The sequence below is a fragment of the Vigna angularis genome, chromosome 1, assembly GCF_016808095.1.
Source record: "Vigna angularis cultivar LongXiaoDou No.4 chromosome 1, ASM1680809v1, whole genome shotgun sequence".
NCBI classification, from domain to species: Eukaryota; Viridiplantae; Streptophyta; class Magnoliopsida; order Fabales; family Fabaceae; genus Vigna; species Vigna angularis.
In genome coordinates this window covers 6,289,769-6,361,334 of record NC_068970.1, presented here as the reverse complement: position 1 = coordinate 6,361,334, position 71,566 = coordinate 6,289,769, and the positions used below count along the sequence as shown (strand labels likewise).

Below are 71,566 nucleotides of genomic sequence, written 5' to 3'. Positions count from 1 at the left end.
GGTTTGAAATGTGTATTTCTTTCGTTTGTGTCTGTGAGAAAACACATCTTTTTTGCGCGAGTGGCAAGTGAATCCAATGGTGAGCGCAATTTAATTATGAAATTTTGAATGAAAATCTAATGCGCTCCATGTGAAAACGTAATCACATTTTGGATAATTTCGGATTTGGCTTTGCAACGCGGGAAAATGTAATTGTGATTTCTGACACTAACCTAATTGAAAATTTGTTCATCCCCAATCATAAAAAATAAAAATATTTCACTTGTCAATTCCTCGTAAGCAGAAAATTAAGAATATAAATTCCTTCAAAATTATGCAATCGAACAAGTCACACACGGCAACTAAATTGATAATGGAGCATTACTTTATTTTCATTTTTACTTAAGCAAACTATAATTTTTGTGATTATGATTATATATTATAAAAAAGTTATAAATTATTAATTTATCATTATAACTATATGTCGTAAAAAGTAAAATATAATAATATCTTATGTTGAGGGAACAAATATTATTTTGTACATAAATTAGTAGGAATAGAACCAGAATGTATCATGATTCAAACAGCAACCACTTGAAATTTATGCTAAATCCTTCTATATAGGCTAAACTAATTCTTCTATTATCAAATATTAAATTATGCTCAATCCCTGAGTATAGGCTAAAATATTTATTCTATTATATATATTTATATATATATCAAATATGGTCAACGAGTAATCTTTTTAATATGTGATGTAGCTAGGTGAATATATAAAGTTTTTTTATCAACAAAAGTAAATATATGTAAAAAATGAATAATTGATTTTCCTGACTTATGAGTTTTTTAAAATATGATATTACATATGTATTAGATAAATTAAACACGTATACTCAATGTTCAAATCAAAAATATTGAGATACAGTTACAAGGCTTATGAAATACTTAAGAGTTTTAATGGATTATGATGTTGAATATACTGAATTTTTCAGTGTACTAAAAGGATACAATGATGTTAGTTGAATCTCTGGTTTATATGAAACAAAATTTACTATTGGTTAGGTATTTACACTTGGGATGGTGTTATAAGATCGACAATGGAATCTGAGTTTGTTGCTCTTGAGATGACTGGTAGTGAGGCTGAGTGGTTGAAAAAATTTTTAGCGAACATTCCACTAGGAATTAAACTCATCTCATCGATGTTAATATACTGTGATTATCAATCAGCAGTAGTTATAACTAAAACACAATAATTACAATGGAAAAAATAAACATATACAGTTGAGACATGATTCAGTGAAACAACGGCTAAAAAGTGAAACTATTTTTATTGATTATGTGAAGTCATAGAGGAATTTAGCGGATCTCTTGACTAAACCATTGCAAATAAATATAACTTTAATCAATTATGTTCATTATTATGATATGTCTAAAAGTGCTAGAGACTATAATATTGAGAGGTTAAACTTTTTAATTAAAATTTTATGTGACGAAAGAATTTTAATTTAAACAAAGGTTTTAATGATCTTCATATCCTTTAAAGTGTTATATGATTTACAACATACACTTCATGAAATCATCTGTATGAATGTCAAGTGAGATCACTTGCAGATATTTGCAAGATCTCTATAGCGCTTAGGAATATCGGACACGCTCGTGGCCTAGTAAACGCAACACAACGATAACAACAAATATTGTAGGAGTGTATTGTGATCAATAAACCTTTAATACACGTTCAGTGTCCTTGATTCATATAGCTTTCTATATTAACTACACCGTATGTTAAGTTTATCAATATATGACTAGTTCATATATCTTGTTACATCAACTCTAATGCATCACATCTTGTGAAACTTAAGATATTTATTCTTTATCTTTTTCATTTTTTTTTATCTTTTACAATGTATGGGAATGTTATAAAAACCTGTATTGCAAAATCTGTTTTCAAAAGCATTAGAAGAACGTTGCTTAATAAGCGTCTATTTTCCCTGGTTAAATCCTCTTCGCAAGGCTCAAGAGTGGGATTACTTTTGTTGAAACCGTAAGGTGCAGTTTCTTTTGCAAGTTCTGGACCATGGTCATTCCTCGTCTCTTTTCAACTAACTATATAAATAGTGCATTTCTGATCATTTTAAAACACATTTTCTATCATTCTCTTATTCTCTTATTTTCTTCTTTATTTATTTTATTTTTTCTTTTATGTTATTATAGATTTATTACTTTACTCTTTTTAGAGTTCTTTATTTGTTTTTGGTATCTTATATATTTTTAAGTAGTTTCTATTATACTATAGTCTTAAGGACAATAGATCTACATGTCTAAAAAAAAAATTTGTTTGTAATTACTATCAGCATTATACAATAGGTTATAGGTATAACCGATATAGAAAATTTTCTATTTTCTTACTATTTAATCATTGCAAAAACTTTCTATATCAGTTTTAGGGGTCTAACATATGTAGAAAATGTTATATTGTATTACAATTTTGTGAATGTTATGATTTTTTATATTGATTATAACTTTGAAAGTTATAAAAAATCTTAAAATATTTACAATTATGTCATCATACCACTATTTATTTTGCATAGATTATAACTAGTATAAAAAATGGTTATAATTTTTTTTAACAACATGTCATATTTGAGCCTAAAAAAAGAGATAAAATAGGATGAATATTTTAGTCTACTAGTCTTGCATCTCTCGCATAATCTATACAAGCTAAAGAGTGGAAAAACTCATCCCAACACGAAGACCACACTAACTTTTTACTTTGTTGTTCTATATGATTATTTTTGTATTAAATATGATGAATATTTTCATTCACTATTTTATGAATATCGTATTTGTATGTCATTTTTTGTTGTTGAAATTTTACCACATTACGTAAATAATAAATTCATATTTAAGTTTGATGATTTGACTGCACTATAATTAATTACCAACTATTTTGACAGCAAAAAAGCAATGAACAATGCTAAAATCATCCACAAATTTTAAATGTAAATCAATACCCAAGTTAAAGTGACTTAAAAACTTTTAAAATAAACATAAAATATTTAAATGATAAGCTGTAGGCCAAATATTATTGTCTTATATTCAATTAAGTCTACATAATTTTATTAAATTCAATCTCAATTTGTTTTTAAATAAAATAATATTTTCACTCTCTATCAAATTTATTTTTAATATAATGTTATATTAATGCTTTTATTAAAATCGAAATTTTTATTAAATATTTTTTAGCTAACTCTAACTGTATTATTGAATTCCATAAAATCAAATTACTTTTTATTAATTAAAAATTGAGATTTTAGACAAAAAAATAGCTAAATACATATTTTCAAAATTTTGTGGAATTTTTTTAAAAATTTAAGTTCAAGAACTAAGGTTTGTGTTAGTATACATAGATTTAGTATTGACAATAATTGACGACGATAAATATGCGGGTGAATTTGACCTTCGTATCTAAGAATTTGCAAGTGAGGAAGAGCATTGATTTGTAAGAAAAGTTCGTGATACCATCTTCACAATTTAAAGGGTATGTGTGGGTGACTAAGGGTGTTTTACAATATTATCCTTGTGTGAAGGTCAGTTGTGAGTAAAGATAAAGAAGAAAAGGAAATAGGACTCGAATCAATTTCAAAATGATAAGAATTGATTTCACTAAGAAATTTTTTAAGGATAAGGGGATATGAAATTGATTCTAAAAAGATAGGAAACCGATTATAGTGAGAGAATATTTGTTTTTTATTATTTTTATTTTTTTATTATTAATATATTTTTCTTTTATTTTTAATAATGATAATAATAAATAATAATAATGTTAATAAATAATAATATTAATTATTATTAAATAATAGGCAAAATGGTAATATTTTTTTATCTATGAAAACTTTTTTAATCTATCACACAGGCTAAATCATTCAAAAACTTTTCCAAATTTTATTTTCTAATGCATTAAATTTCACATCAAAATCTCTTAAAATAGAAAATAGCACAAATTTTACTTTCAAATCCACCTAAATTCATTCACTTACTCTCTCTCAAATCCATCTTTATAATGCTACACTGACAATGTCATATGACACAATACTAATTTGCCATATGATTTAAAAAAAATAAAACTTAAAAAAATAAAAATAAAACTAAAAAAACTACTAATAACATTTATTCACTAGTGCAAAAAAGACCTTTAACGTCACCCTTTAGACGTCTGATCTGTATGGATTGGACGTCTATATAGACGATAGGTCCGACGTCTCATTAACGTCATCCATATAGACGTCAGACAGAGATCAGACGTTAAAAGTCAAAAATAACAAACGTCTAAAGTCTTTTTTGCACTAGTGATTTCACACAATTTGAATAATATTATAAAAATACATCATTACAAAATTTAATTGAGAAAAGTAAATATTTACTTATATTTCAACTAAAATTTGAATAAAACTACTAATTTAATCCAATATTTTTTATATATTGAACTTAGTCTTGTATTATGAGACTGTTGGTGTTTTTGTCTAGACAAAATTGAGGATCAGAATTTGCCTTGCTTTCTTATTTGGAAGCCATTATTACATTCACAATATCAAAATAATAATGGTAGCATGACATACCTTTACATTCATGTCACATATTATAAAAGTAAAATATTTATAAATGAGTGATTTTTTTATTTAAAAAGTAAAGAAAATAAAATAAAAAATATTAAATATATACAAAAAAAAATTATATGTCAAAATATCATTTCTCATATCAAAATAAAAAAAAAAAGTAAGTTTGAATTCAAAGTAATGATTTAATAACTACACTCATCAGAGTTTTCTAAATACTCTTTGGATAACGATAGGTTCAGACACCTACATTCATTTAACATAATTTTTATAATAGAAAAGTGACACTCATCCAACATAAATTTTATAATAGAAAAGTGGGAAACATGAGTGTGTTAAAAACTTTTTCGCACTATTTTTTTCCTCGTGTAATCTATTTGCTCATTTCCAAATTAATGCCAAAATTTGTTAAATTTTAGAGTCCCAGACAAAACAACCATATTTATTGTTCGATCTAAATAAGGATAAACAAAGAGAAGACGACTTGATAAAACTAATTAAGTCACAATTTTTTAGTATAACTTTTTGTTAAATAATTAATAATGAAAAATATCAATATTTTTCCTTCCCGTGTTTCTTCTTTTTCAGTTTGCTACACGTTTATTCCCATGTTTATACTAAGCAAGGCAGCAACATGATCTGCTAAATGCGTTTATGCTATACAGTGCAATTATAGTCCATTTGCTTTTATATCTGGGAAGTTGTTAAATGTTTTGGTATATGTCTCGCTTTTTGCACAAGGAGTTTTTCCTACGTTGGTATATTTTTTGGGGGGCCAACACAGTTTTTGAACCTATGATAGAAACGTTTCCTGCTACACTCACCGTTAATATTTAATAAATAATAATAATTTAGTTTTGCGTATCATAAACAAAAATAAGGATTTCTTAGTAAATTTTCCATTTTTTTGTTTGTACTATGCAATAAAAGAAATCCAAAATAAAAATCGGTCATGTGATTTACACAAATGCTATTTATACAACATCACTTTACATATCAAACGAAGTCTAAGACAAAAAGAATAATATTTCAAAGTTTCAATTCTCTTAGTTTTAAAATATTAAAAAATCATATACAAAAATTGAATCACGAAACAAAATTTAGTGGTTAAATACCGAGACAAATTACCATGTAAGCAAACAATTCAACAACTAAAAGGGACTAAGGGTGTGTTCACTTGGGGGAGAGGAATTGGGAAAGAGTGAGTGGATAAATTTGAGGGTCAATTAATTGTTGTTTGTTTGAGTGGATTTGAAAGTAAAGTTTATGAGAATTAGTGTAAGATTTGATTCATATAACATATAAAAAAAATTGTTTAATGGGTAAAAATTAAAGATTACCAAAATGCCCCTAGTTATTAATGTGATATAAAATGATAATTGTTAAAGTTATATTTAATTATAAAAATGTTTATAAAGAGTAAAATATAACGTGAATTATTATTATTATTATTATTAGAAGTAAAATATATAAGCAAAAAATATACAATAGATGAAAGTAAAAGAGAAATAAAGTAAAAAGTTGTTTTTGAATAATAGAAATAAGGACATGAAGAAAAGCTGGAACTACTGCATGGATAAACATCAACACATGGGGAAAGCATGGAGAGGTGTGCAGGCTCATGGAATTGGATAAATCACCATGGGAATCGAATAAAGGGTGGAAGGAACCGAATAAAGTTTGCGGAAACTGAAGACACATATCAGTTGTATTTGTTCTTTCTATTAGAACCCAATACTCAAAAGTGGGAACCGAATACAACACCATCAGAATCAAATACAACTTTTCTTCAACTCCTTCTTCAAGCTCTGTTATTCACCTTCTTCATCTTTAACGACTCTTCATCTTTAATACAGCAATAGCCATAAACCTTGAATCACTATAGACCAAACCTCCATTCTTGGTCATCATTTTCACCATCTGGAATCGAATTAATTGCATTTTTACGTGATATTTTACACTTGCATTTTTACGTGATATTTTACAAATAATGGAGGGCAAAGTTGAGATTTCAATCAATATCACCGCAAATCCAAACATATTAGCGGGATGATAAAAAGGTGCATATCCTGCAAATTCGTGCAATTCCATCGCTTTGTATCCACTGAAACGAACACGAATTCACTCGCAAATCAATCGTCGCATCTGCTCTTGAACAACATTATCCACTGAAATGAACACAGTGTAAAAGTTAGTTCATTTAAAAAATTCGGAAACTAAGAAAAAAAATGGAAGACAAAAAAGTTACAAATTCAAAGGAGTATAATATATTTAAGTTTAATTTATATATTGAAATATATTCATGTGCCACAATTTTTAAATACGTAAATAAATATACAACTTGTACAATATATTCAAATACCAGAAGTATTGTAGTAAAATTTAAATATAATTTTTTTTAAATGTAGGCTCTCTTATGTATTATGATTTTTGGTCAATCATATATTTAGTCAATAAATATTCTGCATAATATTTGGTGACATAATAAACTCAATTAACTTGATTAAGATATACTATTAATAACTCTCACACCATATTAAAATATTAAAATTTAATCTTACACCTCATCATCCACTTATATAATATATTAATTTGAAACCGATAAAAAGTCCAACACTGGTACTGATAAAGTTGGAAGGTTTGATATAATTAAATATGAAAGATATTGATATGTTGCTGTGAAGAATTCAACTGGTTATCATCTCCTCCTAAAAAAGAGATATGCACAAAAGAATCATACTCCCATTTTCTGTTATCTGTTGTGTGCCTGCAGCCAATTTGAAGTACTCAACCAAAGTTGGGATGGAGGACTTATCAGCAAACATAATAAAAGGTTTTGCCTATTATAAGCAAAACTGGCTTGAGGTGAAAAGCCCTTAAGTGGTGTCGTATAATAAATTTGACAGGTGATAAGTGGGCCATTGATGACTTTGTAAATTTTTTAAACCATGTGTGACGTTGATAGGCTGTTACTCTTATTGATACGATATACTATTGTTAGATAAAAAGTGTAAAAGTGAATAAAAAATATTTTTTCATATACTTAAATTTTTTATATTCAATTTCGTATTTTTTTACTTATTTTTTATTCTATTCTTTCTTCATAATTTTTAGACTATTTTATCCTTGTATATATTATGTACGGTTTTTTAAAGTTAAAGATAGTAATATTTTAACAACATTTTAATATATTTTTTTATGATTGGTCTAAAATTATTCCATAATCAATAATAATAATTATAAACACTATCATAAATCAATCACATAATACTATATAAGTATTATTAAAATATTATAAAAAAAATGTCGTTAAAGTGTGTTATCCTATAAAAAAATGTCGTTAAAGTGTGTTATCCTAGAGTTAAATGTGGTAACAAAAAAGCCTTGTAGTTGAGTGCAAAGGTGAAGTGAAGATAAGGACTGTACGATGACATGACTCAGTGCATGATAAGGCATTTTTAGCATCTCAAAACAATGGCAGCACGTGACAGAAGAACACAGTAAGATGCACAGAAATCATTGCAAAGTTTCCTGTGCTTTCAGAAAATAAGACAATGCATGCATGAGTGTGTGAACAGAATCGTTGCTCACGGGAGTGATTATGTCGCCACCTCATGCTCTTGATTTCTGATCCACTGACATCTCACATGTTTCGAAATAACACGCCTCCTTAGCTCCAAACTATGCTGAATATTAATGATTGAATTACTTCTTATATAACTAACATCAGCTTCAACTATCCCATTATTAATTGCCAATAATTATGACTGGTTTACCTTCGTGTTTGTTTGATTTATTTAAGTGTTGTGGTGGCACATGATTATGTCTGTCCCACTGTAATTTTCTCTGTTTGCACTGTTCTACCCCTCTTTGTAATTGTAACCACAAAAAGAGTGGCAGAGTGAGAGAGAGAGAGAGAAGTGATATAGACTTGATGGGTCCAGCGTAGTGGTGCAAAATCGGTATTAATAGATTCGGACCCTTCAAATATGCAGTTGTAGATTTGAAAGAAAAAGGACGGGTTGCATACTTGAATTCCTGCAGCTACCTCAAACCATGGCCAACCCTGATAGATTCCTCTCCATTACAAAGCCCATCACCCACGTCATTTTCGACATGGATGGTCTTTTGCTAGGTATTGCCATCTATCTTCAACAAATAATGCCATGCACACTTTGCTGGTTCTTTTTCAGACCACATGTCTATAACCATAATGGTCCTTTATTCATGATTATGGTACAATTTCTTTCTGCTGGGTCAAAATTGGAGTAACATTTGTGTCGTCAATTGGTTTTTGAAAGTCACTCACTTTTTTTTGTTTTTGTTTTAAGCAAAGTAGTAAATTTATATTTAGTGGGTGGAGTAATATTGTGCTGTATGAGTTGTTTGTGCACAGACACAGAGAAGTTCTGTAATGAAGTTCAGGAGATCATACTTGGTAGATACAACAAAAGCTTTGACTGGAACGTGAAAGTGAAGATGTTGGGGAAGAAAGCATTAGAGGCTGCAAGAATCTTTGTTGGTGAAACAGGAATTAGTGAATTTCTCAGTGCTGAGCAGTTCCTGATTGATAGGGAGGACATGCTGCAGGCTTTGTTTCCCAAAAGTGAGCTTATGCCAGGTACGTGGGTTGGACACCTTTACCTACTGAATTATCCTAAAATTAACCAAGCTCGTAGGTTGCTACAACTGCAGTGTTGTTGGAACAGGATCCCTCCATGAAGACAGGAGAATCTAAACCTCACGCTGTTAATTATTTTTAAAATTTAGTTTATGACTGAGATTCCTCTGGTTGAGAAAAAAACACGTGCGAGGATTGTAGACATGTGATGAGTGAGAGGGAGGAGCTTTGACCAGGCACCACAAACTGAAAGTTTTTTTAGCCCTAGAAGAGGGTGACCAAAAAGAGGCACACCCCACTCATTTTTTTTTTAAATTCAACCTACAAAAATTCACTATTTTATCATTATTTTATTTTTATAATATGTATAAATGAATATAGAAATATTTCACTTTATGACCACTCTTATCTAATTTTGAAGGGAAATTTTGGGGCAGAGAGGTTCGCCCTGCTCCTCAACTCAATGTATCACGTGTTCACTGCATAGGAATACTCTGCAATGGTCCAAAATTTTAAAATGAAACAAAAGCAAATTATATATTTGGTTTTGAAAAGCGATTCAACTAAATCCATATCTATGTTTTTATTAAGCTTTTATATCCTTCATCTGCACATTATTTATTTTTATATATTTATAGAATTATATCACAACTCTTCATCTTTTTAAAGAATATATATGATTAAATAGCGATATTTTTCCAGTGAATGCTTATTTGACTGTAACTATCAAATCCGAGATAAATTTTAAACACTGTATTTAAGGAAATTTACAACTATTAGATATATGATTTAATTGTGTGTGTGTTGTGCTGGAAAAAAACTACACATTGTACTTAAATTTTAAAGTAAAAGTACATGATAAAATGAGTAACATTAAGTCATCAAATGAAGTGATTTTTCGCTGAAAAAAATCCCAACATACCACCATGTTTATATATTGATGCCCCAGTGTGTCATCTTCATCTATCATAGGTGCTGGTCGTCTAATGAGGCATTTACATGCCAAAGGAATTCCAATTTGCTTAGCAACAAGGTACCCTTCAATCATCTTTTGTTTATAATATACTTATTTTGAAGGATTTATTCATGCAAAGTTGTTCTGACAATTTCTCTCACAGTTCTCACAAGCGACACTTTGAAGTAAAAACTCAAAGACATCGTGAACTATTTTCTTTGTTGCATCATGTTGTTCTTGGCGATGACTTTGAAGTTAAGCATGGCAAGCCTTCCCCAGATATATTTCTTGCAGCAGCCAAGAGATTTGAGGTGATGAAAGTGGTGCCTTTTTGCTGAAAAATAAGAAATTGTTTTGCTTTGCTTCGTTGTTATGTAATGATTTTCATTTGTCAACAGGATGGACAGATAGATCCTTGTAACATTCTCGTTTTTGAAGATTCACCCTCGGGAGTTCTTGCAGCTAAGAGAGCAGGAATGTAAGAGAATTGAAGCATTGAACAATGTAGTTTCATGTTTAAACATTGATGAATTAGAATATGATGTTGAATTGATAAATGTTTGGTGGTTAGGTCTGTTGTTATGGTCCCTGATCCAAGGCTGGATAAAGGTTTTCAGAAGTTATCGGATCAGGTTTTGAACTCACTGTTGGACTTCGACCCTGTGGAGTGGGGTTTGCCTCCTTTTTGAAGATACCAATGGGAGATGGATGAACTTTGAATTTTGTTACTGTTTTGCTTCGGTCACAGAATGTTTCATATAGTTTTTAGAACTGTTTTTATGATTTAATCATAATCTGTTCTAGTTGAATAATTGAACCCCGTTGACTAGTCCTTGAACATTGTGTTCGGGAAAGAGGTCTAACCTTAAGTGGGTCTCAAATGTTGCAGGTCTAATGAGAAAAATAATAATTTTCAAACGAGTTCAAATTCTTTCTCTTCCTTCAATTTTCTTTATTCCTGAAGCTTTGAGTTTTTATTGGAGTGTATGCGGCTTATTTCTGCTTTATGATAGTGTTTTTTTCTCTTTTCAAAAATTTTAAAAAAATTGATACTGATTTTTTTCTTGTATTTTAATATAGTATAAATGTCATTTGTTTATTGATTTATTATTATTATTATTCTAAATTTAATAAAATAATAATACTGTATTATGTTAACAAATGTTGTAAAAAAACTTTGGCCACATCTAAATAAGTAGATTAAAATTTATTTGGAATTCTCTTAATAATGGCACGGGACTTATTTAATTGGATATACAATCAAAGTGGGCCAAATAGTTCTATTGGACCATCAATGTGGGCCGAACAGTATAGGTTTAACATTCTCTTTGTGTTTTTCCATTTCAATCCCATTTTTTGTATTCTTTTGTCCATAATTCTTTCTTCTGCCTCTATTTTTATTCTGATTTGATTTTGGCCATATGCTTTGATATATCATTATATTATAATTATAATAATAATAATAAAATAACGCTATATTATAAGTATAACAATAAAAAAGAGAACATAATACGTAAAAAAAAAAGGATTTCTCATATTAACAGTAATAACTAGTTTAAAAATAATAAGCACAGATATATAAATATAACAAAAACATAAAATTTAGATTGGTACATGTATGATATATCCAACCCATCATTTTTTCAAAGGATAATAGTACCACTATGGAGATGGTGAATGTTCCTAAATAGCTTGGTGAATGTTCATGGTTATTCCTCGTCACAAAGTTGCAAGAAAACCAATTGAAATTTGGAGTTGCTCTTTAATCAACAGGACCAAGGTCTATATAACCAGAAAATTAGATTAACCAACAAAAACATAAATTCGTCCATACTTTGTTTGCACGAGAATGAATGATATAAGCAATGTTTTGTATGTTTTAAAATATAAAAAATAAAAAATATAACATTTTAATATTTAGCATAAGTCTATTTTTTCCTTCTAGACACAATTTATTATGATTTTTTTTTAAATATTTATATTTATGTTAGTTTTTTTTAATTGGTTATCTTTTTATCGTTTCCAAGGATTTTTTTTTAATCTTCCAAGGCTGCATGTATTAAAACGCAAAAAAAAGAAGTCATTTCAAAAAGTAAAATATATTTTAAAAATGATTTTATTTTACTTTTTAAAAAAGGTTATGTCTCACATAAAACTCGTTTTATTTTTATTTTTTTAATTAGGCTGTTTTAAAATTCATTTCAATTTTTTGAACATAAAAGTGTTTTCAAACACACTTTATGTTATATTTTATAAAATTAAAAGAAAATCAGTGTTTTAAAATGTATTTTTTATTAGCAATCGTATTTTAAAACAATTATTTTTTTAAACTAACTTTATCTATTTCAGCAATTAAAAAAAAAGTACTCTGAAAGCAAAAAGTTCCTGAAAAACTAAACTCTGAATAAATAGTTGGTCAGAATTTGATTCCCGGAATAACAAAAATTGAGATATTCCTATAGAAAGCAAATCAGGAATCACGATTTGAAACAGGGGTTGTAGATCGGAAGCTGGAGAAGAAGTTTGCACTGTTCCTTCAGCTTTTTCGAACAATGGCCAATCTTTCGGGTGCAGTCTCTGTTAGAAAGCCAATCACCCACGTCATTTTCGACATGGACGGTCTCTTGCTCGGTATTCCATCAATCTTTAACCCACATTCTGGTTTACCAACATAATTTCTTAAACACACATGAGTTTCAAGTTTTATTGTTTACTGACAGTGCTCTTGTTTTGTGATTTTTAAGTTGGATAAAATTTCTGCTGAAAACTTCTGTTGGTTTGGGAATTTGATTCTCTTGTAGACACTGAGAAGTTCTATACACAAGTCCAGGAAATGATACTTGCTAGATACAACAAAACCTTTGATTGGACCCTGAAGGCAAAGATGATGGGAAAGAAAGCAATAGAATCTGCTAGGATCTTTGTTGAAGAGACTGGAATTAGCAATTCGCTTAGTCCTGAGCAGTTTCTTGCAGAAAGAGAGGATATGCTGCAGTCTTTGTTTCCCACAAGTGATCTTATGCCAGGTATGTGGATTAACTAATGGAGATTAGACACCCTTATCTAATTAACTTAAAGATTGGTGTGGCTACAAACCACGGTCTGGTCTAATGGAAACAGAAACTGACATACATACATGGGAAGATGTAGCTTATGTATGTATCTCTTGTAGATACTTGGTTTGTTGTAACTTCTAAACATTAATTCTTGACGGAGGGGTGACCTGCTTATTTGTCAAAGGTTACTAATTTTTTTTTTTGTTTAAATGTACCAGTATGAATTAATAACCTGAAGTTTGAAAGTACAGAAATCTGTCTGATGATGATGATGATCATCATCTATTTAGTATGAATCCTATGAATGTTTTTGCTTATTTCTATAAACTTTTTCGTAATGTTTATCAAGATAAACCCTTTTCTTCTTCTTTCAACTCGTTTCATGACTAAATTTGTGTCATAAGCTCTCATGAGAGGTGTTTGGAATCAAAATAAGTTCTTTTTAACTTATTCTGATGAGTTTCAAGGCCAAATTTATGGCATAAACTCTTATGTGACTAGTTTATTGAATAACCACTCAATTAAATCTCTTATCGAAGCACATCCTAAACCTTAATTGAATAACTGTTTAATTAAGCTTATTTTCACAATTACACCCTGAATACTTAATTAAACATTTGAATATCTTAATGCCTTACAGAAAGCATTTGAAAAACAACTGATGCATGTATTATTATGTACCTTTGTCTTATTATTAAAGGAGTTCATCACATCACCTTTATTGATCACAGTAACTCATTCTAATATGTAGGTTCCACTAGTAGCTTGTCATTCTCAATGTAGAGAGACAAATAAAATGAGTTGATTTGTGTTTTACGATAGTCTTTTAGAAAATATAATTTTGGAAAACTGGAAATCATTTTTAGGTAGGAAAACTAGATTGCATCAAGGGATAACGTGAAGTTTTTGTCCTATAAACCATCTGACAGTGGACACACTTAAAGGATGACAGTATCCTATAAATCAGAGTTTATTATACACAAAACTATGTTTCCTTCATACACAGAGTAGGAACAGTAAAAGATATGCAGATAAAAAGAAGAAAAGGGGACACAAATTTGTTTACATTCGTTTGCCTCACTAACAGTACATTTAGTCCTTGGTCCACTACCAAATTTTACTATCCGGGTTACAAACAGTGTTTCCCAACACCCAAGTATTCTTTATACTTACCTCTTCAAAGTATTTTCTTATGCAAGCCTCTTAAGTTTTCGCACACTTACCAAAGTTAATACAATAAAAGATATCATCAGACTATTGATGAGTACAGCTATAATATATTATGAAGGTACATAAACTCAATATTTACAACAAGTTCAAAAAACATTTTTCTTAAATATTAGGAATAAATTTGAACAATAACTTTGGCAGCAATCGCTTTTCCTTTAGAGCAAATAGGATGTTTTTAGACTTGTAAAAATAGTTGTTGGAGGGAGTCTTCAATTCTTGAGAAGTGAGTTTTTTTTTTTTTTTTAATGTTGAAGGCCATCGAATGCAGGCTTTAAATGTTATCTCCTCACAACTGGATAGTCAAATGCATAAATAGGTTGTCTTAGAGAACTTCTTGTATTTTATCTGTGTATTAGGTAAACTTCCATTATGGTGAAATATATTCTTGCTTTCTGTGAGCAATTGTCTTGTCCACAATCACATTTATATGTTATCTAATTTTTTTCGGATCTTTCACTTTTTTGATGTAGTAAATAAGTAAAATTATCGGTTAGTTCTTCTAACTTGTTTCACCCTCTTGGTTTCAGTAGTTCACTTATCTTTCTTCAGTCTTTGATCAATTAAGCTGTTATGCATAAAGGTTCATAATTGGTCATCACCTTGCAGAATTGAACCTTTAAACTTGTAATTGTTCTTTGTTTAATTTATGCATCCTTGTTTAATATAATTGGGCATCTTCCATCCTTTTTATAGACACACGTGGTAAAAACTTGAAAAGATTCATCTCAAAATGGATCTACATGGGTTGGGATGCGAAGAAATTATGTAGGGATATATGTCTGCATCTCAAAATGGATCCTTGTTCAATATAATTGGGCATCTTCCATCCTTTTTATGGACACACATTGTAAAAACTTGAAAAGTTTCTTCTCAAAATGAATTTACTAGGAATGAGAAGAAATTATATAGTGATATATGTGGATTGAACGTCAGAACTTGTACCTTCTTTAGTGTAGTTATAAGTTTTGAATTCATAAAATTCTTATTAAATGTATTTCTATCATAATTTTTGTAGCTGGTGGATGCTTCTGTGTGCTACTGATATTACTGGCATCTTATTTCAGTCTTCAAGTAGATTTGTTTTAAAATGCTTGTATTGGTTTGATGGTTATGCTATTGAAAATCTGTTTTTAAGGATGGATACAATTCCTTCCTTGTGCCATTTTAGCTTCATTATGTTACTACACCTCAAGATATTCGGCATGGAAGTTCTTTTTCTCATGATATGTTCTTCATTTTCAATCGGAAGTGTACATACTTGTCATATAAAAGCTCCCAATTATTCAAGATTCAATTTTCTTGTTAGGCATGGGATCTCTAAGGGGGTTCCTCCACCCAACCCACCCACTTACTGCATAAATTTTTGTGTCATTGAACTATAATAATAGATCTCAAACTCAAACTCATAAACTTCCTTATGTGCTCAAAGATTATTGTTAACTAAACTAGTCATTTTATTGTGAAAGCCTTAATCTGTAGTAAACTTGTCAGCCTCAATAGACTAGGTATATATATATATGTACTTAAATATACGAGTTATGTGTTCTTTGCAATCATGTGTATTATTGATGTCATGCGCCATTTTTCTCTCTCATAGGTGCCAGCCGTTTAGTCAAACATCTACATGCAAACGGAGTTCCAATTGCTGTGGCAACTGGGTACACTTCAACCATCTCTTTTGTGTATTTGATTTTATTTGTTGTAAGCTATTTACCATTTATTGTATTTTTGTGGAGAGGGAGGGGTTAAGAAGGTATTTATTACCTGCTATGCTAATATCTGTTTCTAAGGATTTGTTATGCAAAGTGTTTTGACAATTTGCCCCACAGTTCTCACAGGCGACATTTTGAATTGAAAACTCAAAGACATCATGAAATCTTCTCTTTGATGCATCATATTGTCCTTGGTGATGATCCAGAAGTTAAACAAGGGAAACCTTCTCCGGATGGATTTCTTGCAGCAGCTAAGAGATTCGAGGTATACCAATTTATGAATGTGGTTTACTTCTTGACCAAATTGTCCGATGATTAAGAGATTACAAATGCCTTTTTTCTTTTCCTAGGTTGAATATGGGATTTGGTTTGTTTTACTACTGTATTTCTGACTTTGTTAAGTTTGTAGTCACACATGGTGATGTAGTTTATGTTGAATTGATGTTCAACAGGGTGGACCAGTTGATCCTTGTAACGTTCTTGTTTTTGAAGATGCACCCGCAGGTGTTCTTGCTGCTAAAAATGCTGGAATGTAAGTGGATGAAAGCATTGAATGATATTTTATATTGTCATATTTTTAAATTTAAATGCAACAGACTGTGGTTTCCAAAATACGTCAGCACATGATAGAATGGATAGATAATTTTGTGCAAGATTTAGCAGTTTCAGATCCTGCGTTATTACTCGCACGGAAGGTGGTTACAAATGTCTGCATGATATATATAGAAATATCAATGATCAGGCTGGAATTGATGAAATCTGTGTTTTCTGTACTCAAATTCTTCAAGCTAACAATTATGACAAATTGCATCTTTCTATTGTATATATGTTATTAGACTCTTTCCATTCTCACTCACTCTCTCGTATATTGTGTACATGACTCTGCACATATAATATCTTTATTACATTTGTGTTTGAGGAGTAAAAACCATAGCATATGAATATCGGAAGCTGGGTAACAGATTGCACTGTCTTTCATGTTCTTGTGATAGCTAAGTTTGAATGTTAATTAAATGCGAGTGGCAGTTGATAATGTTTACAAGCAAAATAGCCAGCGAAGCATGAATGCTCGTCACAATTTTCCAGTTAATAAAATGATATTCCTACCATTTATGCAACCTCTAGGTTTATTTTTGTCTATTAAATTTAACATTTACTAGGTTATAGACTATGGCTATCCTCTTATTCAAGGGTGATTGATTTTCCCCCTAAAAATCTCTCGCACTGTTTTGGTTCACTGATAGATAGAAATTAGCATAGAGATGTTAGAAAACTCAAAACTGGAGCTAGTTCACAACTTACTTTTGGATCTTATAACTTTCCTCACAATAACAAGTCATCAGTCTGACTGTGTTGAGCAATTAAATAATATTATTTGAAAATTGTAAATCATTAGTGACCAGACTCAACAGTGTGGTCCCTCATAACACCAAATGATGATGTTATTTACACGTTCCTATTTCTTATGACGCATTTGTTATCCATTAGTTGCATGTTATTATGATCAAACATGAATACTTTGTCCAATTCTAACATTATTTTCAATTTGTTAATCTTTTCTGGTTACGTATTATGCAGGTCTGCTGTTATGGTCCCTGATCCAAGGCTGGACAAATCATTTCACGATGCAGCAGACCAAGTTTTGAACTCACTGTTGGGTTTCAACCCTAGTGAGTGGGCTTTACCTCCTTTTGAAGATAATGCTAGCTAGCTAGCTGAACTTAGTTTTCTCTTACTTGCCGTCCATTTTTACAGCGAACAGAAAAGGCTGCATTTGTTTTGTACAACTAAATGACGAGTAATTAATCCATTCTCATAGATTATAGAACCTTTATGTTATTGTTCTGTGTGAATTACTAAATCAATATCGATTTGTGAGATCGTGAAAGTCGACATCATTTGCATATTTCTCTCGTGGCATGAAGCGTAAAACGTGATTGATTCGGTTTATTTAGAACGAGTACTTCTCCGTTGTTGTTTCATTGTCAAAATCAAATTGACGGTGATGTTATATTTTTCTTGCTTACCTTCACACTATTATTAATTACAGAAGACAACAAGTCGTTGTAGTTTTTAAAAATTTGTCCTATTTATATCACTACACATTTATGTATCGGTTCAAATATTCACAGTAAACCATTAAAAGTATAAAATAAAATAATTGATTGAAATTTCACTGTCAATATAATTATTAATACGGGAAACTCTAATTGCAAAGATAAAGCAGTTACACACTAAAATATGTTACTGACTAACTCAATGTGTAAGGAATTTCCACATTTTACTTTCATGAAACTGACAACTGACAATGTCCATGTTTATACTTGTCCCATTGCACGTGAATACCATATGCAAGCAATGAAAGGTGATTTCAGAAAAGGTTACTAAAATTCATGTCAACCAGGTCGATAAATACAAAGAATTTGTGTCCACAAACTTCCAATGAACACTCACATAAGAAAAATATAATAAGGGAAAATAAAGTAATTTTAAGAGGTAAAAATAATAATGTATGTCTTAACTATTAATTTTTTGTTGTGGGAGAAACTAAGAAGATTTTTTATATTAAAAAACTTATTTTACTTTATATATTTTTTTATGAACATTAAGTCTTAGAAAAATTGATTGCATTTGAGGAGTTTAATAATATCTGGAAATTTTAAGAAAAAAAAATCATGAAATAAAATTAGTTTATGCATAAGTTAATGGAATTTTTTTTCTCTTTTTCTAAAAAATTACAGATTATCAAAGCAGGTCCTGCTTTTCATATGGCACAAGAAAAAAATTAGGGTAACCATGAAAAGAAACTGGTTAATGAATAAAACCTTTGTGAAAGTAGATGAAAGGCCTCTGCAAATTGGAAGGTTAGTTTGAGTGTCCCTTTGACCAGTTTCAATTCAATGGAAATGAGTTTGTTTTCGTTTATGGTTGATTAGTTCTCTTTTGTCATACACTGTGTCTTCTTTTTAGCAAAATGAAGAACAAATTAACCAACCTAAATTTTTCTCCTACGACTTTTGGCCGCAATCAATTCTTCAACAGTTTAATGTATGTGTAGTCTTTTTTGGCTGATCATGAGGTTGGTCCTAATCAACTAGCTTTATTAGTTAGATGTTTAATTATACCAAAAGTTAATTAAACAAAAAGCCAGTGTCTTATATCTCTTTAGCTGACGTTTTACCGTTTGAATTTAAAGTTACTTTATCCTCTATGGGAGCAATTGCAACAGATAACAATATAGCAAAAGTGAATGTCCACAAACCTATAATCTACACCTAGTGAGAAACATAAAAGAGAATTATAGTAAAACATAGAAATTGTGAAAAGTGACAAATCTTGATCTAGTGTTCAGATAAATAAAATGTCCAAAAAAACATTGTTGTCATAAAGTAGAACAAAATATAATGAAAATCATTCATCAAATTTTATGAGATTAAATTAACTTCTGCTGGGAAATCATTAAAAATAATCCTTGTTATCCAATAACCTTTTAATCTTATATCTTTATTAGAAATGAAAAAGGTGAATGACACATGTTAACTGAATAGTAGTGTCAAAGAATAGTAGTGTCAAATTGAGTTTAGTATGCGTTTTTGTCGCCTAAAATCACTATTCATTAGAATTTGTTTACCAGTTTTTATGGTTTGTAAATTTGTTTTCAAAAAATGTCTTATTTATATTTTAAAACGAAAAATAAGGTCAAATATAATTATAAACATGTATTCAGTAATTAACAATAGGTTGAAAAGGTTAATTACATCAAATTTTACACACACAAGGGTATTTTGTAAATCATAATCAATTGCATTCTAAAACTACGTATGAGTTTTGTTTAAAAAAAATATAAAAAAGCTAAATTATGCTTATTCATTACGACTTTATTTTATAAAGAAATCATTATTAAGATAAACGACTTTTAATTTAACCTTTGAAGCTTGAGTCATGCAAAGATATTAATGTTAAAGTTTAAATAATAACTCTCAATTAATTACTTAATCAAAGTCATGCAAATAACATATTATCCTGACGAAAATATGACAAAATTGAAGTCAACTTAATCAACTGAAGTCGTGAAAAGTTTTAAACAACTTATTCCAATGTTGTTGAACAAAATCATTAAAGTGTGTGATGATTTTTCTTCTATTTATAATAAAGTCAGTATTCTATTTACAACAAAGTCATATTATAAAAGAAGACTTCAACTTTTTTATACCAAAGTCATATTTTGTATTAACGACTTCTACTTACAGTTTTATTCTTTTATTTTAACTTGTAGAAATTGTATTCACTTTTTTTATTCTTTATTATTTATATATTTTAAATTTTATAATTTTTATGTGTCTTTTAGATTTTTATATAAACACATCTTGTAATTTTAAACTTTATCTTAATAATAATGGTTTATCTTTTCTTAAATTCTTATACAATCATATAATATTTATATACTTTTTAATTTGTGATATTTGTTAAAAATTTAATTAATGAACTAAAAATGTTGTTTCTTTATTTCTTTTAATACTTACAATTTGTTATGTTTTTTTTTTAAAAAACGTAGTTTTTATTTTAAAATTTTAGATAATTTTATTATTAAAACTATATTTACAAAATTTATTTACCTCAATAAACAAATATATGTATATTTTCAATTTTAATTTACTAATCAATTTATTGTGAAAATATTATTATATAATTTTAATAATATATAAATTATTCATCGAACTATTAAAAATATGAAATTAAAATTTATCTTACCATAATTATATAATAATATTTTTTAATGATTTGATTAATAAATTAAAATAAAAAATACATATACTTATTTGTTAAAAAAATAAATTTTGGAAATATATTTTTAAAGATAAAATTATCTAAATTTTTTTAAATAAAAACATGTTTTTATAAACTAAAAGAAATAAAAAATATTATTTTTAATTCATTAAATAAATTATTAACAAATATTTCAAAATAAAGAACCTATAAAATATATATGATTATATAAAAATTTAAGAAAACATAAAAAAAAAATTGAAAGATATATTAAAAAAATAAGTTAAAATTTTTAAAAAAGAAAAGAATTATAAAATATAAAAAAAAAAATTAAAGTCCTATGATAACAGTACCACTTCTTTGAAATAAAAAATATATATATAACTATTAATATAAAAATTTGAGTGTAGTCGTGAGTGAAAAATGCACTTTTATATACTAAAGTCATCATCCATAAGTACGATTTTAATTCAAAAATCATCGCACTAAAATTGTCATTGGGAAACACGATTTCTTATACCGTCACCCAATTCCACGACTTTAGTGTTCTAAATTTGAAAGAAGTTTAATCCTCACAACTTCAGCTTTACCATATTTTCTCCAAATACACTTTCATTAAGTATAATTAATTAAGTTAAAGTCAATAATTCTTCCTCATGATTTTAACATTTTCATTAAAATTGTCATTTCTTTACACGACTTAAACTCCAAAGGTCAGAAGTGTCCATCCTTATGACAATTTTTATAGAAGGAAGTTAGTAGGTATGATTTAGCCTTCTTCATAATTTTTTTAAAACGGGACTCAAATATGTAATTTTAGATTGTAATTGATGCTGATTTGTAAAAGAAACCCACATATCAATCTTGTGCTTATGTAAAAATAATTAAAATTGTTTTATGAAAACCTACACTCGCACCAATTTATACCAAAATATTTTTTTCTCAGTGCTAAGAATGAAGAGTAGTTTTAGTCCATGATACCATGAATTGCTAACAGGGGCTTTTATTCGTACAACAACACAAAGACTTTACAAGTACTTCTACTTGGACTATTAGCCAGTAACCAGCATTTCTTGCTGACATTATCACACGTTCCTGATCTTAAAACACATTTTCTACTTTAAGTCCAATTTATTTCATTAGTTTCCATGTTTTTTTCCTATACATGCTCAAAACATCCCCCTATACCATAGTCGTAGGTTATCATCGCTTATGCTCCTGTTGAACCTTTTCTTGAGTTAGTCTTGGTTGGAATTATACGAATTCTCTTTGCCACACGTACAAAATCCCTAATTAATAATACATATGAATCAGTTGCTGCATAATAATTATAAGCAAGGATGAGTTTATATACTTTCTTGCTGTTTTTCCTGCAATCTGCATAGTTTTTAATGGAAATATCTATCTTGAAAAAAACTGATAAGATTTTAATTATAACTTGTAAACAACATAAACAGCGTCATCTAAAAACTGGTTAAAAATAAATGTTCATTTCCCTTATGTGGCCTACATAGTATTAATAAGGATGAAAGGTAATTGTAAATGAGAAACATAAAAAGACATAACTAAGGAAAAGAAGAAGTATTAGGGTAGCAATAATATTAATAAATATGTGCTTACTTCCAGCTAAGGTCACCGACTAGAAGAAGATCGTTCTCCATGTCTTCATAGGCAATAAGGTAGCCAGGAATGACATTCGAAAGGTCAAAATCATCACTGTCTCCAGCGTTTTCCACAAACATTTCGCGTAGGGCTTTGGCCAGACTTTGGTAGCTACCATGGCTATGGAGGCTGATGCGCTGGCAGATGGAACGACCCTCTAGCACAACTGTTACAGCGGGAACCACGGTGGAGACAAGATCATCGTCCTCAAGCCCAGGAAAGCCTTGGAATTTGTTGTCAGAATTGGTGGTGGTGGTGGTGTTACCGACATAGAAAGCCAAAGAAGAGGAAGTTGAAGCTGCGCCCGTGATCTGTCTTCTCTCTTGCCATCTCTGTTTCAACAAGTCTTGTCTTTGGGGGTCAAAGCTGTTCATTGTATCAGAAACTTATTTTTTTCTGTCGAGAAAAGAAGAAAGTATAATAATGAAGTTTATGAAAGAAAAAAGATGGTACTAGAATATATTATTTGTATGCTCGAAAAGACTGCAAATGGTTGGGTGTTAATGCAGCATGGGAGGGAGAAATGAAGGCCTTAAGGTGTAGAGTAGATCAAAAGTGAAAAGGGTTAACTTAAATGGAGTTTGGTAAAAGTTCAGATCATAAAGAGGTGGTGATCAAATCTGATGAAGTGTTGTTGAAAAATGAAATATATAGATATGCAAGAGAGAGAAAGAGAGATAGCACGAATGTCGGGAGAGGTCAGATAGGTGTCTAGAACCCACCCCAGCCTCGTGGCTTCGTTTTCCCTTTTCAAGACCATTTATTGGAGTCCCCTACCTCTTAAAACACTCTTTAATAATAACTTCTAACAATGTGTGTTGGACTGAAATTCATGCTTTCAATTTTCCCACTTAAGTAAATTGTTACTGTTATGTACATTTTTTCCTCCTGTGTTTTCATTTTTTCTTCATGAGTCACGAGAGAGAATTAAGTTAGATAAATGAGTGGTAGGAAAAGTACGTGATTGAAAAAAGGGTGGGGATGTTTGCTTGTGATTGCAAAATAAGTGTTACCATAGATTATTAAGTTCATCTCAACACAGTTGAGGAGTATTAAATATTAGTGTTGCATTTACATTTATGGTAGATCTTATTATCAAGATGAATTACAATAATACAACTTTTATGGGGATAGCCACAAAAAAATATTTTAAATGTGTCGACAAAAAGCAAACTTAGCTATGCCCACGAGATTCCTAAAGAAAGGTTAAAACAACATTGAAAGTTGCACTGTGCACGAGCAGTGGAGACGACCGCGCTACGGTAGCTGAACGGTTTGCTACATAGAAGAACCCAAGTTTTGAGTTTAATTTGCTCTCCATCACTGAAACCTTTGGAACAGAAACATAGAATTAGTATATAATCACTTTGAATGCATATATGTAGCACGAAAAATGATGAAATGGCATAATTTGCTTACTGAAGTACTCTATATAATTCACTCCCACTGTTTCATTAAATAGCATCGACTTATAATGTAAAATGGGAAGGGCCAAGTTCCAAGTTCCAAGGATTAGTATGATTTTGTTGACCTTAATCACTTTTAAGTGTAAAATGAGAAAGTCTGATTTGATTGAGTATTATTTTAGCAACATGGAGACTTGCCTTCAAACTTCAATGCTAAGCATATAGCTAGCAAATTTTGTCATGTTAAAGAAAATAATTCAATAAATAGCAGCTATTGTTTTAATAATTCTAACTTACATAGTTAACTCAGTGGCTCTCACATGTAGCATGCAATGAAAGAGAAAACATGAAACAATAATCATCATTGTAAGGATGGAACGATTAGATTGATAATTTCCATATTGAGTATTTTGAAAATTTGTTGGCGGGCACCAAAACCACATAGGAACACAAGTTTCGATTTTCGGGTGACAAATTGGCTTTATCAACCACGCAAGCAACCTCTTGTGCTGCAACTTGGGATCATAAATTCTTAACTTTGGGATTCGATGTTAAGCGGAGTTTCTGTCACTTGTCTCTGCAGAGACACTGGAGTGGTTGCATATGGATTTTTTCTTTCATATAAAAAAGCAAATTGTAAATTTTAATTAATTATTAAATAGTTTTATGTTAATTACAATATAAGTTGTGAAATATCAATATAGTGTGCGAATTCTGACATTTATAATTGTGCAAGCAATATTAACTTATGTTGATATTGTTATTTATTATCTATGATATATTGGTGTTGAGTTCAAGGTTGTTTTACCCCACAAATGATATTGTTTATTTCTTGAAAAAGTCCATATTTTATGCTATTAAAATTTCATAATTTGTGTGAATTTACTAAAAATATATGTGTACTACATTTCCAATTTGAATTATCCTACTAATCGTTTCGTTTAAAAATAAAAGGAGGTAATAGTGAAAGTCATTTGTACAAAATATTGAATTCTCCAATTGTACATTTTAAAATAATTCATAAAATTCTAAACAGTAGATTTGTAAGAGAAAAAAAATCACCTGTTACATTTATTACATTAACCTTCCAATATATCTTACATGTCCAAAAATGATCTTCCGACTGGGCCGAACCGAAGAGTAAAGGTATAACGGATCTGAATTATTAGTAAGTTATGTGCTTTTTTACTTAACTTAACCCATCTATCTTGTTGGTGTAGACCAGATTTGTCAGCTTTTGTTTTCTAAGTTTATACTAATATAATTTAAAACAAAAATTGAAACGATGATACTTGTTCTAATACTCCTTGTAATTTTCATGCCAAAATAATAATGTTTGAACGATACTATTCATTTTGGGTTTCAATTTTGAAAGCCCAATGAGAATTTGACTTGTCCCGGAAGGGCCAGTTCGCCAGCCGCAGGCATTATGGTGCCCGAATAAGAGAAAAGGCAAAGAGAAAGACATGGCTGATGATGAAGAAGAAATGAGCAAGTGTGAGATGGAGAAAAAAAAAGGTTAAAAGGAAAAGGAATATCAGGTGGAGAAAAAGGTAAAATAGGAAATGCAAATAAAAAATTATTCGATTTTGTTGTGTTTGGAATAGGTAAATGCTATTTTATTTCAATAAACAATTACTTATATAATGGATTAAAATTACAATCATTTTAGAAGTAATATTATGATAATTAAATTAAGTTGTGTTTTGGGATGTAGGATAAATTAGTTGTTTAATGTTATATAAGTCGTTTAGGGTTAAAAAGCTGTTTTTAAATCTAACTATTTTCGTCATTATTTGTTTAAATGATTTAGTAAATCTAAATTACTTCTCTTTCTACTTCATACTTATATTTATAGATTTTAAAGTAAATTTTTCATTAATAATGACTTACAGTCCAATTATGAATAATTATATCTTATTTTTAAGTTGATTAATATTAAAGTTAATTGTATTGATCATTAACTTATCAGTTTAATTTTTTGATCGTCTAGTTTTGATAATGACTCACTTAATGATCTGAATTAAAATTGATTATTTTATTAATAAGTAATTACTATATTTTAAATTTATAGATGCAAGTAAACCTTTTTGTTTTTCAGGATTTTGTTACAAACTTTATTACAAACACAAAAACTTATTTTGCAAACACTCATCTTAAAATTTAAATTGGATGTTGCTCCCTCCACCACACCAAGTCCCTACACCTCCTCGTTATTTTTTTTATTCCAGAAATATCCTACACCTCCCCATGTTGCAACCCTAGGTTTTGAAAGCTGATCAGAAACAATGGTGCAGAAATACCATACTGCAGCGTCTCAGTCTGATAATAAATCCATTCATGTCTGAAGATTCAAACTAAGTAAAATGAACGTGACTCAATATAAAGTCTAAAAGCATACGTAAAATGAATATCAGACTTTAGGTAGCTACTAGCATTTGTGACTGTAACAATCCAAATCCCATTAGTATATATGTATATACGTCGAATGAGTCATGTTGTAATATAAATTAAACTAATTAAACTTATTACTAACAAATTTGTTTTCTATTTTAATAACCTCTTATTCGTGCTCTGGTAAACCAACTTACCACCGGAGGTCTTAACGATCCTGTGCTGGTTTGATTTTGTGGATTTTGTTGCATAGCTATGGCGCTTGCGGTAGGTGAGACGTTGTACCATTGTTTCTGATCAGCATTCAAAACCTAGAGTTACTACATAAGGATAGGTAGGGTATTTCTGGAATAAAAAAAATTAATGAGGAGGTGTAGGGACTTGAGGTGGTGGAGGGAAACACCCATTTAAATTCTACATACTCCAATGTGAGAAAAAAAGGACACTTTAGTGAAAGATCGTATATAAGCCCAGTGGGCTGCTAAAAGGGCCTGAATCTGAATTTCGTTTTACACTTCGCTGGCCCGTGGTTCAAAACCCTAGTTACCAGTTTGTGCCCTCGCAGCTTCATAGTAGCAGGTTTCAGTTACGATCTCGTAGAGCATAGCATAACATTCTACTATGGCTGTGAGTACCTTCTCATTCCCTCTCTCGTTCATCATCTTCCATGCATTTCATTAACATAACCCGCATCTCCATAACTGAGCGTTTCCGATTTTACCTCTGCTTCTGGCACTAAGCCAATGTTGTTTGAGTATAGAAGATCACAGTGTGTGATTGATTGTGCCTTATTTTCTAATTTGTTTAAGTTTCATTTTTACTTCGTGTTTTGCAGACTGTACCAGTTAATCCCAAGCCTTTCTTGAATAATTTGACTGGGAAGCCAGTAATTGTGAAACTCAAATGGGGAATGGAGTACAAGGGTAAGTTGCTTTGTTAAGGATCATTTTTTCTACTGTTATTTCACTGCTAAACGCTTCGTTTCAGTGTGTATTCCTTAGGTCGTCAGATACTGCATGGATTTCATTTTGTTTATCATGTCTTCCATGTTTTTTTTTTCAGGGTATCTGGTTTCTGTTGATTCGTATATGAACTTGCAGGTATATATTTATGTTAAATTCCGAGGATTTTGTTCCCGTAAAATAATCATATTTTCAGCCTCTTGTCTTAGTTGATATATTTTTTTTAATCTCTTAATATCTGAATTTCTCTATAGCTGGCAAACACTGAGGAGTATATTGAGGGACAGTTTACTGGAAATTTGGGAGAAATTTTAATCAGGTAAATTCCCATTAACTATTCTTTATGCCTAGTGGTTTTTGTGTTTTGCTATTGCATAAGGGTTTGTTAGACCCCCTTCGATTTTGTTCATGGAATTGAGAATGTGAAATTGTGGTAACATGTCATGTTAGACTATAGAGGTCCTCAAGTCATGAGAATTGAAAGCTAACAGCAAAACATTTCTTCCCTGCAGTTCACTTTTATAATGTGCTGCATAAAATTATTTTTTGTCTTTGTCGTCTTTCTTTATCCTGTATTACGCATCTCATATGATGGTATTAATATATATGGTGGAAGTATAAAGATTTTTCAATAGCATGGTATAGAGGTGTAGTTGCTCTGGTCACCATATGCACTGCCGTCGTGTTACATTTCACTCTATCAGCCAAAGTTACAGCATTTTGTATTGTACTGATGGTGTTAATGATCCCGTGAATGGCCTTCTATGTTAACGTGTTAGAGGGGTATTTTATGGAGGTATTTTTTATTATTTTTTTGGGTACTAAAATGATTTCAGCTTATTGAATTTTCTTTCAAAGTTTATACCTATACCTCACTTGTCTCCTCTTCTACCTTGCGACTATTGCACAAACCCAGTGCAACTCTATGACAATTAGAGGTGTCATTTGAGCCCTTGATTCATAGGCTGGCCCTGGCTCCCTTTGAAACTAAACCCTATATTTTAGCCCACTCAACGGGGGGCTTTTCTAAAGTCCCATCCCCTTAAACCCCATGTAAAGTGGGTTGGGATAGAGATGGGTTGGGATAGAGTTAGGATGGGGCTGACCCTAAAACTAAATTCGTTATCTCTCTTTTGCTTCTTGTCGATCATGACTCACTTCTTGTCGATCATAACTCACTCCTTCTCGATCACAGCCCACTTCTTCTCGATCATAACTCACTGGTCCAAGTTTCATCGTGCTCTCTCTTCCAGGACAAAATGTATTTCTTTTTTGTCAATTGATTAACTAATACAATGTGATATTCATATGACTATGCTTAATTAGATTCATATAGGTTCGTATCACTCTGTATATTCTTAAACAAATTTTAAGAAAGTATTTCAAAATGTTTTTAGTACTACTAAATGTAATAATTAGACCTCCAAAACACAATGTTTATAGTTTTAATTAAAAAATATTTATATGGAAACTGATAATATGTTGATATAACGAAATTATTGATTGACATTACTCAATCATATCATCAATTAACATATTCAAACTAAGATAAAGTAATAAAAAAAATATAACAATGCCAACAAATATATTTAAATGTAATAAACTAAAAAATATATATATTTTGTAATCAATATAACATTTGAGTCTAACCGAAACAATAATTTTAACTTTTAAATATAATTAATTTTTTTTCTAATATGTTATTATAATAAATACTCCAATTCATCCATGAAAGACACTTACACTCACTAATAGGTCCTCACTATAATTTTCATGTAAATAAATATAAGTATTTATGTATCAAATGTAAAAAGTATATGAATTTGCTTATCAAATATCAAATACGCATAAATTACTTACATTATAAATTTTTTAAATATTTATTTTCATGAAGAATTTAATTAGCGATTTGATATTTACTACATGCAAGGTGATTTTTTTTTTCATTTATATCCTTTTCTTTCTTTCATCTTTATTTTTTTTCAAAATTATTGTATCTTAGGACACATCCATAACAAAGTAAGGGCCAACTCTTGTTCATCAACTCATTAAGCACAAGCGTTGTCTTTGGTGCGGCCAACAACATTACCCTAGCAACAAGTTAACCTTGTTATCTTAATGTTCATTCAATTTGAACGGCTTCATTCCGAACAGAGCAACAGTTGTAGGTCGCTCTTGTGGGTGAAGCAGTTACATGCATTCCTTTTGAAGGTGTCGTGGCTTCAGGATTAGGACTAGACCCTGTTTGTTGCAGTGCCCTTGTGACTGTTTATTCAAAACTTGGTGAACCTGAGTTAGATTTGTGAGCAATACAGAAAGGCGTGTTTGGAAGTTTATTTTTTGGTTGGCTTTATAGTATTAGTGGGAGGGTTGTTGCCATTAGGCTCATTTTTTTGTTAGTGGCCTGTGATTGCTTATAATTATCTATAGGAGTCTCTTGATTGATTAGCTTAGTTCTGCTGAAACTTTACTTGATAGAATGCTCTCTTCTTTATAAATTGCATGAGGCACAAAATCTTTTTGTTTTTTAATGTTCAAAGATATCAGTACTCATAACTGCTTAGTTCCATTGAGTAAGGAAAATAATTATATCTCAAACATATTTGATGATTCGTTGCAGCTTTAGTTGTTTATTTTCTCTTGTCCTTCTGAAGGACTACTGTTTGAGTTATTAATATGTTTTCTAAATGTTTACAAGAACAATGAGGCTAAATTGGAAAGCAGTGGATAAATCTTGTCTATGCTGTTTCTCTATTACACTTAATCTCAGTTAGTCTTGGTTTTTGTTAAATATACAAACTGTAATGATAATAGTTTATTATTATATTTTTTTCATGGTAAAAGAAAAGGCCCTGGTCCTAATCCATAGGGTCTTGTGGATATTTTCGTCCTATGAGTTTTTTCAATAACGACTTTTTAGTTTTTTGGACTTTTTTGGTCGCAATCTATGTGGGTCAAGGCCAAGTTGTATGAGATGGACCAAATTACTGACAATCACTGTGTGACCCTCTGGTAACTCTCAGGCAATCAATGCCGCAGTTTGCTAGTTTTTTTTTTTATCTTCCATGTTTCATTCTCATATTTTCAGTTATTTCTTGTAAACTTGTTCTTTTATTCTCATCAATCTTCGATTTTGCTCTTAATGCTCTCTTTGTTCCATCAATCTTCGGTTTTGCTCTTAATGTTCTTTGTCCCATCAAAATTTTGTTCTCTTTGTCTCTTAATGTTTATTTCTTGTAAACTTTCTCTTATTTCATTGTTTGTATTTGTAGATGTAACAATGTTCTCTACCTTCGAGGAGTGCCAGAGGATGAAGAAATCGAAGATGCAGCAGAAGACTAGATTGATAGAAATACTAATTGTGATGAGAAACAGAACTAACATTCACCTGCTTTTGTATCTTCGGTGTATGTTTTTGTAGTTATGTTTTTAAATCAATGATGATGCCCTCGTGAATATTGGGTGCTTTATGTGCAAGTTGTTAGCAATCCTTTAGGTGATTCTACATCAATCGGTTACTGCTCCATGCTTTTCATCCTATTAAAATACGAGTAAGGACTGGGCTTATATTTTAAAGAATCATTCAGCCCATTATTCTTATTATTATTATAGAAAAAGCTGACATTGTTTGTTGACTGGGATTAAGGGAGTTCATACATAATACATTATCACCAGGCACATCTATATAATCCAGATACAATATAATAATAAGTCAAAGTGAATTACAGTCTTTATGGTGGTAAAATCACGAATTTTCAAATTTTAAGATGATGACATCTGTGTTCCTAAGATGTAACTGGATTTGATTTTGTTCTCTGAAATTACAATATAATATTATGTAGTTCTTAAATTTAGAGCCTCTTTCATTATGGTTCTCGAACTAAAGACTAAGTATAAATACATTGATCAATTACATTTTTTCTTTTGAATGGAAAAATTGGGCATCATAAATTCATACTAATGCCAATCACTTCCCTTTTTCTCCTGAAAGCAAAATTGAATCTCATTGTAGAAGTGTTTATTAGCCGAAAAAATTTATGACAACTGAAAATATTAATTTCAAAAACCACATGAACGGAAAAAACTAAACTGATAAAAAAAAAACCTTGAAAAATCGGATTGTTTTAATTGAATTAAACCAGATTTGATGTAAGAAACTGACTCCATTTACAATCAACTTTTTTATTTATAATACTTGAATAAGTTTTGGATGATCAAATTTTATTTTAAGTATGTGATATTTCTTTCTTAAAATCGTGTTCATATAAATTAATAATTTTCCTTTTGTTTAAGTTTAATATTAAATTTCTTTCATTGTTAATATTAGCATTATATATCATTAAAGAATGCAAAAACGTATTGATTATGACAAACAAATATTAAAAAGACAAAAAAAAAAAATTAAACACGTTTTAAAGATTAATGCTACTCAATTGAAAAAAAAAATGAATGGTAACTTAACAAAAAAAAAGTGGTCCAAAATGTAACTTGAAACTTATTTAAGTGTTTACATTCATAAATTTATTACAATAACTTAGAGAAAAATCTTACTGTGAAACTTAACCCTTGACCTTTATTTAAAATTGACAAAAAAAATTCATTCCTCCTATTAAACTTACACAGATCTTTAATGATATATCGATAATTTTTGTATCACTTGTCCATTTATAATATTAGAATTTTGAATAGATAAATCTATAATATTTTTCTCTCTTGAAACATCTTTTTTTATCCCCATCTAGAATATAATAAAAAAAAATCTAATTAATAATATTGAAATAAAAAATAAAAAATAATTAAATTAAATTAAGTGGGTTGGTGAACCAACCCGGCTCACCACGAATTCAATCCAAATGAGCCAGGTTCTAAGTGAGCTAGGTTGAAAACTAATCCGTATAAAAAAATTACATTTTTTCAAACTCAACCCGACTCAAATCCGTGGTGCGCTAGATCGACTCACGAGTTAAATCCATTTTGACTAATTATATTAGGATGTTGTTCCCTCCACCTCCCCAACCTTCTGCAAAAAAAAATGTAATTATAAAAATAACCTTTTTTACTTTTAACCTTATTTATTTACTTTAAACTCAAATCGTATCTTTTTACCCATTTTTACTTTTCACTCAGCCCCACCTCCCAACTCTTCTTCTCTCTCTTTCTAGATTCTCACCCCGAACTCCACCACATCCGTTTGTTTTAATTACAAAAATATTAATATAATAAAATTATATATTTCATATAATTAAACTAATAAATAATTTTTTATATAATTATAAAATTGTTAAAGAATACAAAAACCATATATAAAAAATATATATTATACAAAAACATTAAAACAAAAAACTAATTATATATAACTGCAAAATACAAAAAAATATAAATATAAACTAATAACAATAAAGATCTTCAAAAATACATTATAAAAATACATAAAAAATATATTAAAAAATAATACATCAAAACATATAAATTACATTATTAAAATATCTCCAAAATTAATATAAAAAAATAAACTAATGAAAATAAACTGGAAAATCAACATGTAACTTTAAACGGATGTGAGCATCCATCAACGGATGTCAACATCCGTTTAAGGCAAAACGGATGTGAGCGTCGGTCAACGGATGTCAACATCCGTTTAAGGCAAAACGGATATCAACATCTGTTTTCCCTTAAACGGATGTTGACATCCGCTGAGGGATGCTCACATCCGTTTCAAGATTATACGTTTATTTTTTTAGGATTTATTACGCACCTTCACGACGAATCCTTCAAGCACCACCACACCACCACCACACACCGATCTTGGCACGGCTCATCAATTGCTTCCACCACCACTTGCAATCTCTTACTAAGCACACCAGCTAATGAAAGTCCACCACACTCTGAGACCACAATTCTATCAATATTAAAGAATGAGAGGAAGAAGTGGAACGTGAAAAAGAGGAAGAAGAGCACAATGAAACAATGAGGGGATGAACGATAAAGATAAAGAAGAGTTGTCGCTGCATATATGTAGAAGATTGGAGTTAGAGGTTAAAAAATATTAACCCTAAAATTTTACTAAAGGTAAAATAGGAATGTGAAAATAAAGAAAGAGATAAAACATGAATGAGGTGGTGGAGAGAGCAAGGAGTGGTGGTGGAGGGAGCAACACCCATTAGTGTATATTGGTATTAGACCAACTTAGTTTCTTTTGAAGATGTTACATTTATAAGTTTTGAATTTTTATTTTCTTGTATATATACTCTATTTCTCTAAGTGTATAAACGATACGTATTTATCTACATTTTTTTATATATTTCACGGATTCTTTTTATAGATATTGCAGGTTTTGCAATAAATAGAAAACGGAAACATTAAAAGCTAATTGGTAAAATAAGTTTTTAACAATATTTATATTGTGCTAAATTGATTTACAAGTTTCCTCTTATACAATTGTTTTGAATCCAGTTTTTATAAACTTTTCTCACACTACAATTAATCGAATACATTATGTATTAAATTTATCAAAGTTTATTCACTTTTATTTTATTAAATAAATATCAATCATATTTCTTCGATAGAATCAATATTTTTTCTTATTTATTTTGTAATTTTAATTTTAAAAAATTGTCTGGTATTTTATGTATTGACAACGTATTCATTATATCCACTCAAAATAAATTATATTAATATTTATATTCGTAACACTTGAGTGTAATGTATTCATCGAAATGTTAGATTATTTAATTTAATTGATTCCATAAATAATATTCAACGTCATTTACATGTACACCGAAAAAGTTATTTAGAGTCAAACATGGTATTACTCAATGTTTTTGTGTGAAAGAAGAAAATTAGAAAGTTGGGTGAATTGATGATAAATAATAGAGATGTTTAATAATAATAAAAAAAACTATTACTTATTGATAATTAACCTATCTACGTTTGCATAAGAAACAAAAAGTTTTTAATGTTTGGTAATTGTGGCTTAATTGGTTTTGTATGAAAATTTATCAAAGAGGCGAATAATAGTTTAGCAGAAAAATCCGATAAATCATGGTTAGGTGAAGATTAAGACCAATAACAACTTCCTAATGTGGACTTTCACGTCTCAACAAATATATATATATATATATATATATATATATATATATATATATATATATATATATATATATATATATATATATATATATATATATATATATATAAAGGAATGGACACACAGTTTGTGTTGTGTGGGTGAAATTTTGTATGAAAAAATTACAATAATAATAATAATAATATATTAAGTTTAATTATAAAAATAAAATACTAATTTAACATTTTAATCTATTAAAATGTTTATTTTATTTTATTATATTTATAAAATCTCTCACAAACTTTAATAAAGTTGATAAACTTTACTTTTAATTCAATTCATTGATATTTTCTCAAATTCATGGTTACAAATAAACGCACTTTAAAGTTGGGTAGCCACATGCTTCATGCATCACAAAATCTCTACCAACTTCCCCAGCTTTTCATACATTACAATAATGTGATGTGATATCATCTCTCATATCCTAATTAATGATATTTTAAACTTTAAAAAGTAATAATTAAATAAATAAAAAAACTCCTAAAATTTGTATCGTCATAAATATTCGAAAACGTTTTGGTATCTAATATACCGAAAACAGTTTAAGATTATATAAAATACCACCGATCTCAATTAAACTTAAAAAACGAAGCTTTTTGTCTGAAACATGAGCGAAGATCTCTTAAAATTAATTTTAAACTGGTTAATAATAATAAATAAATTAAAATAAAACTTCTACTCTCTCAAGAATGTTATATAAAGAAAGATATATTTATATATTTTAAATGAAATAATGTTCATAATTTTATATTTTACCAAATCCAAAGAAATATAAGTTTTTATTCAATTTGTAACCTTATGTTAAATGTAAAAACTAAATCTATTAACGTTTTTAACGGTCAAATGACAATCTGTCACACTTGTATTTGGTGTACATATATATACTATTTGTTAATGAGAAAAGCTCTCTCATTTTCTCTAGCTCACGTCCCATACTCTCTACCCATCTCTCTTTTCATTTCATTCTCTCATACACCTAGAAGTCTAATACCTTATTAGTTATAAATAGGAAAATCTTTCATTTCAAATACGGTTTTCCTTAATTTAATTACAAAAACAAAATTGAATTAAATTCACATTAAATGTTATTTTGATTTGATGGAACAAAACAGGACAAAGTATTTTATTTTGTATAACTACATAATTGTATATAAAACAGTTACCAGCTCAGCTCTATTTATAAGAATCAAAGTGTTACCAGCTCATATTACACTACAAAAAGATATTATGGTAAGAATAAAATTTAGTTACTCAAACTGTGTAGCACAATAAGTTGTTAGTTCTAGGAAATTTTATGTATATAAAGAATAAATATTGTTAACGTAAGGTTTGAGATTTAAAGACATTTAGTAACAGGATAAGATTTCTAAAAATAAGAAAAGCATATATCTGTTTATAGGCATACTATTAAAGGAGTTAATTATTACATATATTCTTTATCAATTTTGTTAGATGGGTGGGTGAATGAATATATGATAGTGGAAAAATTATATATGTGGATATGTGATTATGCATTGCAAGAACTTTTGTAGCATCTTGTATAGATATTGGTATGTTTTGTTATGTATAGTTTAATATTAGTATTTAGTAGGTCGATATGACTCAAAATATGGCATATCATTTAAGTGACGCTCAAATGGCATGCACTATTTATTATCGCTCGAACGACAATGTGAAATCTCAAAGGATAGGTTGTATATATTAAATAATGTTCAATACTATTCATGACTTATTAATGGATTATTTTATAACAATTTAATACTGTAGTATGAATAAATATAATGCTAAACATCGGTGAGAGATAATATTTGAAAAAGAATAAAATTGAGTGATGAGGAATATTTTATTCTTTAATGGATATCGAAATTTTCACTTCTTTAACATTGTAACTTCTATTAATATGATTTGTTGGAGTCAAATTTTAATTTTAATCAGAGAAAATTCATAAACGTAATCATTATGTAGTATTCACTTTTAATATTTTTTATTTAATATTAGATATGTTAAAATAATTTTGAATCCGTGATTTATTCTGATTTATCAAGGTTTGAGGAGGATTGGTTTAGATAATGTTTAGTTTTTTTTAAAGGTTAAAATTCTTATTTGGTTATTGTATTTATTTCAATTACTTAATTTATTTTTTTATTTTATTTTGATTCAATTAAGTTTTAATTTTTAAAAAATAATTTAATTAGTTTTTTATTGTTAAATTAACGTTAATTTTGTTTTCGCACATGTTATGTGTTAATATTTTAATTTTTTTATTTTTTAAACTTTTTTAATTTTTTTAAAGATTTTTGTCAGGTGTCAAAATTGTTGTGTAATGTCATGTCACACTATAGTTTTAAAATAAATAAAATTGGAACTTAAATAAGTTTAAGTCAAGTTTAAATAAGTGAATACTTTAATTTTAATAATGAGTTTAGCCAACATACTTTGATTGTAATATAATAAAAATATAAAGAATTTGAAAGAACAGACATCTTTCAGTGGATCAATGCAATTACTCACCAACTTATGGTGATCAAATTACAAATTTTTTAGCTTAAACAAAAATAAATTTAAACTCACTCGTTTTTACTCCATTCACAGGGAGTCAATAAGTAAGATTGACTCACTTGAACTCCATAATTCCATATAAATAAAGTAAGAAAACACGTATCCTATTCCATATTACATTTTAATGAAAAGAATGACTTTTAGATTATATAATATAAAAGTCACTCTCGGATTATTACCTTTTAGATTATATAACCTGAATTTTTCCTTACGTAGAAAGTAATTCTTTCATAATTCATGAGTAAAAAACAAGCACATTTTAAAATACACAATTCAAAAACTTTTTTTCATGCAAAAAACATTATTTCTAAGTTATGCAATTCGTAGTACCTTTTTATGTAAAAAAACAAATTTTAGATTATGTAATTCAGAAGTTAAAAGGACCAAATTACTCAATCCCAAAATTACATTTTAATATATAAAACAATTAATTTTAATGAAATAAAAAAGTATGAGAGTTCCAAAAGAAACCCTGAATTCGGAAATGAAAACTGAGAAGGGTCCAATTGTGAATTATATGAGATTATTGCTTTTTGGGACATTTAAAACTAATAACAGTTGCACAAAATAATTTCTTTACCTCCAAACATTTTGATAGTTCATACGATACAATACAAGGAATTGTCTGCGTCTGAGAACCTTTCTTTCAGGTTCATCATACATTACAAGAAAGCTAGAGTAAACACTTAATTCATAGTCTACTACTATAAACAGTATATAAATTACAGGAACCAAAAAGAATCCATTAGAAAAATATAATAAAAAAAAGAATTGTAGGAAATGTTGTGGTAGCAACAGGGACCCCCTCAATTTTGAGGGCACTAATGAAAGCTGGCGCAAATAAGGCCCTTTCAATAATATCTTATAGCCACAACTCTACGTTTACGCAATTTTTTATTATTATCTTTGTCGCCCCACGGCTTGCATTCAGATATCGTGATCACCATACATCGCGCAAATACCTGCCAGTTGTTTGTAGATTCTTTACCATGCTCTCGGCCTGGGAACTATCCAGAGAACCCTGATATCCAAGAAAACATGATTAGGACACAGAATCGTCGGTATCTTATGGAAAAGCAAAATTCATTATATTCACACAAGACAAATCCCGCCCTCCCGGAAGAGACAATCTCTAAAAGAGACATAATATCTAATGCTCTGGGTAACAAAGATATTTGGTATTATGTCCACCGCTTCAAACCCAATAAAAAATAAATAGCCACTTGTAGAAGCAGCTATATAGAAGACACCAAATTCGCAATCACCAATGGCATCGATTTAATGGAATTCAAGACTTCTGAATATCAAAAAATGTACCTGCTCTTGCAAAATGGTGTGCAGGGCGCGGTGCACATCCCTAGCCATGCCCTTGGCATCACCGCACACATATATGTAAGCTCCCTGAGATACCATACTCCAAATTTCCGAAGCCTGGCACATGAACCGTTGAGTAAGAGAAGGCACACATCTTTGGTTCGTAATTAATTAATCGTTCAAGAGAAAAGTACCTTCTCCATCATTTTATGTTGCACATATTCCTTGGTGGGTCCCTCCCGTGAGAAGGCAACAATGAGTTCAGAAAGTGCGCCAGTATTAATGAACCGATTCAACTCGTCTTCATAGATGTAGTCCTTTAATAAGATTATTAAAAAAATATTGGTAAGATGATCTAAATTATATTTAACTCATAAATCTGCATGATAGATAACATAACATAACTCACCATTTTACTGTTCCTGCACCCAAAGAATAAAACAGAGGGGCCAAGTTCAGCTCCTTCTTCTTTCAGAGCTAATCTTTCCTGAGGTGCATATAAAAAACCAACTAAATAATTGGAATAGATAGATGGGTGGAAAAAAGAATTAGGAGGTAAAATGTCAAGCAGATTATGTACCTGCAGGAAACCCCTGAAAGGAGCCAATCCGGTGCCAGGACCAATCATGATTATAGGCACTTTATTATCAGCAGGTAGTCTAAAGTTGGACGTCCTAACAAAGATAGGAGCCCAACTGCAGTCCGTGCTTTTCTCCAATGGCACAGAATTCTGGACATCAAACCAAGTGGTAAGTTTTTTTTTTTTTTTAAATGGAGAAATAACACTAACTTTATCACAGAAACAAACAGTCGCCAATCTTAAATAGTTTAACCATAATCTATGAAACAAATATAAGTACCTTCATCCACGTAGAACACACTCCTTTGTGAATCCTTCCGGTGGGCATTTTATCACATACTAATGCACAAGTAACATGAATTCTGTTTGGCGCCATTCTGTTAACAATTACAGCAAACAGCCAAACGTAAGTACGAGAACAAAAGTTTCTATGGTATCCTGACTGAGGAAGTAAAGAGAATAGAAAACTACATTGGCAGTTTTGAGACCAATGAAAACAGGCGCAGACTTAATGTAAGGGAAGATCAGGATTAAAATGGTTGGCTAAGAAATCAAGACACCACAAGACATTCCAAAATTGGTAGCTAAACATCCTCACAGGACACATACATGCCTACACATGTAGAGACAGTAATACAATGCAATGAAAATAAATTAACCTTGGAGATGAGGAGATTGAATAAAATCTTGGCTGCAGACGAGGAGCAACTGCCGCAAAAAAGACACCAATTGGAGGTTTGGCTGATGGAAATTCAGCCATGACCTCAAGGAGACTTCTCTGAGAGGCAATCACCCACTCTGAATATTCATCCTACAAAAGCAGAAAAAATTAATATACAAATGAGAAACATAAGTAGAAATAGTTACTTTAAATCCCCAAGGTATAAAATAAAAAAAATATATATATTAAACCTTTCCGGCAGGTGAGGCAAGATGCCTTAGACGATCAGCTTCAGATGAATCAGATGCATGAGCAGCTAAGGCAAGCAAGACAGACTGGAAAATATATTCAAAGAATTATTAACTGTTAGATAAAGTGAATTTCTCGAGAAGATAAAGAGATATGGTTGAAATTAAGGGTGTATCAAACCCAAAACAAGTACCTTTTTGGGTGAACTCAAAACATCCGCATATCGTGCAATTGCAGTTCTTAGAGTACAAGGTGGGAATGGAGGCGGCAAGGAGCTTCCGCTAAGTGGTTTCCCATCTTCACCATCAGCATGGATAGAGAAATATGTATCTGGTGACAAACCTATTAACCTTAATGCCTCTTCCACAGTTTCAGACAAATTCTCACAATAAACACCAACATGGTCCCCTGTTTCATATCTGTGTAATGAAACAGGCATAAGAACATGGAAAATGTAGGAAATTATATAAACAAGTGTGTATCACCGCAGGTTTATTCTCACAAGCAAATACTTACGCAACTCCAGTTCCTGAAATCTCAAATTCCAAATGAGTACAAGATCGATCAGATGCAGGAGTGTGAAGCTCCTTACGTACAGCCACATTTGCTCTGCACACGCATAGGAATTTATGTCAGTCAGATTATAGTAAGGCCTAACTTGTTTGCAACTGAATAACTATCTTAATAATGTACCTGACTGGATGTTGAGCATCCACAACAGCGTGACCATTTACATTATGCCACTTCTTTTCATCAACAGACACTTCCAATGGATCATGAATAACAATCCGGTACTCCAAAACAGCAGCAGTATAAGGCGTAGAGACAGTTGTATCATCCTCATCTCTAAGCAGTTCGTCCAATGCTGGCCACAGTTCTTCTTTCCTGCAATAGTAGTCATATTTAGGGGAGGAGAAAGACTATAAAAATAGGTTCGTGCACCAATATATTCAAGTCAACTTGATTATTTCAATACCATGCAGTAAAGTCATCCTCAATACATTGATCATCGTCTCCAAGACCCACTCGCAAAAGACGATTCCCACCTTCAATGGCAAAAGACAGGTCAGATCATATATGCATTGTAAGAAGTAGAATAAAAGTAAATAACATAAATTTGACAACTATAATATAATTAAGCTAGTAATGCATGAACTTTTCTGTGTAGAGTATTTATTTATATGACAACCCAAGCAGAAATCAAATTCATTAAAAAAGTTACCCACTTATGTTACAACACTTCTTTTGGTGCGTTAATTTAATTACCATTGAATCTGGAGAATGAACACAAAGGTATTTATCAACCCACAAAGTTTAATTATTAGCGGAATTCTTATTAAGTATAAAGATTTGGGATTGCAATCCCTTGTCAAGTTTGATGATCACGTGAAGAGAAAAAAGTAGAGAAAATAAAGTGTGTTAGGATTGCGGAGCCCTATAATTTAATACACCTATTACGTCTGAATATCTTCAAAAATAATTCACCAGTGAGATCTTCATGTGAGATCCAGATCCAAGAGCAATATTCATTTAAAAATAAGGCAAGGAGAGAGATTGCGCTATGCCCATGCAATTACAGTGTTAACTTTTTAAGAATTTCAACCTTTGGAAAACGATTACACAGAAGCGCAGAATACGAAATTGTTGAAAACCATGTGTATTTATAAAGAATTTTTTTTCTACTATTTAAAACGTCAATCGCCAACAACAGTGATTGTACAGCTTTACCAATCAAATTTAAATCTGCCAATTGACATGGAAATTCATCGAGGACTGATCAAGATAAAGAGGAATGAAGAGTATACCTTGCTCAGCAAACAATTCATCCACTTCTATAGCCACCTGCGTTAAATTCCCACAGCAACCAGCAACTCCGTGGTTAAAATCAAATTGAAACCTCAGAACAAAAAAAGTGTAGCAATTAAGTGCAAACCTTGTTAAAATGCTCATACTGCCTGTTTCCGAGGCCAAACACACCATAGTGAAGATTCTTAAGCCATCCTTCTCCTTTCTCACCCCCCTAATCAGAGTGACACTCAAAGTCAAAACATAATCCCATGATTTTACTCAACAATAATGCCACCGGAGTCAGTATCAAACTCACCTCCATAAACCATTTATAAAACCTTGCCGCATTATCAGTAGGCTCACCATCGCCATATCTACAACGACACCACAACATAATAAATTTCAAACTACACTGCGGAGAGAGAGACGAACAGAAACAAATCATAAACAAATAAATTTTTAAAAAATGGCAAAAATACTCACGTGGCTAAAAAGAAAAGAACGTGCGTTTCCTTCTTGAACCTTGCCTCGTACTCTTCGTCATCGGCCGCGTAATCATCCTGCTCGGAAAAATCCACAACGCGTAAGCATAAAACGGTGGTAAGAAACAAAACGGAAATAGAAGAACAGTGACAGTAATAATGGTACCAAATCGATGACTCTGAAAGTGGCCTTCTCGTATCGCGCTTTGGCCTCTTCCGCTACGGCCTGTTGTAACGCGAAATTCAATTTCGAGTGAGGTTCAGAAGAGACAGAGACCATTAATCAATTAAGTAATTGATTGATTGATTAATTAATAAGTTAACGAGTTTTGAGATGGATAGATTGAGAGATTACCTTGGCGAAGCCTTCGGCGGTGCCGGTCTGAGTGCCAAAGAAGATGGTGACCTTCTTGGTACCGTCGTCGAGCTCAATCTCAGGAAGCTTCTCGATGACGCGCTTGGGAGGCTCGAGAGGCTTGGGCTTGGGGGCGGAAGATCTCCGCCATACGAAGACGACGACGCAGCCGATGAGTACGGCGATGGAGGTGGTGAGGATCATGACGAACTGGCGGTTCTCAAGAAAGACGGTGGCAGCGGAGGCGTTGGTTGAGGAGATGTTGGAGGGGTCGAGCGTGCCCTTGATCATGGCGGACATGAGATCCAGAGGGGAAATCTTCATGGAGCTTGAATCTTCCATGGCGATGGCAAGGTGGATGAATGTGTTGAAGTAATTGAACGAAGGAAGGTAGAAAGAGAATGGTGAGTCTCTCGTCTCGGAAGTTGGTGCGTTGAATGCAAAGTAGTTGGGAGTTGAGAGAGAGACTCTGAAGAAGAAAATGCGTGGCTGAGGGGGTTATATTGTTGGGAGGGAAACAAAAACAACAACGACGCCCACCAACCCAGACCGGTCAAATCCACCTACCACACTTCCCCTTAACCTTAACCCTGGTTAATCATAATGCTACCTTTCTATTTTCCATTTTTCTTTTCTCACTGTTCCTTTCATAAATTTATATTTTAACGCATTACATTATCACCAACAAAAATTCACTACAATTCGCTAATGTCTGTAATTACCACTTTCTTCCATGACATTGACTCTAGTTTTTCTGATTTAATTATACAATTTATCATACTTAAGAGATTACTAATAACAATAAATTTATACTTTCTAAATAATTTTTATCATATAATTCTTCTCTCTTCTGATTATATATACTTTAGTCTATATATAATTTATTTAAGAAACGTAATAAATTTAGTTCTTTAAAAAGTAAACACTGTTTCTAATATGAATCCTGTAAATAAGAAATAGATGATAATATTTTCTATGACTTTTAATGAAATTAAAGTAATAGTTGGACCTTTGACTTTGTTATATTTTTTCTATTAATTTTATATTAAAAAATGTAATAGATAGTTGAGTTTATAGTTTTTTGTTGGCCCTTGATTTTATTAAAAATCATCAACAATTTTAGTTTCTGAATGTCTAAAGCATTATTAACCAACTTTAATAATTGCAGCAAGAAAATAAACTAACTTTCATAACTCAACTATAAAAAAATTACATCATCAGTGACCTAATTGTATATTTCCCGAATCACTTGTATCATGAAAGAGACAATGATGTTTGAATCTTATACAACTAATAGGAGAGACAAAAAAATTCTTCAAATGTTTAACTAAATTGTATTTTAAAAAGTTAAACTTGAAAACACTTTATTAAATTGATATAATATCACATCAAAAAAAGTAGCTTATTTTTATAATAATAATTTTAAAAGTCTGTAATTGCGTATAAAAACTGTTTACTTATTTAGAAGTAAATTCTCAAGTATTTTCAAAAAATACAAGTAGTTGAATGGTATTAGCACATTCCTAATCTCTATCAGAAATTTCAACATCGGTTTATGTATTTTGGTCTTACCTAATACGACCTATATATCACTTCCTTTTTCTGTCATTTGCCTCATACTGTTTGCTTTTTCTTGCTACTTCGTCTTTTCCATCATTGAAGAGAGAGATCACAGTTCAATCTAGGGTAGGCTCCACTTTTTTACACATAGCAAAAACTTAATTATGATTTTTAAATATTATTTCATTAATAATTAGATTAAATATAAAAATTAATGACTCATAATGGCAACATTTAGTTATGCCTAATCTTCTATGATAATGATATAATAAAATTAAACAACCTTAAAATGCCTTGTAAGAAGAAAGAACACATCGCTCTTACAAGTGATAAAGGAAAATAGTCTCACTGCTCATAGTTGCTACGTAAAAAAAAATATTAAATAATTAATCTGTTTTAATATATTTTGATTAAAGAGATCATAAACTATTATTATATTAATAAAATATATAAAATAATTTCCCACGTGCCTTGCGCTTTCCATCTTCCTAGCTACAATTCATTATTGTTCAGTTTACAGCGAAGCCTGTTTCATCCGGTGAGAACGCGAACACGTTTTGATTTCTGTTACCGGTAACTATGCCAACACGTGTATAACCAACTACTTAGCCGACAACACAAGGCAGAAAAGTTATGGGAAGAATGTTAACATCAACCCCAATGATCTATTTACGTAATGGAGATCATTAAAAGCTCTTTTTTTTTCTAAATAAAGTAAAAAAAATCTAGAAATATACGATATATACGAATATGAAATATTGTCTTGTTTCTGTTATCTATTGGAGTTTTGTTATAAGAGATTTTATCAATAAATACAATTTTAATAAGCTTTATAAACATTTTTTCTTAGAAAAATTTTCTTTAACTTTAAAAGTTTACATTTCTAAGAGTCATTAAAATATTATTTATTGTTTAAAATAACTATTTTTTTCGATAATTTTTGTAAAAGAAACTAGTTACATCTCGTATATTAATGATATCTTAATTGAATTAAATTTTATTGATACTTTAAAATTCATTTCAAAACGCTATTTTTTAAAAATAAATTTGTTATGATGGTGTAATAAAAGGTTATATATATATATATATATATATATATATATATATATATATATATATATATATATATATATATATATATATATATATATATTAAAGATGATTAGTATTTTTTTATATTTGTCAACCACAAAATTTGTTGATTTTTTTCTTATAGATGAGAACAAGGTGATAACTTATAATTATATTTTATTATTCTTGAATTATTTTCAACACACCATACATATTAAATTTAATAATTATATTTTATTTTTGGCAATACTACACATGCATAATGCACTCTCGTTCCTCTTTCTTTATTCTGGAAAAGACGCTGTGATAGATGCACTCTTATTTTCTTAAGAGTTGACATAAAATCATCATGTGAGGTGCACATGCTTATTTAATGTTAAGTGAATTTTTTAATATATATGTCAAAAAATATTAGAAATTACATACTCTTAATTAATTTTTAATGAATATGTGTGTGTGTGTGTGAATGGATGATTTATATAATAAAATTAAATATATAATAAGAGGTTGTATTTATCATGACATTAAAGATTTGATGAGATCTTCTCTACGATGAAAAATGTAGTGGTCCACTCAAAAATGATTTTTGTTACATGTACCAAAATTAGTTACACATTTTCAGTAAATAAATATATATTTTAATTTTTTTTTTGCGGCTATGAATGTCCAATTTGTAGCATCTGCATAAATTTGAATGAAACGTCTAAACAGTGAAATCTCGTGCTAAAATCAAGTGCAGGCAAACGAGCTGTAAGTTAAAATAAACGGTGATCGCTAGATGGATTATGGATATATAATTAATTTTTATAAAACCTGTTTAACTTGATAGTTTTTGCGTCAAAGGCAGCATAAAATGCTAATTTTGATTTAAAGAGTGGAAATTTTGTTTTATTTATTAAAAGCTGAAAGTGATATAAATCTTGAAATTTAATTAATTAGTTTTTGTCTCTAAATGTAGATTTTGTATTGCTCCACGGAATGAATGATTGAGGAGCAGCAGCTGAATATGATTTAAATTGAATGTGAAATTGAAATGTTTATTTGATAGTTTTTGTGTGGGGACAATGAAGGGAAATTGGACCATGGAAGTGGACAATGATGAGAAATAGGGATGGCAGGAAGGTCTGAGATTCACAAATTTGCTTTAGACATTATTATTTGAGACATATATAGGTTTGCATTGTGACCACAAATTACAAATGCTTTCTGGCTCTATTTGTCCATACTTCCTAACAAAAAGACAATCATCTCGAGCTGTTGGCACTCGTGAATTAGAAACTGCCCAATTTACTTCTTCTTCTACATTTTTCTTAGCATCAAAATTCCATACATTTTTTTTATAACTTTAAGAATAAATTGTAATAAATGGTACAAATAATCATTATATTTTGAGTTGGGTCCTTCTTATATGAAATGCTAACCAAACAAATGGTACACTGCATGTAGAACAAACACGTGAATGAATCCTGTATATTACATTTACAAAATCATTTTTTATGACTATATTGGTTGTCAAAGCACGGTAGAAAACAACGTGCTGTTTAATATGTGATGGGAGGTAGATTCTCACAAAAATTGTAATAATTAAAGTATTTTCTTATGATATAGAACAAATATATGGATGATGAAATTGTGAAGTAACATAAAAAAAGCTCATACACATTTTATGAGATAAATAATGAGAATAATAGTTAGATTGAATCCATCTAAAAAAAGGAATATTTATACTCAATAACATTGAGTGTCAGTGAAACTTAGTGACACATTGAAAGCATTAATAACTTCACCTTGTTTTTCTCTCAAAATCTGATAAAAAAAAATATAATTATATTCTAAAATCTACTTTGGGTTTCTTTCAATGTTATATATGCATTTTAAGCTTCTTTTTTCTTTTAATCAAAACTAGTTGTAAGTATGTTTCAGACACTACAAGAATGATTGAAATTACCGACGGTCATAATTCGTCGGTAATGTATAAAATTCGTTGGTAATTAGAATTTACCGACGGCTTACCGACAGCCAAAATACCGTCGGTAAAAACGTTGTCGGTAAACTTTACCGACAGATTTTTGGTCGTCGGTAATTACCGAAGGTTTTGGCCGTCGGTAAATCCTTCGGTAATTACCGAAGGCTTTTGGCCGTCGGTAAATGTCGCGACCTGGTTCATCTTCTTCCTCTTCCTTCGTCGCTGTGTAAATTTTCTACAATTCTCATATTTGTAAGATAAATGTTTCTAATCGTTTCAATGTGGTGGAAAGAACGGTGGTAGAGGGCAGCGGTGGTGGAGAGAACGGTGGTAGAGGACAGCGGTGGTGGAGGGAAGCGGTGGTTGAGGGCAGCGGCGGGAGGGCAGTGACGGTGGAGAGCAACGATGATGGAGAGCAGCGGTGGAAAGCAGCGGTGGTGGAGAGCAGCGGTGGTGGAGGGCAACGGTGGTGGAGGGCAGCGGCAGTGGAGGGCAATGACGGTGGAGAGCAGTGACGGTGGAGATTTCTTTACTGATTGAAATGAGAGGAGAAATACTTCTTTTACCCACATATATTGGCACTGGATGCGAAGCTGGTTTCGAAAAATTCTGATTTTTTACCGACGGCCAAAAGCCTTCGGTAAATCCGTCGGTAATGTCATCCACGAAATAATGGGCGGGAAAAATCCCGCTCTTTTTACCGACGGCCAAAAGCCTTCGGTAAATCTGTCGGGAATGTCATCCACGAAATAATGGGCGGGAAAAATCCCGCTCTTTTTACCGACGGCCAAAAGCCTTCGGTAAATCCGTCGGTAATGCACATAAAAATACCGTCGGTAATTCCGTCGGAAATTAAGATATATCGACGGATATTGATCCGTCGGTAAAAATCCGTCAGTAATATTAATATTTTTTGTAGTGAGATTTTTTTTTCATTTCATTAATCACGTTAATATTATCAAAAATATATTAAAGTTAATTATTAGGATAAAATATATTATCAAAGTAAATACACATGAGCAATATAAATATAAAAGAATTGTCTTGAAAATATTATAACATGTGAAAATAAGATTAATTTAAATATATATATATATATATATATAATTTTATTTCATTAGTTCATTTTTATGAAGAAAAGTTAAATTTAAAATTTACTTTTTAATTCTGCATTAATTAAAAATAAAACTAATTATATATATATATATATATATATATATATATATATATATATATATATATATATATTAGTGCAAATCTTATTTAATAAATCAATCTTATAAAACTGAATTGCGCTTAAATTAATTTATTATCATTGCTTGTTACTAGGCACTTTGACGATAAAAACTATAGGCAGTACAGAAAAGAGACTGTGTAAACACTAGGTAAGGAGTCGGATGATATTATAATAATGAATAAGAATTCAAAAACTCGACATCAGATAACTCAAACAAATATAAGAAATTTTGGAGAAAGGCATCAAATAAATAATATTTTTAGAATTTTTTAACTTTGAAATTTGAGCTGCAACCCCTCCCCCTCAAATCAAAAGGTTTTTGAGACAAAAAAAACTCGTAACCAGGAATATAAAAGGTTTAAACTTGACCTTCACAACAGCGTTAAGGAAAACCGAGTCTTGTAAATCACTTTGTTCAATTTGACTGATTATCTTAAACATCATTAGATGTATAGTATTTTAACATCTCTTAAAAATTCATGTTAACGTAATTTAAGCATACTTTTTTTTCAATTTTTTAGATATTTTTAAAAGATAAAACTATTATGAAAATTCAAATTTTAAAATGAATAATTTTTCAAATGTAATAACTAATAATTTTATCCTTAAAAAATAAGAAAAAGTTTTGTAGATATATTATGAATTACTGAAATAATTTAATTTTAGTATTATCTCAAACACATAATTTAAAACTTTATAAATTTATTTAAAAAAAGTAAACATTATTGAAGACTCACATCGAGTAGAGAAAAAACCAAATTATAATATATAAGTGGAGTGTAAATCTCACTTTACAAACTGTTTTTGTTAAAATGAGTTAGACTTAAAACTCATTTCTTGATAAACATTTCTATTGTTTCTTAAAATTGGAATATATTAAAACTTTACATGTCTCCTAATTACTTACTGTTTTATAATTTCGAACTTTGTTTTGAGAGACCAATGTAATAACAGTTTTCAAGTTCAGAGGTGGAGTTATTGTGTCTTGCAATTAATTTAGTGTAGGTTTGATTTGATGTTGGAAGTCTGATATTTATTTTTTTCCAAAAGAAAAAATATATTTAAAATAGTTTGAGTTTGATCATAAATTGTATTGATGGTAAAATAAGTGTAGGGTCAAATGTTTGTGAGTTGAGCACGTTGAATTTGGATTTTGTGACGATGGTGAAGTTGTCGCCAGCAGACGGAAGCATTGTGACACAAGGTTCACAAATTTGGTTTGGACATTATTATTTCAGCCATGGCTCTGCATTCTGCCCACAAAATAGTTAGTTTTCTGGCTCCACTTCCTGTTACTTCTTCGTAAGATGACATTAAATATGAGTGTTCACATTGAAATTTGTCCCTACATATACACTTCTCATATGCTTCGTTTTTCATATTTTCTTCACAGATACTGATTGCTACCACAAGCTATCAATTGGTGGCCACACATAGCTGCCAACACTAAATACAACTCTGATGTTGCAATTTTTAAAGAATCAAAATCTCTTTTATGATCGGTGTTTGTATTCGAAGTTAGCATCACAATTTCATCCAATAGCCTGAAAGATGGACCTTCAATCATGCTATTCATTGGTAGATCAACTTGATTATTATCATTTTTTATATTCATTGTCTTTAATTTTAATCTTGTCATAACTGATGTCTCTGACTTGCATGTTTTTATCTTTTGTAAACCTTAGGATAAGTTTTGTTAAAACAAGTGAATTATGTTGTCCATGCTCTTGTTAAGACCTCATATAGTGAAGTTCGTTATTCTATTCTCGTTTGTATTCACAATTTGATTTAAAATGAAACAATTATTTTTAGAACAAACAGTTCGTGAATTTTGATGTAATTTTACGTTGTTCTCATTTTGCTCAACGTTGCGAAAAAATAGTTATTTTAATCGGCGCGTCACGATTCCATGTTTATGTAAAAGTTACGATACATTACTGTAAAGGTGTCAAAATTTTCAATATAAAATTAAGACTTTGTGGAATAAGGTGGTGATCTCACATCATGGCATATGCAAATCCAATTGTACAGAATCTTATTTCTAGAAGAGAAATTATAGATAGGAACCCAACCTCCATTCAACATTTTAGTGGTATTAATTTTTTAAAATGACTAAAAAAAGAACAAAACAAAAATGCTAAGAAAATAATAAATAAAGATACCTATAAGGTAGATTTTATTGGATGGTTTGATAAAAATGAGTGCTAGATGTATCATCATCGTTCTTTATGAAGTTAGATTAGTTACTATCGGTGAAAGAAAGGTAATGTATAATTTAATATGAGAAGAGATAAATTGAGATGAATTAAATACATTTTTTTACTTTTTATAAAAAAATATATTTTATTATGTGATATATGTTCATATAAAATAATATATAGCAATTTCTTAAATTAAATTATAAATTTCAAAATAAGTTTTATATGACTGGTTCATCCAATAGATCTAGATAAAAAAAAAGTCAAACATGAAAAAAAAAAGAGAGATCTCTTATATTTGGGTACACCTTTCGTAACCATAAACATATCTACTGTTGTTTTATTTAAACTAATCCTATTTTAAAAATTGAGAACTTGACATACCATGAAAAAGAAAACATTATGTTATTTATGTAAATATGTTAATATTTAGATAATTTTTAGGTTTTTGTAGTAGTTGAAAAAAAAAACCATACTTACACTTTATCAAAATTTTCACAGTGTCTATTTGACAAAATTAGCTAATAACTTGTGGTTGATAAGTTTATTATGAATTGATGAACTCATAATCTATTAGTGTTGGCAAGCTAATAGTTAAATATTAATTGATGCACTCATAATCTAAAAGTTAACTTATAGTCGATAAGTTAATTATTAATTAGTTTGAGATACTAAATATGTTTATGATAGTGAAAAGAATTTATAAACTAATCAAATCAGTTAATAACTAACTTATTAATTTTATCAAAGAAATTAATAACAATCTGTTTTTTTAATGTGGATGTGATACTAAAACCGGTCCTACCCGGCTCATTAGCATCCCTCCACACGACCCGTCTCAATAAAACCTTGTATTAGGTCAAACTTAAACATATTGTTAGCTATTTTTAACATATAAAAGTTGAATAAACACATGCACGAGATATATATAATAATTTTATTTCCTTAATATGGTTCTTGATTTTTCTCTTCGAAAGTTCTCAAAGCAGACTTCATTTCATAAATTAAAAAGTTCAGCAAATTGCACCAATGTTGAAAAGGAAAATGGACTAGAGTCACAGGGTGACTATAATCTATTAAGGATTTGAAAATGTATTGGTCAAAGTCTTGACTATATAATTTAGATTGAACGAAACGAGAAGTGGCAAAGAAGAAAAAACCAAAATGCATGTTAGAAAATACCTTAATGTCAACACGTGCGTGCCACCTGCAGCTAGTAGTTCTTGGACGATGTCAAAACTCGTTAGAATGCAACAATATGTTATATTTTGGTGGGTTGAAAAAGAAAGCATATGATATTTTTTAGTAAATGGAAATAAACTTCCAATTGAAATTAAGAAATAAAAATAACTTAAATATATTAATTATTTTATTCTCATGTACCAGAATTGTATAATATCAACTTCTTTGACGTAATATCCTTATAGTCAATTACTGTATTTGTGATTTTGTCTGAAAATATATTTCAATATGATTTTGACTTATATAAGATTTTAAAGGTTGATTTTATATGTTTTTTTATTATAAAAAAAAAGAAAAGGTTTTAAAATATCATCACCTTTACTAACAAGATACTTAATAGATACAGATGTCTAATCTAAAAAAAAAACAAATGTATTACAAAGACAGCGCTAGATTATGAGCTGATTAATCAGAATTACCTATGTTATGCTTTCGTATGATTATATTTTGCAAAGACCAATTTATCATTAGATATACTAATCCCAAAAGCAGGAGTATGTTGGTAAATAACACCAAAAATGGAAATGATGAAAAATGGACCAATTAGTATTTAACCTAATGGTGAATTTTTTTTTAGTTCTATAGTAAATTTGAAATCTTAATTACGTCTAAACACATGTACAATAATAATCGACAATATAGTTTTATTCCACAATTAGTGTTTTGTTGTGTATATATTAAAATTTGAAAAAATGTCTTCTAATTTGCTATTTAAAGACAATGTAATTTGTAAGACCAGGTAGTCCTTGTCATTAGTATATTTCATATTTGTTTATACATTCAACAACATGAAGTACGTCCACCTTTAAAAAAGTTCAAAGTTTTGAATTCAAAAGAAGTACGACAGAAACAAAAAGACCATTTTCACCATATAATAACAAATCAATACATAGATGGAATATAAAAATCCCACTAATTTGACATTCAAACCAAATTCAGATTGTTGAAAGAGAATTTTTTGTTACGATCAATAACATTGACTTTTTTTTTGTACTGATCATTCTACAAATGTACATTTACACCTATGCTTAGAATCACATAGGAAAAAAAAGGAGACAGAATAAATGAGTTCACGAGTTATAAGAAAGGAAAAATACTTAATAGATGTTTCCTATAAAAGCAGTGTCTATGTGTTACTATTCAGGTATTGGTATATATTTTTAACATTTTTTTTCATCATAAATACTTGTTAATTAATAAGTTAGATAAAGAATATTATTTGTAAATAAATATCAGTGAATGAAAATCATGAATTTGAATTTTCGGTTGAGTTTTTTTTACTATCTCTCTAACCTGCTTTCCCAATATATAGATTGAGATTGATTTTAATGTTTTAAAATGCATTAAAAAATCAGTGCATTTTTTTGTTTTTATCAGAGAGGAGTTGAGGTAGCAATAAGTATTGAGCCTGTTACGTGCACAAATAATTTTATTCACTTTTTTTATAATTTAATTTAGGTTTAATTGCTTCCTTTGTCCCCAGTTTGGTTGAATTGTGTCAAATTCATCCTCATTTTTTAAAAAGTTTCATTGTCGTCCTCACGTGGTGTAAAAGTGTCAATTGAATCCAAACATAGAAAAAATTTGTGTCAAAGTAGTCATCTCCGTTAAATACACACTAACGGTGTTAAGTGGCTGATTATTTGGCATCCCTTCGTGGCACTGACCCCTCTGCTCATTCTTCCAGTTCAGAAACTTTCAAATCTTCCTCATTCTTCCAGTTCAGAAAGACATGAGACTCTCTATTCTTTCAGCTAGGAACTCCGACGAAGGATCGTCTCCCTGCGCGCATACGGCTGCCCCCACCAAACCGACCACCGCGAAGAGGCCCTCCGCCTGGTCCATGACGTCACTGGCGACCCCAAGCGCCACCAGGATCGCGGCTGGCCGCGGTGTCAGGTCCTCTCTCCTGCCCCCTTTCCGCGCGATAGAGGAGAAACTCTTTCAGTCCGACACCGGCCTCCGCTTGGGCACGTCCAGCCACCGGAGGCAGCGTTCAGGCCCTTCTCACCCTCCGATTCTGCGCGAGTTCTCTTCCTTCTCCATCGAACACCGCCAGTGCCACGAAACGCGGCCAAGGTCGCCGCCATTTACCGAACCCCGAACACCACCTCTGAGGCAACGAGCGAAACCCTACCGTCGACGAAGCTAGTCACCATCGTTCTCGCCGGAGTTCGTTTCGTCATCGACGCCACCGATGACGCCTCTCCCTCTCTTTTCTATCCTTTTTATTTACTGGTTGGTTTGGGATTTGGTTCTTGGAATGGTTGATGGATGATCCAGTGAGAAAAATGGGGATGAATTTGACGAATTCTAGAACGGAAAGGGTGGAAATCCGAGAGGGGCTGATCACGGGTGTTGGAGATGAAGGCCCCTGTTGGAGATGAAGGCCCATGAGGTAAGGAAGAAGATGAGAGTGATGAGCAGAGGGGTCAGTGCCACGAAGGGGTGCCAAATAATCAGCCACTTAACACCGTTAGTGTGTATTTAACGGAGATGACTACTTTGACACAAATTTTTTCTATGTTTGGATTCAATTGACACTTTTACACCACGTGAGGACGACAATGAAACTTTTTTAAAAATGAGGATGAATTTGACACAATTCAACCAAACTGGGGACAAAGGAAGCAATTAAATCTTTAATTTATTTTGATGTTGAAATGGGCCTATCTCGCTCAATCACTTTTTATCCTACGGGGCCGGGGCCTATCTCACTCAATCACTGTTTTGCTTTATGGGGCCTAGCTTACTCAATAACTTTGCTATTTACACCGGTCTATTTTACCCTCTTCGTGTTGTTGTTTTTTTTCTTAAAAGAGCTCCTTTGATAGAAATTAGTTTATGTAGTGTGGTTTGCTGTCAATTTCATTGTATTGTTAATATATTTTTTGAATTTTGGATTTAATCTTAATTTTTATCAAATAATGTAATGATTATTGTGAGTTTAATAGCTCAGTTTGATGAAATATTACTTAATTAAGTAAGCGTTTATTTTTTTATTTCTTTTGCAATTTTAATAATTGACTATATTGATACAATAAATATGGCGTGAAAATCTCAAACAATCAAAGTAAGTCAACACTAGAAGAAAAATACAGCACATTAAAAATTAAATAATTCAAATAATTCAACATTGGATATAAAATAATACAAATGATTATTAAGAACGTGTCTTCCCCTTTAATAAGCACGTTTTGTCATAATATTTAATTTTGTCAGTATGAAAGTGTGTGTATATTAATTATATTATGCAATCATCACTGCACTTGTTTAAACTATATTTAGTTTATTGTTTTTAGAAAGGTGTGTATATACTCTCAAAAAGACTCTTAGAAAGAGCATAGACATTTCTTTATAATGTTGATAAGTGATTAAGGTATTCGAGGATAATATGCATAATCTCAAGAAGCAAAAAGATTAGAAAAAAAAAACTTGCACTTGTTTATTTAACTTATATATCCAAAACAAATTAATGGAGTTGCAACATATCTATTCTGAACACCACAACAAATCTGCAAGTCTCTCCATGAAAAGCAACATGTGAACTGACTTAACATCTTATATAATTATATTTAATATTTCTAATGCGAGAAGACTTAACATCTTACATAAATATATTTAATGTTTCTAATGTTTTTGGTTGGATGTGAATGACATTTAATTCCATCTAACAAACTACTGATTTTTATTTATTTTTAATAACTGTAGAACATTCATTTTAATGACCAGTATGGTAGTTTATTCATTAATACTTCCAACATCTTAGTGTGTGTTTTTGTGAATTTTTGTCTTGAGCATCACTCTACGTTAGCGTAAATTTTTGTGAATTTCCAATTCTGTATTTTGTCATGAAGTGATTTTAATTGTGTTTATTATGAAATGTGATGTTCTTGGATTTATAACATGTTGATGGGTATATTTGGTAATTATGCGAAAGGAATTTCAATGAGAAGTTTATTGTAATGGTTCTAATCGTATATTTCAATGAGAAGTTTATTGTAATGGTTCTAATCGTATATGTATTGATGTATGAATTATGTATTGAGAGTTATCTTGACGTTTTAATAATTATCCAGATTTAAATAAAGAAAGGTGAGATATGTGATGAAAGGAGCAAGATGTTGTAGTTTAAGGGTTTTATTTTAGCAAAAAATATTAACGAACTAATCTTGTATATGGTAAGGTAAAACTCATAGGCAATAGTTCTTTAGGAAAACAAAAGTCCCCACAATTCCATAGCTCGTTAGAGTCTTATATCAATATAATATTAATCTTTATAAATGTTATATAAATGTTTTTTTTGGTATATTAGCTTACTTTTATCTATTTGTTTATATATTTGTCTTTCTTGTTTGCAATTATCACTTTGATAATACGAACACATGAGAATGTTTTAGTAGATCTAATGTAGGACGAGGATGACGTTGAAGAAATATGATATCTGTTTTTCCATTTATATCAATTTTTGAAAGATTTTGTTAAGTTTTATTAATAAGTGTAATATTACTTCTGTATGAAATCTTTTATATATATATATATATATATATATATATATATATATATTTGGTATTATAGTTATATTTAGAATAATTGTTGTAATATTTAATATATTTTGTTCAATTAACTTGTTTTTATATTGAATGTGATGACTACATTAGTAATTAAATATTATTAAAAATGAGATGTTATAATTTTATATTTTTTTTCCAACGATGGAAGTGAAGTCAGTGCAATACTTTTCAACAAAACAATTCCTATAACACAATATAAAATATTTTTCTTTTAGTCTTTTTGACTTAAAAATATGTATTTTATATTTTAAAATCAGTAAATATAGCAGAAAAAATGACATTCATTCGACACAAGACATTATAAAGCATTATAATAAATAATTATGGACCAATTCTTACGCAATCAGCATCGTGGTTTTGCTTAATCTTGGTAAGGATTCATGAATGCCACTTATTTGAGGTTGTGCTGTTGTTCCCTTGTCCTTAGACGTTTTTATGTCTTAGATCGGTTTATCATGTTACTTCTGTCCATATCTATCTACATCTCATTAAGATATATCATCATTTTGATATCAATAATTCATAAAAAGAGAAAGTAGACACCACATTCTAAAAAAAAAAAATGTTTTGCATATAAAAGAAATTTACCTGAATGATTTATTTTAAAACGTCACCATTTAATTAAATGTTGCCACCTACTTGAAAAAAAAAATCCCAGTTCTTAGATATTTTTATTTTCTTAATTCACCGTAAACCAATTCAAGAAAACAAAACACATTAAACACAAAGTTGAATGGCCATTAATTAAAGAATAATGTTTAGTAGGTGGTTTAAAGAGGGAGCTTTATTTATATTTAATTTTTTATAGTCATTGTATCGAAATTGATAGATTAATTACCTTTTTAATGTCGTGCCAATGTTAGAAAGAAAGAAGTGAGTTTATTTTTTAAATAACAAAGATTATATATTAATAACATTATTATTCGCAAGTAAATGTAATTTCATCAACCAAAGTCCAAAACACTACTTGATCAATACACTAATTGTGTCTTGACATTCTACATATCCTGAAAGTAACAAAAAATTTCTTATCTCAGCACAATATCTGTTACATATTACTACTGTGATTAAAAAAGAACAACTAATGACCTAGCACAATGATTTTCTAGGGACTCATGGTAAGTGTAATGAAGCAAATATAGATTATTGCCAACATTTTAATGAGATGGATGAATAAAAAAAGAAAAGACGTAGCTGGAGGAGTTAAGTGCGTTGGGACATAACAAAACAATGGACATTGATTATGAACGGAGAAGTATATATAACCCCAAAAATGTATCCCATAAACATTGATTATGAGATGAAAGTCGCATCTCAACCAACGAAAATAGAAAACAAAAACCTGCACGTCTAATTCAAGAGATGTTTGCTTTCACTTCATTTCTTCCCAAACCCAAAATCCAGAGTCAAAACGATTCTCTAGTTAGGCGCCATAATTCACAACCAAAAATAAAGTTCGCGATTGCCACCTTGCATCTTTCTACCCAATCAAGAACCGCCACGTCACTAATCTTTCAAAGAAAAAGTGCAGGTGAAGCCAGCTGTGAGGGTTTAATTGGAGGGTATAGAAACAAATATCCAGATCCGAGTACAGAGTATAATTCGGAGACATAGTCATAATTCAGAATTCAGCATCCCCAACCATAGCAACCGCTTTATTGATTGATTCCACTTCAAATTTGGGCACCGCTTAAAATCTCAGAATTTAGATCTAAAACTGATACTACTCTCACTCGAGTCACACGCAGAGCCCAGAAACACTTCTTTCTCACTCTAACAACAATGCCTCCCACTGAAGGAGACTTCGATCTTAGGGTAAAACTCCGAGAATCCCTATTTACGTTTTTGTTCGTCTCTATTTCTCTCACACTCTCTCTTTTCTCTGCAGCATCCGTCTCAATCTGCCTTCGCTGCCGGGTTAGTTTAGAACTTCAGAAAACCCTATGCTCTTCAATTTTTCTTCCACTGTAATCCATTCGGAGGGTTTTCGTTTTCCTTTCTTTGTTTCAGAGAGTACACGTTCGCCGATGTCGAGAATTTGGAGCATTGCGCTAAGTATCTCAACCAATCGCTCGTCACGTTCGGATTCCCTGCTTCGCTCGATCTCTTCGCAAATGACCCCGTGAGAATTTAACGGATCTTCACTTAACGTCGTTTTTTGCGCCAATGTGTGTTCGTGTGTTATGTGAATGGTGTTGTTTTGGAAAATGTGGTAGGTTTCCATTGCGAGGACTTGCAATTGCATTTACTTTCTGCTCCAACAGAGACAGCGCGATGTCGAATTTAGAGAGTCTGCTAATGATCAAAGACAACGGTAGTTCCTGTATGAACCATTGTTTAGTGTTTCCCTCGTGATGCATTATCTGAACGAGTTCAATGTGTTTTGCCTTTGCTGTTGTTGTAGACTGTTGTCTGACATCTCGAGGTTAGAAGCCAAAGTGGAGAGGCTCGAAGGTCAACTACAAGTCAAAGACAGGGAGATAGCGACTATTACTAGAACAGTAAGGAGATGCTTGGATTTTGGTTTTGACAAACGTAAAGCATATTATTGTCTTGCTTAAATGAAATTTTCAGAGGCGTGTCTCTATTGTGCAAGCGGAAAACAATTTCCTTATTTGTGCGCCGATGCCACCCGAATTTATTTGTTTATTTATTGTTTTATTTTAATTGGGATTGAGTTCCTGTGGTATAGGAAGCTAAAAACACGGCAGCTTTGAAGGCTCAAATTGAGAAGCTGCAGCAGGAGAGGGATGAGTTTCAGAGAATGGTTATTGGTAATCAGGTTAGAATTTGATCTACTTTGCTTATTTTGGCGTCTTGTTTGGATGTTCAAAATGGATAAGCCTCTGACTCTTGTCAATCTGACCAATGAATGGTGTTAAAGCAAGTAAAGACTCAACAACTGCATGAGATGAAGAAGAAGGAAAAGGAATACATAAAATTGCAGGTGAGATATCTTTGCTTTTCTATAGTTCGATAAGAAGGGAATTGGTGCTCTTGCGTCATAGGAACTTTGCCGATGCTTGATTGAATGATTTCACAGTTTATCAGATTTTGGAAATGAAGGGCTGGTATTTTGTATTTGCAGGAGAGACTAAACCAAGTTTTAATGGAGAAGAAGAAAGAGTCTAGGTCGGGCATGGAGATAATGAATTTGCTTCAGGTGCGAGCTGTCCATTTAGTTTGGACTTGGAAGATATTCAGTTTCATGATGCTTTTGGTTTTTATAATGTGTGTAAACAGAAGGAAGGGAGGCAACGAGGAACATGGAATGGGAAGAAAGCTGACAATGATTTTTACAAGAAGATTGTATGCTGAATAATAAGCTTTCACCTTGTTTTTATAGTTTTTTGCATTCTGGAAACATCATCATCTCGTACCCTTTAATTTAATATTGAAAGGTGGATGCTTATGAGGCAAAAAATCAAGAACTGATGGCAGAGAATACTGATTTAAGAGCATTGTTGAGATCAATGCAGGTAGGTTCTTGATTTGTAATTATTGTTATATGCTGAAATTTCTACTTGCAGTTATTTATGAATGCAAACTGTTTCATGTTTTCCCATTTCACTGATTCTCCGTGATGTAATTTTGTATCTTTCATAAACTTTTGCTTTGTTATAATTCAGTCACAATATGCTTCCTTCTTGAATGTTTTCATCTTGCCTTCAGTTTTAGAGAGGTCTCTAATATTCCCTTTCTTCCCAAGTGAATATCTATGAGTGAATGTGTGTACACACCTCTGCTGTACATTAATGGGCTTGCCTGTTTCATTCTATTGTTTTTTTCATTATTAAAAGTTTTATGTCTTTGGTTTGGTCACAAAAATCAGTAATATAAAAAATTTGATGGGTTATGGGAATCAATTATTTTTTCATGCAAAGTACAAAATGATGGATGGTCATTTTAACTAAACGGGAAATGGAAGAAGATTCACATGGTAGTGTATTTGTGATATTGGTGGCTTTCAGCAAATTTCTTTTCTGATTTCATCCAATATTCTAAATTCTGTCTCCTACAGTCTTTACTTGCCCCTGTATAAAGGCCTTTATTCTGTGATGCACCCCTCTAAAGCAGGTTGCTCAACCTAGATTATGAGATTTGTGAGTATACTGATTACAGGTGGATATGCGTGATTTCTTAAATGCGCCTAACGGACTACCTAAGCAGTCTCTCACAGGCAATGAAAGAGTTGAAAGTGATCCTTCACAATCTCCATTGGTTGGGAAAATGGTAAAAAGCTTATTAAATTTTCATACTTGGTTCCGCTTTCCAACTGCCTTTTGATATTGTTAATGAGTTTGATACTTGCAGGACGTATTTGACCTACCTTTTCATATGGCCAGAGATCAAATAGAAGAAAGCCTTCGTAACAAAATGGCTTCTATAAAGGTACTTACTGATTTTTTTCTTCAAGTATTTACATACATGAACTGTTTGTCTACGATTGTTAAGTGTTTGAAAATTGAAATATGAAGGAGCGCATGGTTCAATTGCAAGATGCTCAAAAGGGAGCAGAAGTTACTTCGGAGGCTACTGAGAGGGAACTTGAACTCGAAGCTCAGCTTGTTGAAGCAAGAAGCATCATACAGGAGCAGGTAATGTTTTGTGTTTTTCGAGGTAGGTCACAGGCATTTAGAGCCTGTTTGATGCTTTGACTGTGATGTAAACCAAAAAAAGCCGTTTTTTAGTCAAAGAAGCTCTTCTTTGTTATGTTTCGTAGTGTTTAGCCAAAATACAAAATGATCTTTAAAATGACAGGTGGAATAAACAGATGTGTTAGAAGAAGCAAGAATAGGTGCTTCGCTTGTGTACATAGCCAGAAAAATGGAGGGAAAATAGAAAGAAAGGCAACACTGCTGTTTTGAGTGTTTTTGTCTACATATATGCTAGGTTAATTGAAATTTCAAGATACTCTAAAATCAACTTTTGGTATGACTTAATATTGTTTTGTCTGTTGTCTGCTAAAGAAAGTCTATATCTGCTACTATTATCATAAAACTACTAATTTAAAGGCTTAAATCCACTTCTGGTTCCCATAGTTGTGAATGTGCAATTTTGGTTCCTATAAAATTTTAGTGGCACGTTCCATTCCCTAATTTTCCAAAATTAAGCAATTTTGGTCCACTGCTAATACATTATGAATCTCTAAAATTCTCTAGTAATAATAGTTTGTTACTTATTCACACAAGATAGTCATAGTAATCTTTAATAACAAGTTTTAATATCTTTTATCACTTAAAACACACAAGTAGTTTTGTTAGGATAGATTATGTATTTATGTTGGACCAAAATTGCTTAATTTTGGAAAACTGTAGGACCAAATGTGCTATTAAATATTTTTTAGAGACCTAAATTGCACATTGACTTCATTATGGAGATTGAAATTGGATTTAAGCATAATTTAAATCTGTGTAACTTCTATTCTTCATTAACTGAAAGTTGAAAAGCACGTGGATCAATATATATGTGGACTCTATAGTTTTTCTTCTTTTTTTTTTCTGGGGGAGGGGGTGTCACACTAAACGAGTATCTCAATTCAAACACTTCTCTCTTTCTATAAATCCAAGTAGTTTTCCTTTTAATCATGTTTTTCAAATAATTGCCTGACAGTATTTTTTTAGCATTGGTTTGTGTTAATTTGACTCTGCATTACAAATTTTTTAATGGATTAATGTGATAATGCGTCTTATCGCAGGCATCAATTATGTCTAAACATCTTTCAAAATCTGATAGGCCAAGGTACTCTATATATTTGATTTGTTAAGAACTATCTAATTATGAAAAGATGCAGTATGTTTAAATGCTTTTCAACCTTTACAGGGATTCTATCATTCCAGCACCGGCTGAGGTATGTATTTATTATGTCTATGTTGTTTCGGCCAAGTATTTGTTACGTCCATTTAGCAGTCAAACTCGTTTCATATAATAGTTTTGAGTATTGTCATTGGATTTGTGGTAATTGGTTGGTAAGTAGCTTTGGAAAATTTTTTGTAGTGAGGTATACTTTATTTTGTAAAGTTATTATGGCCTTAAACTATCTTCAGGAAATTCTCATTGCTTGAATATCCAATCTGGGTCTTAGTTTCTTGAATTTCTGATCGAGATAGTTTATAGTTCTCATGTGTGATATAACATCTGACATTTGTATATCCAAAAGTTCTCCCGTATGAACTTTACAATGCTGAAAGTATCTTCAAAATGCATTCTGTCTAAAGCCCACCGGTTTACCTGTTGTGGGATTAACTCGTTGACCTTTGAAGACACCTGGTTTTGAAGACAAGACTGGTCTGTTCCTTAAATTATGAAGCTAAGTTGTTAGTACTGAGAATTGTAGAAATATAAAGGATAGTAGAAAAGGATTTCCATCATACTTATGCGGCTACTGGCTGCGGAAGGGAATCAAAATATTAGCGTTGGCATGCTCTTGTGTGCCTTTGTGGTGTTAGCAGGTGTTGGTGTGGAAAGAGGGGTTTGGTGGTGATTTAGAATCAACCAATTTTGTGGTCTTCGCTTGAAATGTTGATTAACATATGAGTTAGGATTCGATCATAAAGTCGACATCATTATCTTGCATAGTTATACTGGTAATTGGCAGGTTCCAATATGAAATGAGGTAATACAGTTGTGTTCATGGTGTCACTTTTAGCTCTATAGATTTATTGTTACTTATTGGTCACATTGATGGCGCCAGTGTTGTGAACTTGTTCTTTCTTGATTTGCAGGCAGTATGTAATTAACAAAACCGAGGCTACTCATATTTGATGCATCGCATGATCAACTGAGTTGGTTCTGCACTGCAGTATAACAGGCACGGGCATCGTTCTTTTAGACTATTTAACTAATCTTGCTTGTTCATCCTGCACTGCCGTAGTTTATGTTAACAGGCAGAGTATGGTTGAACGTCTTTGTAATTACTAGAAGGATGTTGTAATTAGTGTTATTGTACCCTTGAAACTGGTAGGAGAAAAATTAAATATTATTTATGTCACAACTTCACAAGGACCATTCAAACTACGTAGCATTTAAAATCGACAGCTAAAGTAGAGATTTTATGATACCACTTTTGTGTCTTCCAAAATTCGTTTTCTCATTTATTCAGAGGAAATACACAGTTCACGTAGATTTTTTGAAGAAGTGGTGGTGGTAGTTTTCAAAGATGAATGCAGAGGTAGTAGTTGGGGACCAGTGCTCCACAGAGCCAATAATTACTAGAAAACAATTCCATTTTAGGATCTTTCGTGACCCCCCCCCCCCCCCCCCCCCCCCCCCCCCCCCCCGGACCCCTAAAGCATTAAAAGCTATTTAAATGATTTTTATTTAGAGTTATTAATTTATTTGCGAAAATGATTTACATTTGAAGTGTTGAGTAATTATTTTCGGTGGCATATAGTTTTTTATTGGATTGGGTTGGGGGTGGAAAGAGAAAGAAGGAAGAGTTAAAAAAATGAAATTGTTTGGATGGAAGAAAGTGAATAGATTTCTTTAGAAAATGAGATGATGTGATTGAAAAAATGTAAAAGCTACAAAAGAAGTTTTTGGGAAAATTTTATTAAAAATATCCATAAACTAAATTTGAATAGTTATTTTAAAACAGAAGAAAAAACCAATTAATGCCGTAGCAAAATCAAATCTGTTTATGCATGAACCAAACTCATGTCAGCAACATTTTTTGCAATGTAACTGGATGAGGTGTCCACTCCACTGATTTTGCATGCAACCTCAAATGTTGATTGATATAATTTATTATCATTTGTATTTTGGTTGCACGTTTTGGCGTTGCTATAATTATTGTATTAAACCAAATTAAGTGTGGTTTAAATGATAAATTGAATGATTGAATGGTGGGAACTCAGAACCAAACTTTTGAGGATTAATACCCAATTCAAAGACAAATGTGTAACTGTATCTCCATCAGCTCAATTCTCTTCATGGGTGGAGGCAAAAGAACACAGCTTATTGATGACGCTTTTGAAGGTATGTATGTATTATCAACTGAACAATAATAGTTCACTTTAAATTTGAGTTTTTGCAGATGCAATTTTGGTAGGGGGGATTTTGTCTATAGAGTAAATTTGTAATATGCGCGACAAATTAGTAAATTAATCAAAATTAAAAAAGAATATATGTAAGTAAAAAGGAGAAATGCCGAGCTACATGTTTCTCTAAGTTTAGGTATTATAAATCAATAATTTTCAACTATAGAGATTAATGAAATTGTAATACAAAATATGCAAGTTGAATGACTCTAATCAAGAAAAATATAAAGAGTTGCTCGTGATCACAAAGTACCTAAGTTATTGAGAGTTTTAATTTAGTTTTTTATTTGCTTATATTACGTTGGGTTATATATTCCATGACATGAATCTGTCAAGAAAAATGTCATCTTAAATAGTTTTCAAGAGTTGGTGTATTACCCAGTTGCATGACCTGGGGTGATGTATGTAACAGACCTTGCTTAATAACACTCTAACTGATATTTTGAATTTGTTTTTTTTAATGAAGGATTTCGATGAATGACAGCTGATTGAGTGAACATGTGAAATTTCGTACAGCTATACATTTATAAATAGTACTTATATATTTTTTAGCAGGACTTTCCTTTGCAAGTAGTACGAGTTCATTAGGCTTATTTCAGTAGACAGGCTTGGCAAGCGTTGTTTCCGGCATGTAGGCCCAAAAGGCTTTTAAATGTGTGGTGTCATAGAACATGGACTGTCGAAAACACTAACTCCAAGTTACTTGTTTTTGAAGAGTGATGATGAGGGTGATAGGTTGCAGGTTATAGTTACAACTAACCAGGCCTACTATGGCTTACCAAGACACATTTTCCATCTTATCCATCATGAATGTGATAGCTTTTGGGTTTATGATGAAGGGGAGTGGAATGTGCAAAAGTTTGGTGCCCCATCTTACGAGTCTACTACTCTGCTTCACACAAAATCGACTTTAACGAATGCTTCCCAAACAGTTCTTCTCAAAGTTTTTACTCTTACTCCCACCACTTTATAACTCAAGACATGCATTCTGTGTCTTTGTCACAGGTACGCGATTTTATTGACCAATGAAATATGTTGATAAAACATATATTATATATGAATTTTAAAATTTTAATTATCGATAAAATTAAAAATAGAATAATTGATCGTCATTTAATTATAATTTTTATCATTGATATTTATCAAAATTGTTTTTAATTTATAATATATATTATTGATGAAATTTCTGTCAAAAAAATAAATTTTATTGGTAAAATAGATATTAAAGTTCTTGTTTTTAGTTTTGATTATATTGTAATAAAATCAGTTGATTATAGATTTTTCTTAAAATTTGTCGATAAATTCATTAGTAACTTTTTTTTAATTTGTTGGTAAATTCATTGATAGTTGAATTTTTTAATAATTCATTAATAAATCAATCAACAAATGTACTTTTTTAAAATCAATTAGTAATGTAATAGTGGTGCAACAAAATTATTAGTTTGTTAACAATAAACTAAGAGGAGTGAATTTATTTCTTTTTATAAATGTATCTTTTAAAATAAGGAGAAAGAAAAAAAAAGGAAGAAAAAGAAAAAAAAAAGAGGATAAGAAAGAAGTTAAGAGATGTTTTCCCATAGATTTTTATTGATGATTTTTTATGATTTTGATTATTGATAATTCAATCAAATTTGTTTATTTATGGGTAAAATTTATTAACAAACATTTTATGGACAATTTTTGTTATCATAGGTATGTTGTTAGTGATTTTAATTTATTGAGGAATTTTGATGATTACCAATAAATTTTGACAAATTTCATTACTTATCAAGAGTTAAGATTGTATATGGTAAGCTTTTCTCATACTATATTGTATATGAAGGGTTATTATTTTATTTATTTTATTTTCAAAATATTTATTTCTCAATGAATTATTCAATTCAAATTTATTTTTTATTATTTATTTTTTATTTTCATTTATTCAATTTCTTTTAAAATATCAAGTTGAGCTAAATTCAATATCCTTCAAATTTAACATTATATAAATATAAATGTGGATGGAAAAAATGTAATTGGGAGAAAGAGTGGTTCGAAATCTCACATTAAGTATAGAGATAAAGGAAATTTACATTATATAAGTGAAAATAAATCCTTTTTTAAAAGTAAATATTGGAAAGTTAAGTTAGGTTTAAAGTTAATTTTCTAAATATGTTATCTCAGTTATCCGAAACCTATTTTAATAAAGGTTATTTTTTTTAGACTTATTGATGTGAATGATCTTTAAAAATCCATTTTTTTAAAATTAAATTAGATTTAAAATTCATATCTTAAATCTTAAAATGATATGGATTAAAGTCTTTTATAAAAAAAATTGTTTGTTACACCTATTAACAGAAAATGTGTGTTAAAACTTAGTATAGATAAACAAATTTACAATACATAAAGTAGTCGTAAATCTCGTATATTGGTTTTCTAAAATTGATTTTCTTAAAAGTGATCTCTTGTAACAAAATTACACTATATATTTCATAAAAAATGCAAATCTTCTGTGTGCATGAATCAAAATGAAAAACTAGAGCCAGTTATCTTTCAAGTTTTCCTAACCAGAGTGAGCGAATTTTTTACATGATCGTCATGAAGTAAAGAATAACAATGTATATGTCCTCGTCACAGCAGCTGAAGTGGCTGCATTAGACTTTCCCCAGAGGCTCTGATCAGATAAAATTATTCTTAGATGAGGAACTTTTTACAAAATGAAAAAACATGTGAGTGTGTGCGAGAGAATATACCATGCTAAAGTAAACAGAATTAGCAGAACTAACTCCATATACACAGTGTTACACATTTCAATCACGCCTTGCAACAGAAACAAAAACTCTGCTAACATGCATGGGGAAGCAACCAAAGCTCAAAGGCTTTCCATACACTTCTTTCATATTAGTCGTAGTAGGACTCTTCACGAATGACACAGACGACCAAGAAGAGAAACTCGAGCCACGCGAGGATGCCACAGACTCAGAATCGGAGCTGCAATCGAATCTTGCAAACATGTCCAAACCGATAACATCTTCTTCGTGGAAACAATCTTGGGATGACATTTTGCTTTTTCCCTGCTTAACCCTTTTCTTCCAAAACCTTAGCCTTGACGGTGATGAAGATTTGGAGTCTGGAACGCATGGTTTGGGTAGCCCCAGGCTGAGAAGTGCTGGTGGGGGACTCAGCGGAGGAAGATCATCTTTTGGTCGTTCCTTTGCAACCCCTGGTTGCATTTCCCACTTGAATGGAACCCCTTCCCCACTCCTATAGTAAGAGTTACGAGAGGAGCACCCCAGAGAGGATCTCCTTGAAAGAATTTTGCCCAATGACATCTTCTCATACTCAAAATCCATCATAACTTTTCCAATAAACAAAGTTAGACCTTGTTGTGTTTATATAGGATGAAGTGTGGAGTGTTCGGTATACTATTGTTTATATACGTAAACACTGTTTTTGACCATACAGACAGACACTCATAATTAATCCTTTTGTTAATTAGATTGATTGGTCGTAGGTTGTTACTTCTAGTTTGAGTGACTCAAAGCCTTTTTGTATTGACAAGGAAACAAATAGTGAAGCAAAAGATGGGTATGCAGTTACTGTCGTTGTTTCTAAGGCTGCTGCAAACCAATTATTATTGTAAGTTGGCCGGCCACTGTTGCATGTGCCATGACCATACTGTAGGACTTAGTCACCATCTTAGCTTCTGAGACTACTTTTGCAGCATTTTTATATGAATTAGGGTTTTCGATCACTCAGATTATTATATTTGCTTTGTGTTATATGTGAGGCACATGTCAGGGTTGCAGTTGAAAGTAAGCCAGGGCTTTTTCTGCTTGAATTAAGTAAAACGATATATTAATATGTCTGACAACTAAGGGCCATCAACTTATCTTCTCAATTGCTAAGAAAGCAAAGTCCATTACTTGGAAATTACCTAAGGTTTCATTCATTGAATTTGAACCGATGCAGAGATGCCACTAGCTAGCTACTATTTCATTATTAAGAGAATGAAGAGGACTTTTGACAATAAGTTATTTTAATTGTCTGCCATATACCCTCTAGTTTTATAATTATAACTTCTTAAAGAGTATGATTTGGAACTGTTAACCCAACTGTGGAAGATCATTTTGGCCCAGCACTTCAAATATTATTCTATGTATATGCATGACTTAGGAGACAAGGTCACGTTTTGTTCACACCGACTTCATCAAAACTCTTTCGTTACTGAGCTTCACTGTTATGAATTATACATGAGAACTATTATATGTTAATAATTTTTTTAATAAGTTTTTCACAATAAACTATATTCACTATTTTATTGGTTCGTAATCAATCACAACATATATTGTAAAAAAATTGTCGAACAAAATTGTTAAAATATTTTTCTTGTAGCTTGTATATCCACAATGACCACACCCTTTTACTTGGTCCAGCTCTGTAGTGCAGCTGAATGGTAAAGTTTCTAAATTTACCCAAACAACATCTTTCTTGTACTGGGTTTGGTTTCTTTTAATATTATATTTCTTTTTGACAATGCATTGGATATGGATGTATCATTGTATATGAATACGACGTTTACATGTTTTCTAATCCTAAAACATTAGGTACCTTTTGCCGAACAGCCTATATAAGGCAGAGCAATTATACTGCGCAGGATCCGTTTGGTCTATATTTTCGTGTAGAAATGATCTTTATAGAGTTGGTTTTTAACCATTAAATGATGTGTTTTTAAGTAAATTTTAAACATAACTTTATGTGGAGTTGAAAGTATTTCAATTTTTTTATCGGTTCGAGTTGTTAAAATACCAATGAAAAGTGTATGATGATTTTCAAATTTTAAATTGGCATATGCTATCTCTCTTTCAAAATTGGTGTTTTATTAAGAAGTGCTGTTTTCTTGATTTGATATTTCTCTTTGTCTCTTTGTTTATAAATCTTTTTTTTTGTGGCTTAAACAATTAGGTATGATTTGTTATCTTTTACGTTTTAATCATGGGTTTTTTTAGAATTGCTACAATTTTATTAGTAGTATTATTATTATTATTAGATCCATATATCTCCAACTATAAAAAAATATATGGACGGTTAATAACTTTTTTTAATAATTTTTTAATAATAAATTATGTATTATTATTTTATTGGTTCATATATTTAAAATAGATCAATCACAAATAACCACGAAACAATTGTAAAAAAGTTGTTAAAAAAATTATTAAAAAAATATTTTCCTAAATAATATGATAATATTCCAATATATCACAATTTTAATTTATCATTGATTCTCCTTTGGTTGAAAATTGGATTCACTTCCACTTGGGAAAAAGTTGGCAGTGGGAAAAGGAATGAGACTCGTTTGCCATCAGATAGCTGACTCTCTCACTTCCGACCATACCTTCTCTTTCACGCTTCCAAAAAGCTAAATGTATTTTTTTTCTCTTTTTCAAGTAAGACCAATGAATAAAACCGTATCGATCGAATTTGAAAATATATGAAGTAAATTTAAACATATAATTGGATTGAAATAAATAGAGAATATTAAATAAATAAAGTTGAGTAACATGGATAATTGTAGTTGAGTTTGAATAGTAATTGATATTTTATAAATACTTGACTCAACTCAAATTTTTATTTTAATATTTATATATTTATAAATATATTTTAAATTTTATTTTTAATGTGATACTATTTTGTTAACCTTTACTATAAAGTTATATAAAATACTAGTTCAATATAATATTTATTATTAAAATTATACATGTTATTTTTTAGTTAAAAATTTACTATATTTATGTTATTTATTAACAAATTAAAATTATTAAAAAATTTAATTTGGTATAAATTCACAATTTAAAAAAATCTAATCAAAATAGTTCGCAACACAAACAACTTTGACTAATATTACTGTAAATAATCAGATATGAGTTTTATAACATTAAATTCATATTATATTTAATGTCTTAAGTTGGATTGATCCAATTCGATTGATGCTCACTCGTACTTATCGAAGTTTCATAAGATCATCGTTTTGTTGGCTTGTTTCACATGGTAATTGGATCTAGCGATTTCTTCGACAGTGTTAAAGGTGCTAGCTAGACACAAAGCAATTAATAACATATATGTTAACATGTAAAGTGATATCATATGAGAGACGATGAATGAAGACATGTAAAGACTGCATCAAACACATGTTTAAAAAAATGAACATTAAAGGAATCGCCACAAACACTTAGAAAGAATGAATGTAGTTCTTAATTCTTTCCTTAAATTAATATTAACACCTTTTGAAAGATGACAGTGTATTAATCCGAGAGATGACAATGAAGGTCATCCACCCAACATTTGATCTGCAAAAGAGGCAAGTTAAGTCACTCACCTCACATAAGAAATACAAACTAATTTTTGTGATCCGTCATGCATAATATTTGGCTCACAACATCCATAAAAAATTATTTATATTATATATTCTTTTTTAAATGCTAGGATGCATGATATTAAAATCGATGAAGACTCAAACTTATCCACAAAGTATAAATTGTATGTTGAAATTAATGGAAGAAGATAATATTAAGTTTGTGGATCTCGCGGTACGAAAAACCGCAGATAAAATTAGTAGCGAATAGTTATTATTTGCGAATATTTATTATCTGTAGATATCAGATAGCGGGTATTTTAATTTCTAAACAGATGTAGATATTAAACTATCTGTCATGTGGGTATTCATTATTCACAAAAAATAATATAAAATATTAATTTTTAAATTAAATTTAATTAAAAATAAAATAAATTTATATTTTATCAGATTAAATTTAATTAAAATTGTTAATTTACTTTATTTTATATTATATATATATATATATTTTTTATAATTTTATTTAAAAATATATAAAATATATTTTTATAATTTTTTTCGGATATTAGCATATTTTAAAATACCCGCGCAGTATTCTCTAAAACAAACAGGTTGCAGATCGATTTTTTTTCTTTGGTCGGGTTATCCAACCCGTTGCCATAATGATTTTGTTATGTCTTGAAAATATTCTTGATAGTGTTAAGTCTCGTGACAAAAATGTTGATTAAATTTAATATCTTGTTATATAAAACCATTAAATTTAATGCAACCAATTAAAATATCTAAAATATAATATAAATTCGTCTCGGAAAAAACCATACGTAATTTCTAAAGTTTATCATAAGTAATTTGAAACTAGATAGTTTATCATAAGTAATTT

At 30.5% G+C, this 71,566-nt stretch overlaps 7 protein-coding genes across 8 annotated transcripts; 4 read left to right on the top strand and 3 right to left on the bottom strand.

Annotated features, from left to right (window-relative positions):
- Positions 1-8,452: 8,452 nt before the first annotated feature.
- LOC108322137 ((DL)-glycerol-3-phosphatase 2) lies at positions 8,453-11,090 on the top strand. Its single transcript, XM_052868401.1, has 6 exons — positions 8,453-8,727; positions 8,989-9,213; positions 10,186-10,246; positions 10,332-10,479; positions 10,567-10,646; positions 10,740-11,090. Exons 1-6 carry the CDS (start codon positions 8,649-8,651, stop codon positions 10,855-10,857), a joined length of 711 nt encoding a protein of 236 aa, XP_052724361.1. The 5' UTR covers positions 8,453-8,648; the 3' UTR covers positions 10,858-11,090.
- Positions 11,091-12,566: 1,476 nt separating this feature from the next.
- LOC108322112 ((DL)-glycerol-3-phosphatase 2) lies at positions 12,567-18,005 on the top strand. 2 transcript variants are annotated; one of them, XM_017554095.2, is made up of 6 exons: positions 12,567-12,799; positions 12,913-13,194; positions 16,052-16,112; positions 16,284-16,431; positions 16,619-16,698; positions 17,745-18,005. In XM_017554095.2, the coding sequence occupies exons 2-6, from the start codon at positions 13,002-13,004 to the stop codon at positions 17,875-17,877; spliced, it is 615 nt and encodes a 204-aa protein (XP_017409584.1). In that variant the 5' UTR covers positions 12,567-12,799; positions 12,913-13,001; the 3' UTR covers positions 17,878-18,005. The 2 variants fall into 2 exon arrangements, with proteins under 2 accessions (XP_017409584.1, XP_017409582.1); XM_017554093.2 differs by having other exon boundaries at positions 12,568-12,799; positions 12,970-13,194.
- Positions 18,006-21,937: 3,932 nt separating this feature from the next.
- Positions 21,938-23,418, bottom strand: LOC108322163 (auxin-responsive protein IAA33). Its single transcript, XM_017554156.2, has 2 exons — positions 22,554-23,418; positions 21,938-22,222 (listed from the first exon to the last, which is right to left on the bottom strand). Exons 1-2 carry the CDS (start codon positions 22,967-22,969, stop codon positions 22,144-22,146), a joined length of 495 nt encoding a protein of 164 aa, XP_017409645.1. The 5' UTR covers positions 22,970-23,418; the 3' UTR covers positions 21,938-22,143.
- A 3,452-nt stretch (positions 23,419-26,870) lies between these two features.
- On the top strand, positions 26,871-30,868 carry LOC108322113 (probable small nuclear ribonucleoprotein F). The gene is made up of 5 exons (XM_017554096.2): positions 26,871-27,022; positions 27,231-27,318; positions 27,458-27,495; positions 27,612-27,676; positions 30,630-30,868. Exons 1-5 carry the CDS (start codon positions 27,017-27,019, stop codon positions 30,697-30,699), a joined length of 267 nt encoding a protein of 88 aa, XP_017409585.1. The 5' UTR covers positions 26,871-27,016; the 3' UTR covers positions 30,700-30,868.
- Positions 30,869-37,600: 6,732 nt separating this feature from the next.
- Positions 37,601-42,961, bottom strand: LOC108322184 (NADPH--cytochrome P450 reductase). The gene is made up of 18 exons (XM_017554196.2): positions 42,472-42,961; positions 42,283-42,342; positions 42,118-42,194; positions 41,951-42,008; positions 41,780-41,866; positions 41,652-41,688; positions 40,823-40,892; positions 40,540-40,731; positions 40,363-40,455; positions 40,040-40,265; positions 39,849-39,932; positions 39,596-39,747; positions 39,217-39,313; positions 38,937-39,086; positions 38,766-38,843; positions 38,551-38,673; positions 38,360-38,473; positions 37,601-38,063 (listed from the first exon to the last, which is right to left on the bottom strand). The coding sequence occupies exons 1-18, from the start codon at positions 42,811-42,813 to the stop codon at positions 37,983-37,985; spliced, it is 2,121 nt and encodes a 706-aa protein (XP_017409685.1). The 5' UTR covers positions 42,814-42,961; the 3' UTR covers positions 37,601-37,982.
- Positions 42,962-57,688: 14,727 nt separating this feature from the next.
- LOC108322196 (uncharacterized) lies at positions 57,689-63,350 on the top strand. Its single transcript, XM_017554216.2, has 16 exons — positions 57,689-58,134; positions 58,208-58,236; positions 58,330-58,441; positions 58,536-58,633; positions 58,724-58,820; positions 59,012-59,101; positions 59,204-59,266; positions 59,408-59,482; positions 59,563-59,628; positions 59,721-59,798; positions 60,442-60,552; positions 60,634-60,711; positions 60,798-60,917; positions 62,018-62,061; positions 62,143-62,170; positions 63,045-63,350. Exons 1-16 carry the CDS (start codon positions 58,102-58,104, stop codon positions 63,057-63,059), a joined length of 1,137 nt encoding a protein of 378 aa, XP_017409705.1. The 5' UTR covers positions 57,689-58,101; the 3' UTR covers positions 63,060-63,350.
- A 3,734-nt stretch (positions 63,351-67,084) lies between these two features.
- On the bottom strand, positions 67,085-68,000 carry LOC108322160 (uncharacterized). The gene has a single exon (XM_017554153.2). It carries the CDS (start codon positions 67,688-67,690, stop codon positions 67,145-67,147), a length of 546 nt encoding a protein of 181 aa, XP_017409642.2. The 5' UTR covers positions 67,691-68,000; the 3' UTR covers positions 67,085-67,144.
- Positions 68,001-71,566: the final 3,566 nt, after the last annotated feature.

Excerpts from the sequence above, each read along its gene's own strand:
- LOC108322113 (XM_017554096.2), top strand. Across the intron at positions 27,496-27,611 it reads ATTCGTATATGAACTTGCAG|CTGGCAAACACTGAGGAGTA; the intron begins GTATATATTTAT and ends ATTTCTCTATAG. Across the intron at positions 27,677-30,629 it reads TTGGGAGAAATTTTAATCAG|ATGTAACAATGTTCTCTACC; the intron begins GTAAATTCCCAT and ends TTGTATTTGTAG.
- LOC108322160 (XM_017554153.2), bottom strand. The coding sequence starts at position 67,690 with ATGATGGATTTTGAGTATGAGAAGATGTCATTGGGCAAAATTCTTTCA.
- LOC108322163 (XM_017554156.2), bottom strand. The coding sequence starts at position 22,969 with ATGAACAGCTTTGACCCCCAAAGACAAGACTTGTTGAAACAGAGATGG. Across the intron at positions 22,223-22,553 it reads GTCGGTGACCTTAGCTGGAA|GGATTTTGTACGTGTGGCAA; the intron begins GTAAGCACATAT and ends ATTATTAATTAG.
- LOC108322196 (XM_017554216.2), top strand. The coding sequence starts at position 58,102 with ATGCCTCCCACTGAAGGAGACTTCGATCTTAGG. Across the intron at positions 58,237-58,329 it reads CAATCTGCCTTCGCTGCCGG|AGAGTACACGTTCGCCGATG; the intron begins GTTAGTTTAGAA and ends TCTTTGTTTCAG. Across the intron at positions 59,102-59,203 it reads GAATGGTTATTGGTAATCAG|CAAGTAAAGACTCAACAACT; the intron begins GTTAGAATTTGA and ends ATGGTGTTAAAG.
- LOC108322112 (XM_017554093.2), top strand. The coding sequence starts at position 12,721 with ATGGCCAATCTTTCGGGTGCAGTCTCTGTTAGAAAGCCAATCACCCAC. Across the intron at positions 13,195-16,051 it reads CACAAGTGATCTTATGCCAG|GTGCCAGCCGTTTAGTCAAA; the intron begins GTATGTGGATTA and ends TCTCTCTCATAG. Across the intron at positions 16,113-16,283 it reads CCAATTGCTGTGGCAACTGG|TTCTCACAGGCGACATTTTG; the intron begins GTACACTTCAAC and ends TTTGCCCCACAG.
- LOC108322184 (XM_017554196.2), bottom strand. The coding sequence starts at position 42,813 with ATGGAAGATTCAAGCTCCATGAAGATTTCCCCTCTGGATCTCATGTCC. Across the intron at positions 40,456-40,539 it reads GATGCTCAACATCCAGTCAG|AGCAAATGTGGCTGTACGTA; the intron begins GTACATTATTAA and ends ATGCGTGTGCAG. Across the intron at positions 38,474-38,550 it reads AACATAAAATGATGGAGAAG|GCTTCGGAAATTTGGAGTAT; the intron begins GTACTTTTCTCT and ends TTCATGTGCCAG.
- LOC108322137 (XM_052868401.1), top strand. The coding sequence starts at position 8,649 with ATGGCCAACCCTGATAGATTCCTCTCCATTACAAAGCCCATCACCCAC. Across the intron at positions 8,728-8,988 it reads CATGGATGGTCTTTTGCTAG|ACACAGAGAAGTTCTGTAAT; the intron begins GTATTGCCATCT and ends GTTTGTGCACAG. Across the intron at positions 10,247-10,331 it reads CCAATTTGCTTAGCAACAAG|TTCTCACAAGCGACACTTTG; the intron begins GTACCCTTCAAT and ends TTTCTCTCACAG.